We start from the raw sequence: 72,089 nt of genomic DNA on the forward strand, positions 1-72,089 counted from the left end.
ATAGAGGGAGATAGCTATAACTATCAGTCACTTTTCATACAAAAAATACCTTTCATAGCAACTGCACATACAGAACTTGTGCCTAACACATAGGCTTTCATGTAGGCTAATAAATACCAATACCAAAACTTGTGATAGATCTACAGTAACATAATTAAAAAATAATAATCTAAGGCAACATTACCATAGAACAAAGATTACCATAGAACAAAGCATTTAAAATCATACTCTAATAACACATTATACTAACTTCTGGAACCAGAAATCTAAGACTGTTGTATTTGAACTGTGAATGTAAATCAATACAGCGAGTAATCTTTGATAGCTTGGTCTCTCACCTCCTCCACTCCTGTAACAGAGATAAGGGAACCTCCATACGTTGCCCAGACCCACAGCACAACCGATACCAGCCAAAGTGAACTCTATCTGCCGGCTCCATGTTGGTCTGCTGGGCTGTTGATCCATGTCTGCTCCCTGTGTCTCCTCTGCACTCTTCTGGGCCCAAACTCCATTGAAAGGTTGGTTAAAATTGTGACACAACCGTGTTTTATTATCCTTAATGATTAGCAGAGTAGAGCATGGCCCAGGATTCCCAGGATTTCTTGAGTTGATAACCATCATAAAACGTCTAGTTTTGGATAACAAAATTGCAGGGCTTGTAGAGAAACTTGGCATTTTACACTTTGAAAAGTTGATCTTCAAATCTAATATTATTTTCAACTATTTGGCCCTCTAGTGCAGACTGCAGTGGTTCTCAAAGTTGGGTCCGGGAACCCCCAGGGGTCATTGAGCAAAAAGGGGGATTCCCTATTTGTCATGTTTTTTGCTGACCTGCGATAGTGAGGTAGCTCTACATTCCCAGATGTCTGTGAGTGAGTGAGTGACTGGCTGACTGACTGACTGACTGACATGCAGCTGACTGAAATGTGGGAGAGATGCTGCAGCTGAGAGCAAGGGGTGGAGGGAGGAGGGGCGGTGCAAGCAGGGGGAGGATGGGGGTGCAAGGTGGATGCATTGACATATAAATATCGCTGGGTGACTACTTTCCTTGGAAAAGAGTTGGCAACACTGCAGGTCAGCTATAGGAGGGATCAGTGTTGGTAAACAAACAGCTTACTGGGGGCAACTTTATAATGGGATCATATGGAGCCAGCCTTGAGTGTCTCACTCTAGCCGGCTGTGCTATTTACTAATTTCACTTAATTTTAAAAACTGCTACAATTCACACAGCTTTAACACGACATACACATTATATATCAGACCCTTGAGCTACTTCTGCTCTCACTCAGAATGTCAAAATATAAGCGATGTGATGTCTAGTTTTTGAGATATTAACATTTGTTTGCGACAACTCATACTAATTAACTGCTGCAGGGTGCTGCATTTCCGGGTGTTTTTTTTGTTGTCACGCTGATTCGTCCTATACTAGGCTAGTTTTTTTTAAGCGTCTTGTTTGATTTGTTGTGTTTTCCTATTTGTTTTGGTGATTTGCACTTAGGCCACCATAACCTGGGACCTGAGTTTGTTGTTGGGTTTTTTTGGGGGAGGGGGGGGGGGGGGGGCATTTTGCCTTTATTGGATAGGACAGTAATTACAGACAGGGGTGGGGAGAGAGAGAGAATGACATGCCTGCAAAGGACCACGGGTCGGATTCTAACCCTGGTCAGCCACGCAAAGCCTTATAGGCCCTATGCGCTCTACCAGGTGAGCCAGGTCTGGCTAATGTTAATAATAATACATGATATTTATATTACGCTTTCCTAGGACTCAAAGACGTGTTAGGCTTGACTGAGGTCTTCACCGTTTTCTCCTCATCTCTCTCTTTTTTTTCTCTTTTTTTGATCTGCCTGCCCCTCATTAGCCTCATTAAACCCCGTAGTTATACTATAACTACACTCCTTGTACCCCGTAGTTATACTATAACTACACTCCTTGTACCCCGTAGTTATACTATAACTACACTCCTTAAACCCCGTAGTTATACTATAACTACACTCCTTAAACCCCGTAGTTATACTATAACTACACTCTTTAAACCCTGTAGTTATACTATAACTACACTCCTTGTACCCCATAGTTATACTATAACTACACTCCTTAAACCCCGTAGTTACCCTGTAAGTACAGTGTGGTACCCCGTAATTAGCCTATAAGTACAAAATTGGTCCCCTGCTTCAGAATACAGCCCAAGACCCCGTAGTTATACCATAAGTACAGATCTTGTTACCCTCTAGTTAAAGGAGGACTTACCCCCTAGATATGTATTAGAACAGTGATTTGAAAATACCTATGGAAAAAACCAAGAAATGACATATGCTCTTGTCTATACTGGACTCTTTGGCTGTGTTCGAGTCGAGATTCTTTTTCGGAAATCGACGCCATTACAGTTTGCCTACTGCCTCAAAAATAATTTATTTGAGAGGGGCAATATCTCTATAAATATCAACAACTAACCAACGCTGTTGGTCTGTATGGAAACAGAAAATCTGAAAATGGTTTTAAGTTATATCAATTTGGTAATTCAGTGGCGAACTAGAAATTTAATTATTTTTCTGCATGTATCTCTATGGAAACTACTCAAACTACGTTACGGGAGCAAAGTGACATGGGCTCGTTAACAGCAGCACACCCACAATAGGACAAACCTCTCGCTCTGGGGTAACACAATGCGAGATTTCTCCACGTAATTCCCTCGTCTAACTCACTGCCCGCGCGTCCCCGCTGCCTGAGCACACAGCAGCTCGTGCTCGCACACAGCGAGTCAACCCCCCCCCCCCCCAGTCCCCAGTCGCTCTACTCTGCTGACATTTCCTCTCCCGTTTGACTGGCCGAGAGACAGTGCTTCCAAGTCGGACTGATAGCCGCGGAAATGTCAGACTGTGCTCTCTCTGCTCTGGCCGAGTCCGAGAGAGCCCAGCTCTGCTGCGCGCGCCCGCGGAGCTTGGAGCTAGTGCATGAGGTTTACAGTACGACTCTCTCCCGCTCGCTCCCGCCTGCCTGCCTGGGCTGGAGACAGTGCTTGCAACTCGGACTGATAATATAAACATCATCATTCGAGCTTATCCAGGTAAGATATCAATAAAGTAATGACACATTCAGCGGGAAACTAACTATAATTAAGACATGTGCCAACTTTGACAACGTTTGGTTCAGTATTTTAAGAGCAAACTTCAATAAGAATAGGCTTGGAGTTCTGAGGAGCTGAAAGGGTACAGGGGGGGTAGGGGAGTAATTATCTTGAAATCCCATAGTCTTTGGGGGCACTGTGACGTCAGTGTGCCCCTAATCTCCCATTCATTTGAGAAAAAAAAAAAAAGCAGTCTTTGACCCTTAGAGGGCGCTTATGCCAGATATGCTGCTGAAAAATGATACAAATGGTAAAATGGCAACAGTTTGGTGTCAAATGTGGAAATTCTGACCAGAATTCTTCACACATCACCCCCAAAGTCATATATATTGGTTAAAAGCTGAAAAAAAGTGTTTTGGAGGTAAGTTCTCCTTTAAAGTATTAATTCACTCCTTATACCCTGTAGTTATACTATAAGTACAGATATTGTTACCCTCTAGTTAAAGTATTAATTCACTCCTTATACCCCGTAGTTATACTAACTACACTCCTGGTACCCCGTAGTTATACTATAAGTACAGATCTTGTTACCCTCTAGTTAAAGTATTAATTCACTCCTTATACCCCATAGTTATACTATAACTACACTCCTTGTACCCCGTAGTTATACCATAAGTACAGATCTTGTTACCCTCTAGTTAAAGTATTAATTCACTCCTTATACCCCGTAGTTATACTATAACTACACTCCTGGGTACCCCGTTGTTATACTATAACTACATGCTTATTTGCGGGCTGTGTAGCCTATTCTAAAGCGTTACCGCCTACTCTGAAAAACTGTTTTGCCTGGTCATGTGTTCCTGTTACTATGAAAAACTGTTGGTTTTGCCTGTTGCATCTTGGTTCTGGCCAGTTTTTGCAAGGCTTGTTGTGCAACATACAGATAAGAATCTTAAGATCCCAACAGAGTAGATGAGGGGGGCCCAGGTAGTAGGCCCTAGAAGGCGGATGTCAAAGCCCGCTACACCGGTGCATATTGTAACGAAGTGGGTATTCGTCCAAGGAACTGGAGACTTGAAGTTGGTACAGGCTTTTTATTCTTGTCTTCACAATGTAGCTCCTAGCAGCTAGCTTCGCTGCTAGCTCTGCAACCACCCGGTCAGTTCGCCCACATGGCCTGACTGGCCTCCGCCCCGGCCGCTGGTCACATATATCCCCTTCCCCCTAGGAACACACCCACACATATCAGTTCCTAGCCAAGCACGGAAACACCCCAATACCCGTAATTACCCGATACGCTACATATCCCCCACACAAATTTAATGTCGCTTCCACGCGACATGCACAACCCACACACATCCCCCTGTACCAAAACACACCCAACACAATATTTTTTCCCATCACCACATCAAAATCTAATCCCCACAAACCCCACAACATTTCAATTCCCCACAATTAGTCCCTTCTTTTGTTTGTTCCAGTAGCCAAATGCTCGAACGAGCACCGGATCGACATCCTCGTCCTCCGGTCTCCACTCGCGCCCGTCGACTCTCCAGATGACCCTGGCGTCGTCCTCCCGGCCTCGCCCTCGCTCGTTTTTCCGTCCCCCTCCTCCAGGGTTGAGGACAGCAGAGCGAACACCACCGGCGTCGATCTTCCCCTCGGCTCTCCGCTCGTTTTTCCGTCCCCCTCCTCCAGGGCTGAGGACAGCAGAGCGAACACCACCGGCGTCGATCTTCCCCTCGGCTCTCCGCAGTGCAACGTTAGGGGGTGTATAGCGGTTAGGCTGGGCCGGTTCCCCCGGCGGTAACCCCTCTCGCTCACTCGGAGACACGAGCGTCGCTCTCCCGACTGTAACAACGCTGCAGACGATGTCCCTCTCTTCCCTCTGGCTGTTCACGCTCTTCCCAGCCTGCGTCTCACCTCCGGCCTCCACACTCTCAGTGCAGTCCCTGGCCAAGTGCTCCGGTGACTGGCAAGTCCAGCAGAGTCTCACCTGTCTGCCGCCTGCACGTCTCTCTTCTCCCGCTGCCCCCCGATCTCCGACAGCCTCTGGACACTCTCTGGCTAGATGTCCGATCGCGCTACATGCCCAGCAGGCTCCCTGCTGTCCATGTCGTTGTCCCGCATACCCGGTCCGTCTCCCGGAACCGCATCGGCACCACCTCGCCACGTGGCCCGGCTCTCTGCAGGTCCAACACAGTCTCTTCCGTGGCTCTTCCGGCCGCTCTCCCCGCTGCATTACCTCCGCGCTCATCAAGTCCACCCGCTGCATGACTTCTCGCAGCGCCCGCATCACCTCTACTGCCCAGGCAGGAGTCTCTTGCACCAGCCGTCCGACCTCTCTCAACACACGGGCCTCCATGCCCGCCAGCATCGAGCTGATCCCCGCCGTCAGCTCTCCTTTCCTCCCGTTCACCGATGGCCATTCTCCGGAGATACTTGATTCTCCGCGCACCATCGCACGTGGTTTTAGCAGCTAGCAGTTAGCAGTTAGCACCCCTGGTAGCTAACTTACTAGCGCTAGTTTCTAGAGCCAAAAAGCCGCACCACCCGTCTCTTTTGCCGTTCCTTCTCACCCTCTCCCCTCTCGGCCGAATCAGAGGCGTTACCGCTTTACTGTCTGGCACCAATGTAACGAAGTGGGTATTCGTCCAAGGAACTGGAGACTTGAAGTTGGTACAGGCTTTTTATTCTTGTCTTCACAATGTAGCTCCTAGCAGCTAGCTTCGCTGCTAGCTCTGCAACCACCCGGTCAGTTCGCCCACATGGCCTGACTGGCCTCCGCCCCGGCCGCTGGTCACATATATCCCCTTCCCCCTAGGAACACACCCACACATATCAGTTCCTAGCCAAGCACGGAAACACCCCAATACCCGTAATTACCCGATACGCTACAATATGTTAATAGTGAAAGATAAAGAGAGTCACGAAGTATGAGAGAGCAAGAGACTTTTTATACATCCATGGCGAGGGAGGGGACATGCCGCAAAAGACCATGGGCTGGAGATGAACCCGGGTCGCCGTGGAAAAGACTGACCCTCAAATGTACACACTCTACTCAGCCACCGGGGCACCCTGTGTTTGCATTTTTCATCACTAATAGGGCTAACATGTAGGCTAGGCTAGTAAAAAACAAAACAACAACAACAACAACAACAACAACAACAACAACAACATAGTAAAAAACAACAACAACATGTAGGCTAGTGGTTTATTGTTTATTAAAAAGGATCCCCATTGCTGACGCCTAGACTTCCTGGGGTCCAAGACAACAACACACACTACAGACAAACAATGAAATAGAGTGCAAAAAACATAGTGGTTAAGGCCCCACAGTTCTGCTGGCTCCGGTTTCTAATCCTGCTGTAACGTTTTCTATTAGGCAGAGAACACCTACCCAACAACTCCCGGGACCACTAGGGGTCCCTCAGGGGGTTGAGGAAGTGTTACGTTTCACCATTACTTTATTTATAAGAAGTTACAATAGTAACTATCTCATTCTGTAGTGCAGCATGGGCTGTACTGACACAGACACCCACCCAGTCCTCCTACAGGCCCTGTATAATAATACAGGCTAGCAGAGATTTTTCGTTGGGGTGATCTGGGGTGATCCTTTGCGTGTATGAAAGGACATTTAAACAGCCACGCCCATCCTCTGCTGCGGAGGAGTGGAGAGAGAGGAAGGGATGGTATTTGGTCAGCTGAGTCAAGCGAAAGTAAAGTGAGAACGAAAGTAAGGTGAGTTACCCTTCAAAATAAAAGCGCGACTATCACGCATAACAGAACGACCAATACATGTTCGTCCATGTGTATTTTATTTTGAAAGGTATACGCGGAAAGTCTCTTTTTTATTATCGCCAGCTTGACATGATCTCCCTGCCAACACTCCATTTTGAAAACGGGAATAAATTGATAGGGGCGGGGCACACGATGCAGACATGTTTTGAAGAAAATTATTGAGGGAGTTGGATTGAAAAAAGTATTTTGAATCAATGTAGTTTGTTTGCGTTGCACAGGTTTGGATACGTATACTTTCTGTAGATAAAATGGGAAACTGCCACACCGTCGGACCAAACGAGGCCCTTGTGGTTTCAGGTATGATTTCTGGGCAGTGTTTTATCTCGTTTTAGCTCGTGAGTGACTGGTTCGCCTATCTCAATTACACGCATGTACAGAATGACCTGTTAAATGATTTTACAAACACTCTGTTAACCTTCATACACCCACAATTATAACGTTATTATATACTATGTGAGCATTTCTGAATTGATGTGGTCTATACCGTTATGTAACGTTAATGAAGAAGCCACTGCGACTTGATGAGCGGAGCTAGCGTACTGTATCCTAGCGTAATGTTAGCTTATGCTTATGGTGGATTATCTTATTATTACCATAATCATACTTATTTTTCTCCTGTAGTAAGACTAACGTGATGATATCCCTGCTTATTTTGAGATTCATTTGTGGTAACGTTAAGTGAAAGGCTCAAATGCTCTGGCAATCCTTTTGGTTCCAGTCTAGTTTGTTATGCATTGTAATACCGTAATGTCATCGCCAGCTGATTCATGTTTAAACTCTCTTCCAAGACCCCCTTCCTCTCAAAAATACCCCAAATAGAAACCCCCCAGTCGGGCGTCATGCAAGCCAAAATTCTGAGTGGGCGACATAAGGGCTGAATAGATCAGCAATGTTGGCCATTTGAAGCCAGATTTAGAGGAATATCTCATTTTAAATTAACATTAGACAGTTGTGATGTCATTATTCCGTTTTAACCATCAATATTTTGCTTCTTTTCTCATTAGGGTAAATACTGTATATTTATTTAGAGATTTTGGTCAATTATTTGTGCTTTTATGGTTATTAGCTTAGTCACTCACTTAGCTTCTACACTGTTGCTACTTTTCTTGAAATATAGCTAAATCTTGCTTCACCCAAAATGTTATTCACATAAAAAGACTATATCCACAATGATAATTATTATTTAAAGAACTGCATCTTGACCTGGAGACATCAAATGGAGTTGATGTAGGGATGCACCGATTGCGATCTTCTTGGCTGGTTCCGATTTACGATTTTTGAATAGTCTGACTTGCAGATACCGATTTTGGCCGATTCCAATTTACTTCTGAAGAACAATAATTGACAGCTTACACAAACATTTTTTTTAAACTTTGCTTTAATAGAAAATTAATATTCATGTAACAATTCTTATCATTTGCATGAGGTAGGACCATCTCACTCAAACACATCTCAAAATAAAAGTGTTCCAGGTTACTGGACAGAGCTTTTATTTTTTGTGCAAATGCAATGAATAAAAAAAAATCCAGTATATCCCACAGCCACAGCTATCATGCATTTACTTTTCCAAAAGAAAACAGGTGCAACAAAACATCAAAATGTTATCCATGGACAAGGAGTTTATATATAGCCTGGCTCCTCCAGACCTTCGAAGCCACGCCCACTCCACAGTTGTGGATTTGGCTGTTCTTGAGTAGAAGAGGAAAGTAGTTTATGAGTTGACGATTCAGTCTGAATATCAGAGTTTACACAGAGTCCGACATTTCGTATGTGTTTTTTTAATCCACCATCTGAAAAAAAATCATCATGCACAGAAAACCTTGAACACTGAGTCCGATGCGTTTTATTATTATGTTCGTCGTTCTATTCGCAATACGAAACAAATAGGCGTAGTCCTCTCCTGTATACTGGACACAGGGCCCCATCAATCAATGCTCACATTCACCTCGCCAAGCCGGCTGTGGTGCATTTCATTTTCACGTGTTTGAAAAGGGGATTGATGCTCTACTACTAATGACAACCATGAATTTTGCATTTTTTTCTTCTTAAAGAAATCGGAGGGGGCAACTGCCTCAGTTTCAATGGGCATGATGCATGGAAACTCGTAATTACACATCCGGACAAAATTACATGCTCTGGCATGGCAAAAAACCCTCTGTATTGAAAACTACGCAACATTCAAGAACACAAATACCGGTAGCCCGTTTTGACACTCAACAACATTGTCTAAGTACCGGTACTGTTTTATTGTGATTGCTTGCTACATGTATGCAAAAGTAGGGGCATTTTAAATGGAGTCCGTAGTGGAATTTGTGGGTGCTTGTCTGAGACTCCAATGAGAGAATTGAAGGCGGAGTCTCAGTTCTGAGGCTAGTGTTGAGGTTTTTGTCCCAAACATCCCTCATCTGGGAGGACTTTTGGTTCTTAGCCTGTAATTTGTCTACTGAAGGTGGGAGATAACAGTGGGGGAGTAAAATCTCTGATCACATTCTGTCATTGTGTTAATTTCTAGGTGATGAAGTAGTTAAAGTTATTCCCCTCAAGGACCAGGCCCCACTTTGAGAATGAGAGATGAATGACCTTATCTGTGTATTGTGCACCGCCTACTCAGTTTGTAGTGTATACATGTGTTTTGGCAGTGCAGTGCAGAAAAGATTTCCATCTTGCTTTTCTAACTGAATCTATCAGGCCAGTTTCCTGTCTGGCCCACATTCGATCAACACAGAAGAGAAACGGCTTTGGGATTTTCCACTGCAAAGAAACTTTAGAATGCGTCACCAGATAGAGGAAAGTAGTCTACGGTATGTGGCCCTGGATGAACCCCTTATGACTTTTTCAGTGATCCTTTTTTAAGGGTTGTGAACTGCAAATCCTGATCACCCGAACAATTAATTGCTCAATGTGGAAAGAAAGAAGTGACTCTTTGTAACTTGTGGAGGTTGAATTTCACAGTGACTTGGGAGGCAAAATGAGAAGTAACACTGTCTTATGTCTGTAGCTATGTCACTATGTAGCAATCACACACATGACTCCTCTAGAACCAAACACTCATGACAACTACATTTGATGTCAGGGCCTTTTCTAGCTTGTGTAACTTATCATTCATCCCCATAGAGGCCCCCTCCCCTCTCTCTCTCTCTCTCTCTCTCTCTCTCTCTCACCCTCTCTCTGTCCACTGGGAAGTGATTGGAGTCAGGAATGCAAGTTATGCTGAGCTAGAATATATGCACTGTGGCTAAAAAGGGTTGTTGCTCCAAGTACTTCTATAGGTCATCAGTCTGTTACCCACTTTACTTGGCAATGGCATCTAGCTGGAGTCGGGTGGATTTTAATAGTAAATTCTTATCCCACCCACATGCTTTCTGTACTGCAGCATGTAATCCGTAAGAACTACTAACTGAACCAGAGCGTATCCATATCCAACTCTTTTCATTGTATACTACAGTAGCTACATTGACATTCTGGTTCAAGGTTTCAGGATTCAAGTAGGCTAAGGGGTAGGCTGTAAATAAATAGTGCTGTTCAAGGTGGAGGAAAAATAGGTGTTAGCTTAAATTATGGGAACAGTTAAGTTTGCACTCTAATCGAGTATAGAAATCCAAGGGTATTGAAAGATAATTGTCTTAAACAGTAGACAGTGGAGTGGACACGGGACAGCCTATTCCATTAACGTTAGGTGTTTTTTCAGATGTTGTGGAGTTTTAGACACGGGAGTGGAAAATGTGGCCATGTGAAGTGCTGTGTGACCTAGCCAACATTTATCTGCTCAAGTGTGAGCATTGCACAGTCATGTGGGCTTTTCTGTTTACTGTGTGCATGGTCAGTCTAGTCATTATAGCCTAATGCTACTGTTAGTACGGTCTGCTGAAACATCATATCCTGCCTGGTGTTCAAGTGATTTCTGTTTTTGCCTTGAGATTCAACAATATGAGCTCAAAGAAGTTTGTTATGTACATGTCATGGGGCAGAATGGCAGTAAACTGATCCACCTGAGAAGCCAAGTAGGTCTCATAGCAATGGTGCCTAAACAGTGATATATGCACGGTTTGAGTTTTTGATGAATCATTCACAGTACATGGGCAGTTGCCAAGCATACAAGTCCACTCTCAAACATCTAGTGGGGCAGTTAATTATTATTATTTTGTGATAAAAGCATACAATTTGGTACACTTATAGCCAAAGGCATTCCAAAAATAATTTTATATGGGGCATCATGAAATTAGGAGGGGGGGATTGCAGCCACAGACTGGCAAAATGCACAATTGTTATGGAACTTTAAGCTAAGCTGCCTCACTAATCATTTGTAGCTTGATACATTTGAACTCAAATGCCCTATAGAGACACTGCGGAGCGCATCATCATTCAGAAACAACACGCCCAAAACGGGGGGAAACAAAAACTCCCCCCCAATCCCATGTCATGTGTTGCACACAAAGATCATATATACGGAAGATGAACACTCCAACTTACTTCCTTGAGACCTAGAGCCACATTTTTCTTCTCGCCAATTCTCTATGGCTTCCTTGTTTTGCTCGGGAGTGCAAAAAAACTTTAATTGGCAATTTTTTACATTTGTTGTCTGCGCAGCCCACCACACAACAGCTTTTAGCTATGTTTAATTCAAGTAAAATGACACTGATGTATGGGAGTGAATGGAGCGCTTTCCCCCGTAATGGGTGTGGCCTATTTCATGCAGTGTCTCTATAGCAGTGATTCCCAAACTGTGGAACAGGGAACCACTGGTGGCCCGTGAGGCTCCACCTGGTGGTACTCAAGAGCCTTGCTGACTGCCATCAGCCTATCAGCAAATAAGATGTTTATCTGTTTATGTGTTGGTTATTTGCGGTCTGACTCTCAACAGTAGCCTGCTAGTATTTGGCCTTCTGATGCTTATTGTATGGTTAAATCAGTGATTTTGTTTTATGGAGGAAAAAAAAGTTGGTAGCCACAGTGGGAAGTGGTACTTGAGAAATTCTGTTTGGTGCATGTGGTACTTGGTCTGAAAAGTTTGGGAACCTCTGCCAGTCATTGCATGATCAGTGTCCAGTTACAGTTACAACATTGTTAATTTAATTGTTCAAAATAACTAGAGTGTGATGCCTCTGTAGTAAAATATAGGCCAAGATGTCACACTTTAATATTAGGTTGATAAGGGGAATGAGTGGATGTCAATAAAGATAGTCCAGCTCCTCCCCTCTGTCTGTCAGTTAAAGGGTGGCTCCTCCTCTCTGTCCATCAGTTAAAGGGTGGCTCCTCCCCTCTGTCCATCACTTAAAGGGTGGCTCCTCCCCTCTGTCTGTCAGTTAAAGGGTGGCTCCTCCTCTCTGTCCATCAGTTAAAGGGTGGCTCCTCCCCTCTGTCCATCACTTAAAGGGTGGCTCCTCCCCTCTGTCCGCCAGTTAAAGGGTGGCTCCTCCCCTCTGTCACTTAAAGGGTGGCTCCTCCCCTCTGTCCATCAGTTAAAGGGTGGCTCCTCCCCTCTGTCCATCACTTAAAGGGTGGCAGCTGGGAATGTCACACCCAGACTCTAGATACAACTACTACTGCCAGTATGTGTGGGACTGTATTTGTGTTGCTAACAAGCCAAGATATGTCTTCACATATTCACTATGGCATGTGAAATTGAAATGCAAATGTCACTCTTGTATTCTTTGCGTAGTTTTTGTCTCTACAGGAAAATGTAGGCTAAACAGTGGGTGGGTGTATTGTGGGGTTGGCACGATGGATGATGGCATTGACCATCGTCGATGTGCCGACCTCTGAGCCTTCTGCATCAGTCCATCATAATGAATTATCGGTTAATAAAAAAGGCCAACTCCACTCACCCACGACACTGTATTAGTTGGATAAATCACATAAACTAGCACAATCATGGAAAGTGTATGAGACCCATCCCAGATTTTGACCTTGAAACTTGTTCCAAATGCTCATGCCTCATCATGTCTGCGAAAGTATTTTACTTAATACAGAGGACAAGATGTTACTATCCAAGTAACATCTTGTCCTGTGTATTGAATGAAAGTAAACTTGTTGAAACTAATTGTTCTTGAAAACCCAGGGATTTTATGCCTGATTGATTTGTTTTTTAGAAACAAGGACTCTTGGTACTCTTATTAAAAAATAAAATAATAAACTTATTGCAATCGTGACAAACTACAGCACAATACCGTAAAATCCAAGCGTGAGAATGAGTTGACAGCGGAAGGTACTGGCAGACAGAAAAGACCCTCATGTAAACCCAGAGGAGAACAACTTTCTTCTTGTGGGAACTGTGGTTGGAAGATGCAGTGGTGTATTTTGTTTGATTTATGACTCAACAGCACCTGATCACAATTCATAAACCACTTGCTCAATAGGCAAATGAATGAGTCACAAGATTGCACCAAAGCATGGAAACAGAGTCAATATTGAAGAATGTTTTGACTTTCCCAGAAACTTGATTGGACCAAGATGTGTAAAAAAAGAATGATGTTGTCCAAGCAAATCTGTAGAAGAAATCACTGCACTGACTGACCCTTGTTTTGTTTGGTTTGGTGCAAGTCGTGTCTGTGAAATCCCTCTCTCACCGATTGGCCAACAGCTCTCATTGATTGCAGTTGTTGGGTCTAGAGATTAAACGGTATGAACATTTCATATCATGATGATAGTGACCAAAATGATCACGCTTATCAGTATTATGATTCACGGTATTGTTCAAATGTGCTGAAATGTTCAAAAAGTATTGATACACTACTAGAGTGCCTTTTAAACATGGACTCTGGATCATGTCAGGCTACAGAGAACAGGATATTTTCAGGTTTTGCCTTTCTAAACATGAGGGGTCTTTGTTAAGAAACAACTGGATATGAGCCGTTTTTTCTGCCAGTGGGCGGGGGGCGGCGCGGTAGCATGTATCAAACACAAGAAATGTGATAGGAAACAGCTTTAGCTATGAAGCAGTCAAAATAGTGGTCGCACCGTCGTCAATCACTGTGGGTGATTTATTTTACAAGTGGCAACTAGTCATATCTGACTAGTTTTAAATGTATTTCTCCCCACAAAAGTTTGATAGCCTATGTTTCCTAAATAAACGTTTTGAATCCATTTATTTCTCTATAGTCCATTCTTTATAGCCTCTATAGTCGTAGTCGATCTTATTTATTCCAGTGTTGTCATTAAGAGGCCGATTTCGCAGCAAGAATATTTAATTGGTCGGCACGTCGTTCTCGGTAAAGGACACTTTCGTTATTGAAACAGACAACATGCATGCATGCTCCTACTGTAGCCTATCTATCTGCATTTGCAGAAACTCATGAACCCATATCTTCTGGACATTGCCTTGATGAAATAACAACGTAGCGTTAAGTGCGACAACTTGAATCTCCCACAAACGTTAGGCTTTTTCTGACATGGGAGCAAGCAAGCAGCGCAGCAGCGTCCCTCCTGATGCACTGGACCTGGCTGCCTGCAACTGCAGTCAAGCCAGCCCTCACCTCGGAAAGCACGGTCATTCTAGCCCCCACTTAACAATTCAAGCCGTTTTTGCAACACTTGAGGAAACCGTGAGTTTGCTCGTTGATATAAGCGATTGCCCGAACGATTAATTAATTAATACACTAGCGAACGTGAAGTGAGTCATGAAGAGCCACACCTGCCCACTACGGATATGCGGATAATGACCTGCCAGCTGTTAAACATGAGCTGCGATTGCGTGGAAGCGGATCTTATACCGGCGGTCGAGGTAGATAAGATACGGACTCGCGGGAGTGCGCGTAGGCCGGCTAATTGTTGTTTTAACATGCAGGCCAAACGGCTAAGTGCAGGTTATAATACGGATTCCACTGCATGTTAAGAAGTGGCTTACTAGTCTATCAGTACGTTTTACTAGGCCAGTCAATATAATAATGGTTGAACCCTGAACAAATTGATACAAAATAGGGCTGTGCCGATTCACTTATCTCCCGATTCGATACTATCACGATACTTGGGTGCCGATTCGATATATATTGCGATTCTTAAGTATTGCGATTCTACGATTATTGCGATTCGATATTACGATTTATTGCGATTTTGTTTATTTTTTCTTTTCTTTTTTCAGTTTGTTTGCTTTTTTACACTAGATTAGAACATGGGAAAAGTTGAATCATACATTAGAGACTGTATATTCTATCATGAGTAGGGCTGGGCGATATAGTTAAAAACAGGGGCGGACTGGGATCATAATTCAGGCCGGGCATTAGATACCAAGCAGGCCAGGCCGATATGGGCCGACGCGCGTGAAATTTGGGCCGTTTGAAGCCCAATTTGGGCCGTTTGAACGAAGCTCAATGTGGGTAGTTCGAAGCCCAATTTGGGCCGTTTGAAGCTCAATTTGGGTCGTTTGAAGCCCAATTTGGGCCGTTTGAAGCCCAATTTGGACCATGTCCAATTTTACAATGAGATGCACCCACTTTAACCCTGAAGTGTAATTATTACTTCAGACTAACTAATAAAGTAATAAAACCACTAGTAAACCAGTAGGCAGCGCCTGGCCTGCTGTTCAGTGAGTGGCCTGACTGCAGGCACCAAATTTTTTTTTTTTTTTTTTTTTTTTTTTCTTTTGCGATTATCGATTCTGGAATAAAAGATCGATTCAAAAAATCGTGATATTAAAAATCGCGATACTTAGGTGAATCGATTTTTTTCTCCCACCCCTAATACAAAAAGTCTTTCAATGGATTCTGGTACCATTGGCCATGTTAAATAACATTTACAGAGAGAATTTTAGATATCTCATATTCTCATTTTATCACTTCTTAAAGTTTTTGTAAGATATTCAGCTATTGAATTACCCATTATCAAAGGTACCCCTTTCATTTTCATTCCAAATCCAATTTAATTTCTAATGGGCTAGCCCCCTAATGATTATTTGGCTCTATGTAACCTCAGCCTATGTCTTGATTTACTGTGGCCACTGGCCATGAGGTGTACAATACATGCTGAGGTGTTTGTCTGCTCTGTGTTGTTCCAGGTGGCTGCTGTGGCTCAGATGAGAAGACATACATGGTGGGAGGCTGGGCCTGGGCCTGGTGGCTCATCTCAGACATCCAGAGGTAAGACCTCTTCCTGCTCTCACCCCCCCTCTCCACGGCCCTACGCTGTCCTCAACCAGAGAAAGCTCTCACATGTCCCTTATGAAAGGACAAGCGGCAACTAGATGAATACGTCACCTCACATCTCCTGTGTCGGGGCCAAAAAGTTGCACATGAGCACATTGCAAACACAACAGCTGTCGGGCAACTAGCATGACATTCTGTGCCTGCGTGAGACCTGATTCATGAAACATTAAAGGTATACTATGCAACTATTTCATTTTTTTATTTTTTTATCCTTATAGAAAAGTTTCCCTGAAAACATCCATTTTAACTCACTACATTGGCAGTGTGTTTGTGGTCAGACGCTGCCCCTTGCCTGATTTTGGTGCTGTTTACAGTTTGTTTGGCTGTGCTGGGACATATTTGGGTGGATACATTGTGTGGGGCTGTATAACATCCAGCCAATAACATAGCTCACAGCGCAACAGCCCAGCCAATAGCATCGCTAAGATGTTCCGCGCTGATCCCTCAGCAGAGCGGACATAAAACCAGGAAATAGAGCTCCTTGCCAGATCAGCTTTTGAGCTGTTTGCAGCTCATCCCTTGATGGTCTGGAGGCATTGCATACGCCGCTCGGCCACGCCTGCTCTAGGACATCACTGATGACATCATCACGGATGACATCACTGATGACATCATCACTGAACTTAAGCCTCAGCCAGGAAAGATGACATCACTCATGACATCACATCATCATTAGGTAATTAGGGCAATTACCTAATTAAAAAATCCGTCTCCATCAGGTCACCCACACGGGTGCTCTTTACACTTCCTGAACGTTTCAGCCCGATCGCACGTAGAACGGCATAGCTGTGGCCGGCCAAAATTCTTGAAACAAAACGAACATTGCTCACTTGCTCCCTTTTAATATAAGAAGATAACCTCTGTGAAACTATCAGAAAGTAACATTTAATCCCTGCGTTTGATGGGTTTACCAGCGCTCTCTCTCTCCCATTAAACACAACCTCACTCGACCACATAAACACAGAACACACCAAAACAATCTCCCATCACGAAAATACACTCAGGACGCAACGTCTCTAAACATAAACACACTGCAACACTATTATGGGCCACCTATTATGGGCCACCCCAGAAGTGATCGTTTTGAGGGGAAACTTTTGTATAATTATATAATTTTTTTAAACTAAATAGTTGCATAGTAAACCTTTAAATAGAACGTAGCGTTTGCTTACCATTTCGCTCACTTAAACGGCTTCGTAGCTACTTCTAATCAAGAATATGTCTGATAAAAAGTTGCAAATGACATTGCCATATGTATGTCAGCCCTTGTCTGGTCTTTTGCTGAAAGGAAGAGACGGACAAATAAGTAGAAACCGCACTAAATGGGTGATATCATGCTGCGAGAGGCTCAAGGGACTTTCCCAAAGGCACGTCGTTATGAAAATATCTGTGTATTAGAATTATCAGGTGAGATAAAGTTGGAAAATGAGCAGAGCGTATTTTTTGTGCTCTTTCTCCTGCTTTGCTACCCCTGACCAGCCAATCAGAGTGATTTCTCTCACCAACGACCCAGAAAAGCCGCTGTCAAGCTGCCATCAAAGCAGACAAGAGCCAACGGTGCGGGAAAACACCGCAAATACTAGAGCGACAGACGCCCAGACATGGCCAACAGCCGACTGTCAGCTTGGTGTATTTTTAAGCAAAAGCTCACAACAGGCCGTGGTATATGCTTATTATACCACACCAAAGGGCCTTAGGTGTGGTATAATTAGGGCTGCAACTAACGATTATTTTGATAATCAATTAATCTGTCGATTATTTCTTCGATAAAAACAAATGTGTGGATTTTATTTCAACAATTTTATTCAAAAACAAAATTGTGTCCCAAATTGACAATATTAGTCCACAAAGGTGCTGCTTGACTGGACCAGAGCTGTCTAAACAATAAGAAAAAATTATAAAAAGGAAAAAAAAGAAAAGCGTAAATCACTACCTAAGTGCTAACAGGATTTACTACTTAATAGGCTACCTAGCCACAGACTATATGAAGGTAGATTGTTTCTGCAGTAACACTTTCTCCTTCTCTCTCTCTCATACACACACACACACACACACACACACACACACACACACACACACACACACACACACACACACACACACACACACACACACACAAAGAAAAACATATCCTTATATCAGACATGAGAACAAATTGAAAGATATGTGGGCCAAAAATGCAAGTGAATAAAAACGTGTCTCTTTTTCTAGCCTTGCTAGACTAACATACCACCTTGGCTCTACCCAGGGGCGGAGCGACCCTATCAGCCCAGAGGGGGCGAAGCTCTTAGGGGGGCCCCATAAAAAATTAAAAAATAAATAAAATAAAATAAAAAAAAATTTGAAGGCCAGGCCAGGCCGCAGGGCCGGTTCCAGAACAAGATGACTAGGGGTGCATCCTAGATAGGAAGGGGTGCAGATGCCCGGCCGAAGGCCGGGCCCACTCGGGTGGCCGGCCAAAGGCTGGCCGCCCGAAAAATTTGACATGTTATTTTACTAAAAATAATGCATTTGACCATCATTTCAAGTAGAATGATACCACCCAAGCAAGAATATTTCAAGTGTTTCAAGTGCTTTACTGAAATATTTGGACCATATAATGATAATACAATTATCTCAACCTTAAAAGGTTACATATAGGTGCCAAAAAGCCATAAAATCACATCAAAGAACAAAGAAAAACAACAACTATAATTCAAGTTTAAACAGTAAGTGTGCAGCTGTAGCATTTATAAAAAAAATTTTTTTTTTTTTTTTTTTACTTTTCAACTGAGCATGCAGACAAATAAGGGTGCAATGCATGCTTTTGCACCCCCGTAGAACCGGGCCTGCCAGGCCGCGAAGAAAAATGTGCCTTTTTTGCATGTTTGAATCGGTTTTAGCCATATTTAGTGGAATATCTCATTTTAAACACACCAATGTTATTGTCTATTGATTGAATTCCTCTCAGACTCACACCACTGACTTTATTAAATAAAGTCATTTTAAGTCACAACTGTAAAATAGCTGATAGCCCCTATATCCGAAAACACAATTTGTCACTCATTGAGCCAAGTAATATTATGTCCAAGAAAGACTACAGTGAAGCCACTTTACAGACAAGCTTGTTCTGAAGAAGAAAAATAAAAACACAGGTTGCCAGCCAGGTGGCCTGGCCTGCAAAAAAATTTTTTTTTTTTTTTTTTTTTTTTTTTTTTTTTTTTTGATGGGCCCCCCTGACGAGTGGGCCCGTGGCGGCCGCACCCTCTGCCCCGGCGTACGCTCCGCTACTGGCTCTACCACTAACGTTAGCCAGCTAACGTAACTAACTAGGGGTCGGCTAATGTAAACACAAGCCATGCTTGTCAACCTGGGTGGCGAGCAAACACAGCACCGGCTATTAACGTTAACGTTAGATAAACGAAACAACAGTCGTTTTAGTTTTAGTTAACGTGAAGTGTTCCCATACTTTTGATGATTTGGGGCGAGGGGTCCCTTGGGGCGAGCGCCGCTCATAACAGAGGAGAAAGCGAGTGACGTAGTATGCTCCGCGACAGCGGGGACGCCGGGGAGTGACGTAGCCAGCTCTGGGCTGCAGAAACTGAGCTGCGGTCAGCTGTTTTGCAAACAAAACAGACGGCTCTGCTGCCCAACTAATCACGACCCAACGAATTGATAATGAAATTCTTTGCCAATGAATTTAATAATAGATTTTTATAGATTTTATCAATTAGTTGTTGCAGCCCTCAGTATAATAAGCATATATCATGGCCTGAAGTGAGCTATTGCTTTTGTAAAAGTGTTACCAAGTAATATGGCAATATGAAAGGAATAAACAACTCCAATTTAAATGGATGTTGTTCATAAATCATACTCTTCTACAGTCCCTCCTTGCTCCAGCTGCACAACCGACGCAGTTGTGAACGTAAATGTCAGCTAGACAGGCTTTGTGACAAACAGCTAACGTTAGTTAGCGGCTAATGCTTGTGCTAACGTTAGGTTAATGTTAGGTCCGAGGCTAGGTGGCTTTTTTTCTGGAGATGACGTGTCCGGTAGGCACTGCTCAATCCACTCGTCCATAGATAAGCCACCCCGGAGGTCGAAGTTAACCTTAAATGTTTCCATTTTGGTAGGGCTTTAGAGCTCTATGATGGCAGCCCACTGACAAGCTGGGAACAAATATGGAAGTAAAAAAAAACAAGGGATCTGCAGGTCCCTACTCCCTAGAACAGTGGTTCTCAAATGGGGGTCCGCGGACCCCCAGGGGGTCCGTGAAAAGTTTTCAAGTATTTTTTTTTTTTTTTTTTTTAATTAAAAAGAAAATGCTACATGTTACTTATTCCTTCTCAAACTACTTCCTACATGGTGCTAGTCTATCAAAATATCTTGGCTGTCATTGATTGTGTTGCATAGTGGTTTTCTGGACTGTTGACAAATTGTGATATTGTAAGTCGCTTTGGACAAAACAAAAGCGTCTGCTAAATGCGTAATGTAAATGTAATGTAATAAAATATATATATATATATTTATTTTTTTGCAAAATCTTCATAGTTCAACGAAAATAGTTTATGCTTTAAATCTAAAATGGTTCATGGATTACATTCTAATAACAAACCTATCAAATTAAAAGTCAAGCACGTTACCGTGGAAACAATTAAGCTTAGCCCAAAATCACAAATCAGAATGAGGGGGTCCCCGGTATATTTTCTATCTTGTAAGGGGTCCTTGGCTGAAAAACATTTGAGAACCTCTGCCCTAGAAAGTCTTAAATGATCTCAAATGAAGACGTCATAAAATATTAAAATTTAATCCAGTTATAAGATGTCTTTTTCTTTACCATTCAATATCAGGTTTGTTTATGCTGCATCATATGTGCACTCTCAGATTAATACAGAACAGGGTTGGGCTATTAGTATAAAGCAAAACATTTTTGTTTTGCTTAACACAACTGGACTTCAATTAATTTCCTGTTTTGTTGTTGTTCTGTAAACAAAATCTGGCAATTACATTCATTGCAGTATGCAATTAAGACTGAGCAATTACAAAAATGGATCAAACATAAAAAATATATATATACATATATATACGGTATATAGAATTAAAACAAATTTTGAATAAAATAAAGTTTTAATCTGAGTTCTAATCAGAAATCAAGATATGTATGTTTTGGTACAGACTCAAGGCTTGTTTGATTTCTACGTATTTCAGTGCTTTCTTGAAGTCAAACATCTCATTCATGAAGACTAAGCACAGTGCTCTGGCATTTTGAAATCTACATCTGTGGATAAATTGTTTAGCCATAATAATTAAACTATTGTACATCATTTCAATTTGTTTGTCTTTCATTATAACTCCAAATATAATATAATTATATTCTAAGTTGGGCGATTGAGGGTCTTTTTCAGATATTCAATTTTGAAACTGTTTCCAAAAGGATCTAGAATAATTACAATCAAAAAACAAATGTTCTACAGTCTCGATATCAGAATCACAAAATCTGCAATTGTTCATATCAAGGTTGAATCTTTGTCTCAGAAACTCATTACATGGATAAATATCATTCATTACTTTAAAGTGAGTGAGTGTCTTTAGCTTTCGGTGAAATGGGGAGAGTGAGGTATCTAGTTCTAATTCTAATTAACTAATTAATAATTAATAATAATAATTAATTATCGAATTAATTTTTATTATGCTGTCCTATTTGTTATGCTGCCCATTTAAGGTTTCCAAACATTAGCTATGTTAAGTTTTTGTTTTGTCATTTTTGTTTTTAAATTGGTCTTAAATTCAATTCCGATACCATTTACAATGTTGTAAAGTCTTAAATTTGGCTTTTTGAAACCTGCAGATAACCATGAAAAAGTAATTTTAATTAAAAAGAAAGATGCTTCTGTCCTCCCTGGCCTTTCACAAAGTCTACACCAGTTGCACAGTGCATCACGCCACAATCAAGCATTTAGCCTCGAAATACACCAGCAGAACATTTGATTGTCTTTGTATTATCTACACTGAAGCATACTATTCATAAGTTGCATATGATTAATAAAAGTCATTTTTTTTTTTTTTTTTTTTTTTTTTAAATAACATACTTTTACTAACTTTTGAAACAAAAAAGGAAAAGACTCCATTATTCAGATGTTTGACCATGGGTGGGATCATTCTCAGACAGCTGCTATATCAGCTCATTCTCAGCTATGGACTTTTAAACCCCCGACAGCCAAGCAAAGAAGCCAACAGACCACACAGTGTTACAGCTGATGTCGGTATCCACTATCCACAATAATCTAATAACCAAATGCTATACTGTAAAATTTATATGGAATAAAAACAACACATTTATCTCTAAAATATGACCATACATGGGGGGAATGGAGGCATAGCCTTTACATGATTGTATATCACATTACAGGCAAAATGCCAAAATAACTTGCGTTAAATGATAAAAAGCAATGGAATGTAAGGTATAAAAAAACATGGGTACCAACAACCATTGTTCTTGTGTTGATGAGGGTATTTTGTAGGGGGGGGGGGATACACAATTTATTTTCCACAATCCACATTGGTTTTTAGACCTCTGAAAATGCATGTCTTCAAAGCCCAAATATTTGGAAAAAGTCATGGAAGGATGAGACCAGAGAATTTTCACCATATATATACAGTATATAGGCGGTATATATTTAAATTAAAATTTTGTATTACAATGGTTAAAGAGCCTATGCAATCGGCTATATAGGTACAAAAAATAGACTTGAAGCATAAAAAGGTGGAGCTCATCACAGTGCCACGTGTGGCGGAGCTGAAACGTGCGCCTGTACAGAGCCGGTGTACACAGCAGTGTTGATTAAATGAGTGTTTCTGTTACAAGAGACAAGACGACTACAAATGCAGCGGACTTGTGACACATCAATATTAAAGGCTAATGTTTACCAAATGTGTAAACATAGAAGCTCGCCCCTGCCCGCTGCTTTTGAACGCAGCCCCAACGAGGCAGCTTCCAGGACGGCACTGGAAAGATAAACACATGATGCTTAATGGAGAGGTTAGAGGAGTTTAAAGGGACAGTGGGACACCTCACAAAAAAATAAACTGTAAGCCTCGTAGTTTATTGAACTCTGCTGAACTCAGTTGAAAATTAACAAAAAGCAAAAACACACAAAACAAAAATGTATATATGACATCATTCATATGATCATAGAAAGCTCAAACCCATATTTGTGTTTTCATGTAATTCTCTCTCTCTCTCTCTCTCTCTCCCTCCCTCTCCCTCTCTCTGACAAAGCTTGAAACGGGAGAACCAAATATCTAGTCTGATTTAATCAAGAGACAAAAAAAAACTCGAGCTGAAGCACCTGGAGATGGACTCAGAGACTGTTTGTTTGACCTTCACCCAAATGTAATGCTTACAGCTACAACAAGTGTTAAAATGTGCCCATATGTCCTGTGTAAAATCACTGTGTTCAAAATTACTGACATTAAAGCAGCTCCAGGATTTGTCTCTCGAGAGACTTTTTCATGTTTAAATGTTCACAAATCTTGGCTGAACTGCCCCAAATCACAGGAACCTACGTGAATTCCATTTTCAAGTGGATTTTCGCCTAAAAGCCTCGCCTGGTGCATAATCTTATGATAATTTCCAAACCTGTGATAGTATTCCTTGTTTCTGGAGTGCGATATTATAACTGATGTGTTATTTTCTTTGTATGCTTGCCTCTTGTCTGGTTTCTCTGCTAACCTGCTTTGCCCCGTCTGGTGTTGATCTCACCCTGTCTCAACCCTATAGTGTGTCTCTCTCTGGTTACCCCATCAAGTGCTGCTCTTTCCTTAGTTGATAGGAGATTTAAGTTATTTGTTGCATCCAGGATCCAGAATTAGCACCAGCCACCAGCCAAATGCTGGTCAAATAAGGAAGCGGCTGCTACATTTGCTTCACTCACCAGCCAAGAAAAAGAAGAACGTAATCTATTGAGTGGCAGGTCAAATTTGAGCATTCACTTCACTAGCCATTTGGCCGGTGGACAAAAAAGTTAATTTTGGACCCTGGTTGCCCCCCACCCCACCCCTTCCTCTTTAAGAGATGGGCTCTCCCAGGAATCCCTTCCACTTTATTTTGATTCAGCATGTTGGTCATGTGCAGTTGTGTGTTTCTAAAGGTTTCTTGGACGTTGGACATAGGAGAAATGCTGTCTCTCCTCTCCAGAGTAGCCCTCTACTTCAGCTAAAAGCCCAGCGTGCATTAGCCAGGAGCTGGACAGCATAATAAAGGAGATGGAGGCAGTATAGTCTGCACGGGCAGAGCTGCAGCTTCCCGCTTGTGATGCTGTAATCATGTTAATGCCCAGCGCCATGACTCATTGATCCAATTCTCCCGGGCAGAGAGGGAGAGGCGGAGCTGTTAGCCAGACTCCAAAGCCACCCCAGATTACAGTCAAGCCCAGTCTGCATTTATTCAACAATTGCTGTTTTATCCGCATGCTCTGAATATGCAGTCTCACACAAACAATTACACAAGTCTAGTACTGAAATAGAGGATAATGATGGTTTTTAAAGGACATTCCTGTGTCATCTCAGATAGTGCCTGCCTGGGGCCAAGAATACTGTCAATACTGACTGAGCCTTTACCTATCTATGGCCCTGGCTCTTTGTCTCAGTTTGACTGAGCCTTTACCTATGGCCCTGGCTCTTTGTCTCAGTTTGACTGAGCCTTTACCTATGGCCCTGGCTCTTTGTCTCAGTTTGACTGAGCCTTTACCTATGGCCCTGGCTCTTTGTCTCAGTTTGACTGAGCCTTTATCTATGGCCCTGGCTCTTTGTCTCAGTTTGACTGAGCCTTTATCTATGGCCCTGGCTCTTTGTCTCAGTTTGACTGAGCCTTTATCTATGGCCCTGGCTCTTTGTCTCAGTTTGACTGAGCCTTTACCTATGGCCCTGGCTCTTTGTCTCAGTTTGACTGAGCCTTTACCTATGGCCCTGGCTCTTTGTCTCAGTTTGACTGAGCCTTTATCTATGGCCCTGGCTCTTTGTCCCAGTTTGACTGAGCCTTTACCTATGGCCCTGGCTCTTTGTCTCAGTTTGACTGAGCCTTTACCTATGGCCCTGGCTCTTTGTCCCAGTTTGACTGAGCCTTTACCTATCTATGGCCCTGGCTCTTTGTCCCAGTTTGACTGAGCCTTTACGTATGGCCCTGGCTCTTTGTCCCAGTTTGACTGAGCCTTTATCTATGGCCCTGGCTCTTTGTCTCAGTTTGACTGAGCCTTTACCTATGGCCCTGGCTCTTTGTCTCAGTTTGACTGAGCCTTTACCTATGGCCCTGGCTCTTTGTCTCAGTTTGACTGAGCCTTTACCTATGGCCCTGGCTCTTTGTCCCAGTTTGACTGAGCCTTTATCTATGGCCCTGGCTCTTTGTCTCAGTTTGACTGAGCCTTTACCTATGGCCCTGGCTCTTTGTCTCAGTTTGACTGAGCCTTTACCTATGGCCCTGGCTCTTTGTCTCAGTTTGACTGAGCCTTTACCTATGGCCCTGGCTCTTTGTCCCAGTTTGACTGAGCCTTTACCTATGGCCCTGGCTCTTTGTCTCAGTTTGACTGAGCCTTTATCTATGGCCCTGGCTCTTTGTCCCAGTTTGACTGAGCCTTTACCTATGGCCCTGGCTCTTTGTCTCAGTTTGACTGAGCCTTTACCTATGGCCCTGGCTCTTTGTCTCAGTTTGACTGAGCCTTTACCTATGGCCCTGGCTCTTTGTCTCAGTTTGACTGAGCCTTTACCTATGGCCCTGGCTCTTTGTCTCAGTTTGACTGAGCCTTTACCTATGGCCCTGGCTCTTTGTCTCAGTTTGACTGAGCCTTTACCTATGGCCCTGGCTCTTTGTCTCAGTTTGACTGAGCCTTTATCTATGGCCCTGGCTCTTTGTCTCAGTTTGACTGAGCCTTTATCTATGGCCCTGGCTCTTTGTCTCAGTTTGACTGAGCCTTTATCTATGGCCCTGGCTCTTTGTCTCAGTTTGACTGAGCCTTTACCTATGGCCCTGGCTCTTTGTCTCAGTTTGACTGAGCCTTTACCTATGGCCCTGGCTCTTTGTCTCAGTTTGACTGAGCCTTTATCTATGGCCCTGGCTCTTTGTCCCAGTTTGACTGAGCCTTTACCTATGGCCCTGGCTCTTTGTCTCAGTTTGACTGAGCCTTTACCTATGGCCCTGGCTCTTTGTCCCAGTTTGACTGAGCCTTTACCTATCTATGGCCCTGGCTCTTTGTCCCAGTTTGACTGAGCCTTTACGTATGGCCCTGGCTCTTTGTCCCAGTTTGACTGAGCCTTTATCTATGGCCCTGGCTCTTTGTCTCAGTTTGACTGAGCCTTTACCTATGGCCCTGGCTCTTTGTCTCAGTTTGACTGAGCCTTTACCTATGGCCCTGGCTCTTTGTCTCAGTTTGACTGAGCCTTTACCTATGGCCCTGGCTCTTTGTCCCAGTTTGACTGAGCCTTTATCTATGGCCCTGGCTCTTTGTCTCAGTTTGACTGAGCCTTTACCTATGGCCCTGGCTCTTTGTCTCAGTTTGACTGAGCCTTTACCTATGGCCCTGGCTCTTTGTCTCAGTTTGACTGAGCCTTTACCTATGGCCCTGGCTCTTTGTCCCAGTTTGACTGAGCCTTTACCTATGGCCCTGGCTCTTTGTCTCAGTTTGACTGAGCCTTTATCTATGGCCCTGGCTCTTTGTCCCAGTTTGACTGAGCCTTTACCTATGGCCCTGGCTCTTTGTCTCAGTTTGACTGAGCCTTTACCTATGGCCCTGGCTCTTTGTCTCAGTTTGACTGAGCCTTTACCTATGGCCCTGGCTCTTTGTCTCAGTTTGACTGAGCCTTTACCTATGGCCCTGGCTCTTTGTCTCAGTTTGACTGAGCCTTTACCTATGGCCCTGGCTCTTTGTCTCAGTTTGACTGAGCCTTTACCTATGGCCCTGGCTCTTTGTCCCAGTTTGACTGAGCCTTTACCTATGGCCCTGGCTCTTTGTCTCAGTTTGACTGAGCCTTTACCTATGGCCCTGGCTCTTTGTCCCAGTTTGACTGAGCCTTTACCTATCGCCCTGGCTCTTTGTCCCAGTTTGACTGAGCCTTTATCTATGGCCCTGGCTCTTTGTCTCAGTTTGACTGAGCCTTTACCTATGGCCCTGGCTCTTTGTCCCAGTTTGACTGAGCCTTTATCTATGGCCCTGGCTCTTTGTCCCAGTTTGACTGAGCCTTTACCTATGGCCCTGGCTCTTTGTCCCAGTTTGACTGAGCCTTTACCTATGGCCCTGGCTCTTTGTCTCAGTTTGACTGAGCCTTTACCTATGGCCCTGGCTCTTTGTCCCAGTTTGACTGAGCCTTTACCTATCTATCGCCCTGGCTCTTTGTCCCAGTTTGTTGGAGCATTCACAGAGAGCGGACTGGCTGTGTTGTGGTTGCAATGCTTCTGTTATACTGTAGCGTTGCCAGCAGCTAATTATGGCAGTGTTGTAGGGCTTACTTGAGTCCAGGACGCGTGTAGTTTTTCCCTAAGATGGCTCCGGGATGACCCGTCCCACTCTGCTCTGCCTCTGATTGGCTTACCCAGATATTTTACCTTAACACCAACTAATCATCACTCCTCATGCCTAAAGCAAACCAATCATCACCCCTCATTCCTAAACCCAAACCAATCAGATGCAGAGTAGGGCGGGTCACTATTCTTCTAGGAAATTTTTTTTTGCACCCAGGCCTCGGACTGGAGTGCTACTCGAGTCCTGATTTTCAGGACTTGTGACTCGACTGGGACTTGAGCACTGATGATTTGTTGAACTTGGACTCGGACTCGAGCATTCATGCATTCAGACTCGGAAGTTGGAGAGGAGGACTCAGACTTGTAGATTGATAAAGACTGTTTGTTATTATTATTATTAGTAGTAGTAGTAGTAGTAGTAGTAGTAGTAGTAGTAGTAATAAAATAGCTATATTAATACGGTGACATTATTCCACCAACATGCAGATTCACACTCATGTTCAGTAACAGACAGTTAGTGCTACGATACATAAAGCGATGCCCCGGACTCAGACTCGGAGTCAGGTAATGGCGACTCGGTCTTGGACTTGGACTGGAAACACTGGGGACTCGAGACTGGAGATAGTGACTCCACTACAGTACTGGATCAATCACGAATGAGACGATGCTTGGGGCGGAAAGCAGTAGAACAGCAGATCACACTGTGTCTTTCTCCCCTCCCTCCCCTCCCTCTTCCTCTTGACCTTGGTTACTGACATTCCTAACAGCTGTTGTCCAACTGACTGTTTTGCCTCTTGCTATTCCCGCCTGCCTGCCTGCGTAGAATGTCTCTGGAGGTTATGACCATCCTCTGTCGCTGTGAGAATATCGAAACCTCGGAGGGTGTTCCCTTGGATGTGACAGGGGTGGCTCAGGTAATGCAATGCAAAAGAAAAGAACCCCCCAAAAAAAGGATAACCAGTCAGAGAGACCAAACGAAGACTCAGGGAAATGGTTCAACTAACAAGCTAACGCTGTCTGCCTCTGTTTTTACCCCCTCTTCATGTCTGTTTTCTCTCTCTGCAGTGGAAGGGAGCGTCGGCTGTCATTAACTCGGGCTTTGCCACACAGCTAACCTCTGAGTCACTCCTTTTACCTTTGGCAACGGGGTCGCAGACTGAGTGCTAAAGAACCCCATGCAAAATACAAACTGAATTATTTCGATAAAGCTGAATTTCACAATTGTACTTGTTGACTAGAACCGGAACCCAAAGGCGATTGCCCTCAGAAAAGCATCTCATTCTGCGCCGTTGTCAGTGAACTGGAGTCCTTGGGTGAATGTTGTTTTCGTTTTGTTTTTGTTTTTTTGTTGTAGTTGTGTCCTGGCCCCTCTCTTCATTTGCTTTCCCTCAGAACATGCCAATTTTTATTTTATATTTTTCCACATTCTTCACAGGATAACCCTTGAGGTTATGACCCTGCAGCCCAAGTGTGAGGATGTAGAGACATCGGAGGGTGTAGCTATTACTGTCACTGGGGTGGCTCAGGTAAATCACCACACTTTCTCTGGGAACGCCTCTCTGAACTCAGGCCCGTCCAGACTCCACTAACCCCTCCAGACCCACCCGCCTCTACCCTCCTCCGCACCCCACAGGTCCATGGTACCACGAACACAAATGAGGTTGAATTATTCTCAGAAACCAAATCACAATAACAGAATTGGAGTGAAGTTATTTTGATAAATGGTTAATTTATGTGTGGTTTCATTCTCCGATTTGGACGTTTTCATCCAACCTCTCTGGTATTATCCTGTAATACATTAACAGCAAAGGAAGTGTATATGCAGAGAGCTCAAGTTAAGAGGTAAACCTGTATTTTTGATGAAGACACTCAAAGACAGATGTATATATGTACAGCTGTCAGAATAATTGACCCTCATAAGGCAGAAAAGGTCCAGTCAGACCTCTCTGCTTTAAAGTTCCTTGGAGGGGGTACAAAGGATCTGAGTGAAGCTTGATGTCCATTTCAGTGTGCATCTTAATGTTTTAATAATGTTTCTTTTCTTTTCCCCAAGTCTGTTTTTTTTGGTTGTTTTATTCTGTTCTGTGCCAAAATTATCTTTCTTTGATGTAGACCACTCTGAGCAGTTAAGGAAAAATCCATCCTAAAACATAATTCATAGAAGGCTATTCCATGACAGTTGAGTCTTGTTCTGATCCATTTAGTCACGAAATAATTGCTGGCGGCTGCAAGTCATAGGGCCCTATCTTCGCAAAAGAGGTAATTTAGCGTTTGCGCTCGCTTAACGCAGCGCGCAATGCAAATTGGGGGCGTGCACAAGCGCATGCCTGTTACAATTGTACTGGACATAGGCGTGCCACATGCCAAACCAGGCATTTCAGCGCAAAAATGTGGGGATAGAAGATAGATGGCATTATCCTATCATCAGCAGCGCACAATTACTTTGTGCTAAGAGCTTTTAAAAGCACCTCTTACGCACTAAATACCCCGCTGCGCTTGAGCGCACCATAATCTCCGTGCTGCGCAGCGCAGTGCAGAGTAAAATTCCTTTTGGATATGTCATTACGCACAGCCTTGCCACGCCATGACATCAAATTCTGCTGCTAAAATTGGGTATTAGCAGATAATTCAGTGAGGCAATCAACTATAACTCACTGAGAATTTTTTATCACATCGCAAAGAGGGAAATTAATTGAGAAAACTTGTTGGACAATGGACATAGGCTATTCACCTTCTGTCCTCGGCACGAGTGAGTCCACTCTATTCTACTCTGCGCATGGAGAGAATTACAGCAATCGTGAGACCTGATTGGTTTTATTGATGTAACGCCCGCCCAGCCATTGCCTGGCCACACCTGTGAATAATTCTGGTGCTTAAGACCGCCCAAATCCCATTTGCGCTGGCATTTTAGGGGCGGAGATGATTTGGCACGACTCTAATTTGCGCCTGCGGCAGGTGCCATGAACATTTCCGCATCCCTGCCGAGAATTGCATCCCACCATATTTCGGGGGTGCTTTAACTTAGAAAACAGGGAGGTCACGTCTACCCAGACAATTAGATCACTTTTAAACGGTTACATTTCTGTATAAATCATTACAATATGCTCCCGTGAGGTGGGGATGCGTGTAGCTGCTGCCGGGCGGGGGTGCAAAACTCGGCATAACACCTGGACACTAGTGCAAGGCGGACTGCTATCATTAAGGCACGCAAACAGGTGCGCAAGTGCAAATAGGGGATATCGCCTGTACCAAGATAGGGCCCATAGTCACTAAACATATAAGCCAGTGCGGTTCTCAATCCTGCTCTCCAGGACCAAGGTTGAAAACCACTGGTGTAAACCAGTTTAAGATTTTGGATTGCAAGATAGTGGCATATTAAAGTTTATACAGTTATATTTTCATAAAGGTAATTTAAGGTAGTATAAATGTTAAATTTACAAAGTTGTGCCAAAATATAATAATAATAATTATTATTAATATTATTATTATTATTATTATTATTTGGGCATAGAAAAACAGAAAATGCATCAAGATTTTTGTTTGTCTGAATCTGGGTACGGTAAGTAGGAAAAATAGCAAGACCAAAGTCCCCCCACCAAACTACTATCCCTTTAAATCTTGACTAAGCTATCCAAGAACTAGTGAATTCTTTGTTCATGATGGATTTTCACTTAATTGCCCGCCCCACCCCCAAGTGTTGGAACTTATGACACCATACCAACATTTTCAGCATTTCAGTTTCCCTAATGATGTCCTGCTATTATCCATATCTTTCTTTGTCTGTGTGCCAACCTGCTTTTGTTGTTTGAAACAAGATAGTCTATTATCAGTTGTGTTTTTGTGCCCATGTTTCTCTCTTCTGTGTTTTCCAACATGCATGCTGCTGACAATGAGCCCAGTGTCTGGAGCTGAACAACTCCTTGCTCTCAACAGTTCACTTCCCAGAAACACTCATCGCGCCGCCAGCTGTCTGATTGGGCCAACCTAACCAAAGCCATTGTGGAAGGTCCCATGGCAACAGGAGCGCTCTCCTTTTTAAATTATCTGACATTAACTGTATGTTATAACTCACAGGGAGGCGTCCCTTCCAATTCATTTAAAGCAAACCAGAGCAGAATGTTAATTGGGGAGACACCTTACTATATTACTAATCTGTTATAAATCACATTTCTCATGCCATCTCGCTCGCATTTGGCCATATGATTGTTATGGGGAAGAATATGTTTGTCTCTTGACAGCCTACTGGTTAATCGGCAGTAAAAGCACACAACAATTAATAGGCTCAACTAATCCATTACCTTACAAAAACATGAGTATATCTCCATTAACCCATTGATACCTGATGCAGCATTTGTGTGTGTATCCCTTTAAGACCGCGAACCGCATGAACGCGGTTCGCGGTCTTAAAGGGATACACACACAAATGAGGGATATACACACAAATGCTGCATCAGGTATCAATGGGTTAAGGAAACGTATGAGTCGAGGAAATGCTAGTAAAGCATTTTTTTCTCTCACACTTCCTGTACTTGTGCTTTTCTTTGTATAAGCAGTTCAGTAGCATGAAGGAGCTGTGGGTTTTGACGGCGAGGGAGGGGGGGGTGGGGTGGGGTTAGTGGGTTAAGGATATGGAGGAGGGATTACCATTGCACGCAAGTCTCCATTGCACTCTTGGCCATGGCACGGCTCCCCCTGCTGTCTGTGTGAGGTTGTTGGTGTCAGTGATGTTTGATGGTTGTCTGGCTGGCTGTTTTTCGTCATTTGTTACCTTGGAATGACGGCCATCTTCCCCGACAACACGCCGCTGTCCCTCCTGGTATGAGTGCATGTCTGAAACGAGTCCGTGTCCAGACCTCTCGCCTAAGGACCCAGCTCACTCTCTCTTTTCTTTCAGCTCCAGTGGAGTACATGATCCGAGCCTTCCTTCCTCCACACCATTTTTTATTTCTTAATTGTATAAATTACCTTTCTGACTTCGTCAGTACACTTATTGATTTGGTTTTTTATTTAATTTTTACATAATCCCCATGATAACCCCCCTGATTTGATGCACTGTGTTTTTAAATGTCCTACTCAGCCTGTGTGTCTTGACCTTTTAACAGGAACAGATTTCTAAATTGTGATTAAAATGTCTCTTGTTTTAATAATTACAACAAAAAAGAATCTGAGCAGGGGCTGTATAAATACTTGCAGTACTGAACAAAAGTCGTAGGCACCCTAGATGTTTTATAGACATTTCTTAAACATGTATGTGTAGTGTATGTCAGTAAACTGCTGTTTATTGTCAATTTTTGATATTCAGAGACTTTTCATTTCATTAGTTTTGAAAGCACCTTTGCTTTATGGATTTCTTTGACATGTCTAAGACTTTTGCACAGTACTGTAAGTGTGTACATCAGTTGTATTTTCAGTTGCATGTATTTATTTGTCTTGGTTGACTGAAAACAAATTTATATCTGCTGACGCTATTCACAGTACAATAATGTAACCTCTAGTAGTGAGCAGGATTTGATTTGAGGGCCACATACTATAAAAGTCAAGTCACTGATATACAATCAGTATAGCCACTACATGATGCTTCACATCTGAGATAAGGACACAAATTCACATTCCCTAAATTATAGTCTAAAAAGTACATAGCTTGTACATTGTAAGGGTGTGTTGAAAAGGGGGGGGGGGGGAATAAGATTTTACAAGAAAATTATATATTAAAGAAAGTTACTGTGATTTAATGTCGGACATGTAGTTTAGATTTTTAAGAGGCCTAAGCTAAGCCTAAATTCAACTCATATGACTCAGAAAGAACTCCACGTTAGTGCTGGCCAATATTTCTAACCCCTCTTTAAGCAGGCAAGGTGATTGTGTACAAGACTGATTCAATGGTCCGCTTTATGGTCTGCTGCACCTACTCCCCCCGGCTGTTGCCGTAAATAATGTGTTCTTACTCCTCTTGCCTGTCTAAATAAGGGTTAAAACTATCCAGCACAGTGCATGGCATTACTTTTTTGCCAAATCACAAGTTGGAAATGATATATGATTACCGTACTATACGCTTGATGCATTAGCCCCTGTAAAAAAACAACAACATACGTTTACACCATAATGCAACAGCGCATTTAAGATTTGACTGATGTTCAATATGTGCACTTGCAGCTGTTGGTAAAAACCCATCACTAATTGGCGTAACACAGTTCTATTTGTATTGTTGGATGATGCCACCAAAGTGAGCATGTGTGTCGTGTGTCCATGTGTGCACACCATGTGTCAGTGTTTGTGCTGCTGTTGTGTTTGTGTGTTCAGCTGACGCCTTCTGTCCATGTTGGCTGCAGGTGAAGGTGATGACAGACGATGAGCTGCTGGGTTATGCCTGCGAACAGTTCCTAGGGAAGTCTGTCGTCGAGATAAAGAGTGTCATCCTGCAGACCCTCGAGGGTCACCTTCGTTCCATCCTCGGTGGGTAGCTTCTTGATGCTGCATGATCACTTATGATAACTTGTTATGTTTTTGTAAAGAAGTGAGCGATAATTTTTAACCTGTATTTTTATATGCTGGGATAGTAGAGAGGGAGACAGCAAAGGGAGTAACAGGAGCAACACATCTGGTGGGATTTGATCCTAGAGGTTGGGGACTTAAACCCTAATCTGTGTAGAGGCTCATATCTACTGTAATGGTAAGAACGTGCCCCTGACATTGCCATCTGCTATTGGCTGATCTTTGGTGCCAGGTGATGTCACCTTTATCAATCTGGGAATCCATCAGTAAAAAAAAAGAAAACTCTTGAAGCAAGCACGTTTCAATACCTGAATAACCGGAACTCAATGCTGAGGCCCATTTATGCTAATTTTACCGACCGCAATATCCAGTTCTTCCTGTGTAACAGTCTGACCAATGATTCTGACCAACAGCACTGCAAAAGAAAGATGGGGCTAACAGACGAGCTGTTTGACAGCATTCTTTCACAAGTTGCTATGAGCGCATTACAATAAATTATGAAAAAATATGCATTTCCCTGAATCTATGATTGAGCAGAGCACATGGAGAAAGTGGAGTTTTTTTTTTAATGTGTCCTTCTAAAACTGTATTGGTTACAGAGGCCCAATAATCTCAAGTATACATAGCAATATTTGTTTGATTATTTATTTTTTATATATATATATTTTCAATTTTTTTATAGAACAATATACAAACAAGACAAACAGGCTCAGACAGGAGAAAAAAACAAAAAAAAACATACATCATTGACATTCAACAATACAACATCGTGCTATCGGCCGCATAAGGTGCTTATGTGTTTATAAGAGATATCGGGCCCTATCTTCCCCCTGGCCTTAGGCGCTAAACTGGCGTTAAATGCAAAAAAACACGCTTTGCGCCTGCCTCAGGAAGATAGCATCATGTTTTTAGGCCTCGAAGTGTGCTTTACGCCGAAGAGGCGTGGCTCAGTGCCAGAATAGGCCAGAATAGGCCAGAATGGGCGTTTTGGCCTTAAATACCGGCCTAACGCTATCTTCCCCCCTGGTGTTAATTTAGCGCTTAGCGGTTTTCAAAACCAGGCCTTATTCACTGCGCCGGCTCCCCTACCAAAGTCACACACAGACACACATGTGAAATCTCCCAGCATGCATAGAGGCTAATACATTTTGACAAGAAATAGCAACCAAATCAGCCTAAGTAGGCTAAGTGGTAGATGGAAATAATAGTTATGTTAACACAACATGCAATTCTAGAACATTTCAATATTGGACAAAATAAAACATAAATATCAAAACACAACCCTATGTGAAACATACATGTAATCCAGGTGGCATATATATCCAATCGCAAATACAATGTGATATAGATGAGTAACACAGGTGTACTGTGATGTCCGCTCCAACAAGACTTAGCTTAGGCTACGTGACATGTACTTTTTCCAATAAAAACACATTTATGCCATGACTTTACATAATGTAGGCTATATTTATGTCGCATCATTTAGCCTGTGCTGTGATGTGCAGGAGCAGCAGGTAGCCTACAAGTTATAAAACTAAGCCTGTCCTGAATGAGCCGAGTGGGGGTGCTTGTTCACTATTGTGAAAGTTATGTGTTTACAACATAAAGATCATGGAATTGGATGCTAGTCAAGTCAAGTCAAGTTTATTTGTATAGCACATTTCATACACAGAGGCAATTCAAAGTGCTTCACATAAAATGGTTGACAGGAAAAGAAAAGAAGAGAGTAAAATGGACATTTAAAAGCATCACAACAAAACTTAAAAAAAAAAAAAAAAAAAAAGTCTAAAAAGTGCATTAAGCAACTTCATTAAGCACATAAAATGGTTGACAGGAAAATAAACGAAAAGAAGAAATAAAATGGACATTTAAAAGCATCACAACAAAACTTAAAAAAAAGAGTATAAAAAGTGCAATAAGCAACAGGCGCAGCAGTTGCAGAAAGAGCTAAAACTTATAGAGGACTCATTGGGTTTGCATAGTAGCTGTCAGCAGTTAACTCATTGAATGCCAATGACGACAGCTGTCGTCAATTCAAATACTGACGTAGAGTGCCAATGACGACGGTTGTCGTCAATTGCGTTTTTTGACGGTGGGACGTGGATCAATCCCTGATACATCTCTGGTACAACTATTGTAGCTATTGGAGGTCTATAACCTATTTTACAGAACCCTTAGGTGGCGACAGTGCTCTCCACATAACAGAAAGGCAAGGAAAAAACAAAGAAGAAGTCGTTATGGAAACGGAAATCGCATCGCATCCGTATGCATCGATATGCTGAAGCACGTTACTGCAGCTGTGCCTGCAGCAGCCAATCTGCTCCCACAATTGAGCCGCTCCGTGTCGGTTGCGACAGCACATCTGCACATCCACACCGTGGAGTTGTTATTATTCTCAACTGGAAGCATCGTTGCCGGTGACAAACACAGCGGAACGCTGTAAAAAAGCCTGGCTGTTCCGCACCCTTCACTGTGCGCACAGCAAACTCAGCAGAGAGCCACCACAGACAGGAGGAGGAGTGTGCAGTTGAGGCGAGGCGGGGCGGGGCGGGGGGGGGGGGGGGGGCACGCAGAGCAGCACGCAACACCCAGACAGACCCAGGCAGCAGGACAGGATTGACAAACGCAAGCCAGAATATCCGATACCCACCAGCAGCAAATCAAAACCAGCAAGAAGCTGCAACCAGCAGCGCACGCAGGGGCCAGCGCTGCTGGTTGTAGCTAAAAATATTATTCTGCCAAACAAAATTCCCTGGCCTAAACTGTTTTATTGAAGGAAATTATTTTTGAGGTGTGACTACATTAGAAAAGATTAGCTTCAGAGTCAGTGATGTGCTTGAAATGATTAATTTCACAAAAGGCCAATTATCTCAGCTTCTAGAAAAAAATTGCTGTTTTTGGATGAATCAAGCTATCTTCTCCGGCTCATAACTAAAGAACGGAAAATGGGATCAATAAACTTTTTTTTGCAGATGATAGAATAGAGTCTCATCGTTCTTTGTGCGTGTTCAGTGTTTACATAGTAATATCACACAATATTCTGTGGGCCTCGAGAAATCACTGAAAACGCTCTGAAACTCTGGCACTGGGAGCGTCCGTTCTCCAAAAGTGGCTGGCACTCAATGAGTTAAAAGCGACGGTAAACATAAAAGTCTTTAGTCTATTTTTAAAAGTAAGTAAGGTTGGGGCAGATCTGAGGTCTTCAGGCAATTTGTTCCAGCTAGCAGAAGCATAGTGGGTAAATGCAGCCTTCCCGTGATTTGATTTGATCCTAGGGACAGTTAATAAGCTGGACCCTGTTGACCTAAGAGTTCTAGACGGTTCGTAGCGTGGGAGCAATTCAGCTATGTATTTTGGGCCTAGGCCATTAAGTGATTTATAGACTAATAACAGTATTTTAAAATCTATTCTCTGACACACTGGCAACCAGTGTAAGGACTTAAGAACTGGAGTGATATGATCAGCTTTCTTAGTCTTCGTTAGAACTCTAGCAGCAGCATTCTGAATGAGTTGAAGTTGCCTAAGTTCTTTTTTGGAGAGACCAGAAAAAAGGCTATTGCAGTAGTCTAACCTACTATAAATGAAGGCGTGAATTAGTTTTTCTAGATCCTGTCTGGACATGTATCCCCTAATTCTTGCTATATTTTTAAGATGATAAAAAGCAGATTTTCTAATTGACTTAATGTGGGAGTTAAAGTTGAGATCGGAATCAATAATAACTCCAAGATTTTTGACTTGATCCTTAGGCTTCAGGGATAGAGACTCAAGGCGTACAGTGATTTTAAGCCTTTGTTCTTTGGGGCCAAAGACGATCACCTCAGTTTTGTCTTTGTTTAGCTGTAGGAAATTCTGGCACATCCAGTTATTTATTTGATCAAACCACTGGCACAATGATTCTATAGGGGCATAGTCAGGATGTCACCGATAGTGCTATCAGGAATGTCACCGATAGTTAACGTTCTATATTGTAGGCTACAGGGAGGGACCGCATCAGCCCTGCTGAACAGATCTGTATTTGCCTGGGTGTAGGTTGAATTGTTTTATTCAGGCTATGATCTGTGATGTGCTGAGGTATCCAAATTGGCATGAAGAGATGACAGCATGCAGCCAAAACCCGGACATGGATCGAGTGGATCGGAGCTTCGAAAGGAAGAATGTCATTGCGTAATTGCAGTTCATCAATGACCAGAGTTGTGCATAATTATACGCTTAAAAGGCGTGGTTAAGTGGTTAACGCCGGGTGTAGCGACGAGGGGAAAATAGGGGCTGCGTTGACCACGCCCACTAAATAGTGCTTGGCCTGGCGTTAAACGCTATTTTAAGGCCAGGGGGAAGATGGGGCCCATCGTGTACCTGGGATCCCGCCTAAGGGGTCCATGGGATACCAACCGGGCGAGCCATCCATCATCCCCAACCCCAGTCACTTATCATTCTTAACCTCGTCAAAGTAGGTCAAAAATGGGTCCGAGATATTTGAGAACCTTTTAAGCTTGTTGGTTCTCAGGGACCTGAGTCTCTCCATCTGTAGAACAGAGATCATATCCATCAGCCACACCCGAAAAGAAGGCAAAGAGGAGGACTTCCACTCCTTCAGAATAAGTATTTTGGCGACAGTTGTCCCCAGTGTCAGAGATTGTTGCACAGACGTAGGGAAGTTCAGAGAGGACTCAGAGCAGCCGAAGATGGCGAGTTCTGCCTCCGGCTGTAGGGTTATTTTGTAAGCCTTGGAGTACCAGTCAAATATTTTGGCCCAGAATCCCATTAATGAAGGGCAGAACCAAAAGGCATGAGATAGTGTAATATTTGTTTGAATTAACTACACATTTAACTACACATTTATTTTGCCATAGTAGTGCAAAATGTAAAAAGAAAAGAAAGGAAGCTAATTTTACCCCATTTCATTCTTCCGTGACCCCCCACACCCCAAAGTTTGAGTTGCTGTAGGTGGCGCTCTTTTCTTTGTCGGTTCAGCCATGGTGGTGGCTGTCACTGCTCCTGCTAATGACCCAGTTCTTCTTGTATTTATTACAAACAACCCACTGTTGCTGTTGCCTCAGGATCATGACCTGGATATAGGTTGATTCACTTTAAATCAGTCGGCAATAGAGAGTAGCAAAACCAATATTTATCTGTATAATTACGTCACAGATTATTACCGCTTTTCTATTTTCAGATATTTTGGCATTGTTTATCAGTAGGCTCTATTTTGAGTTAACTTGTTGCTATGATAATAACTATAGAAATACAATTTGAATTGGAAAACACAAGCCTCTGTTCTTTATTCCAGGCACGCTGACGGTGGAACAGATCTACCAAGACCGAGACAGGTTTGCCACCCTGGTGCGGGAGGTGGCATCGCCTGATGTCGGCCGCATGGGCATTGAGATCCTCAGCTTCACCATCAAGGTGGGAGATGCCAAGTTAACTTCGTAGCAACATTAGCGTAGTTTTCACTTGAATAATGACATTGCTAACCATACTGTTCCCCTTCCTGGTAGGACGTCTATGATAAAGTGGAGTACCTGAGCTCGCTGGGGAAAACTCAGACAGCTGCAGTACAGAGGGATGCAGACATTGGAGTGGCAGAGGCAGAGAGAGATGCAGGGATCAGGGTAAGAGGACATTGAAGAGGAAATAAGAACATCTAGGAAAACCAACCTTGCTGTTGTAGCTAATGTAGCTTATAAAAGCAAACTATTGAACTGTCCCTCACCATACTAGCCTCTCTGCTCACTGCCTTTTAACAGGAAGCAGAGTGTAAGAGAGAGATGATGGATGTCAAGTTCCAAGCCGACACAAAGATGGCCGACTCCAAACGAGAGCTAGAGATGCAGAAAGCTTCTTTCAACCAGGAAGTCAATACAAAGGTATCGGCATGAATACTGCTTTGGATTGAACATAACATCAGAAGTCAAACAGAGGCATGCAGTAAAATCATAGCACTATACAAAGACCTGCTGCCTCTCCCATCCCTTTCCAGAAAGCAGAGGCTCAGCTGGCGTACGAGCTGCAGGCGGCCAAGGAGCAACAGAAGATCCGTCTGGAGGAGATTGAGATTGAGGTGGTGCAGAGGAAGAAGCAGATCACCATCGAGGAGAAGGAAGTTTCCCGCATGGAGAAGGAGCTCATCGCCACCATCAAGAGGCCCGCCGAGGCAGAGGCCTACAAGATGCAGCAGCTGGCTGAGGGACATAAGTGAGTGGATCCCACATAGATCCCTTAACCATCTTAACAAGTCTTCTGAGTCTTAAAATCGCAATATTACAAGATATTTCCCATGGGGTCAGATCATTTCACTTGTTTCCTAAGCAAATTCACTCATCTGCATTGGAAGTAGGGTTAGGTATCATTGAAAGAATTATGATACCAGTACTCTTAAAGTGATATGATAACGATAGAGTACTTCATTCAGATTTTTTTTCTTCTACTTCATTCATTCATTCATTTTCTAATTCATTCATTCAACTCCGTCACATACACACACATACATAGACAATTGCACATCATGTCACATTAAATCCAATTAAATACAACTAAATACAATGCTTGAGAAAAACCATTCAATTTATTTTCTAGATCTGTGTACAAAAAGGATCAAATGCAGGTATCGTTTGACTGGTGAAGTTTCAATACTACTTACTGGGTTATTTCGGTCGATACCTTAGTTATTTTTAAGAACCGGTGCTGGCCAAATGATTTTCAAGATGCACATTTGTTTGCAGAACCGTACATGAATGATGACTGCGAATGTAAGTAAACAATGAATAGCAATCAGTCTTTCTAATGCTTCTCTAACGCTTGACCAGGATCAAGAAAGTGTTGATAGCACAGGCAGAGGCTGAGAAGATCCGCTGCATTGGTGAAGCAGAGGCCGGTTCCATCGAAGTTGTGGGGAAGGCAGAGGCTGAGAAGATGAGGGTGAAAGCTGAAGCCTACCAGCTGTATGGAGAGGCAGCCCAGACAGCCCTGGTCCTCGAGGCTCTGCCTAAGGTCTGCATCATATTCACACACAGCTGTATTCAAGGCTGACCAAGTTGGGGCGGACCAAACTTGGCCCGCCCCCCGTGACAAAAAAAAACGCGGCTAATTTTATTTTATAATGTTTTTCGGAGGCTGTAGCGGGCAAATTTTTAAGGCTAGTGTGATGCTTCTTATTAGCCTGGGTAAACCCATCCCCCACGTGACCTGCTCTCAGACCTGTTCTCAGTCACTATGGTCTGGTCCCCCCGCCTGTGCTAAACGATTTCATGCGGTTGTTGGCCCCCCCCCGATAGACCGCTCCATTACGCAACCGTCATCCAACCAGCTTTGTGCACAGAGCACATGCGCAGTGCAGCAGATGGCGTCATCGCTCTGCGACCTTTGTTGTTAGCAAGCGAGCTAACACTTTTCATTTCAGTACTGCTAGCACGCAAATGGTTACAACCAGCTACAAGAAGAGAGAACATCGCGTGACGGTGGTCAGGGAATGAAAGAGGAACAGGACAACTGTCTACACGCAGATGGCCGCAGATCTGGAGAGATATTTGTGGCTGTGAAGAACAGTCATCATCTATACAGCTGCTGCCAACCTGATGAGGAAACAGGCGTGCTTGTTATGCTGGACACTGAATGCCAGACTGCAGACTTCATCCTCCAGTGCTGTTCGCCTCAGGACTTGAAGGCCTAACGTTGTACCATGGACTGTATACATTCTGTGCTAATAATGCTAGCATGCTAACATCCTTTTCACACACACACACTGAATATACCGAAATGCTAGATTTGATCATGGACTTAACGCTAATGTTAATCAAAAACGGCCGCAGTCATAACGGTAAGGTGTGTTTGACCTAATTGAAATATTAACGTTAATGCCCTCACATTTCTGCGTGGTTACAGATAAACCTATTTAACGCTAGCTAGCTACAGTAGATTTTTGGAGGCGTTAATGTGAATGTCATGACGTAGTGAGCGTAGTATTATACTGTATATTATACATAATCCAGATGTAACCTAGCTATAGCTAGACGTTAAGAGGTTAGCGTGAATGCGACTGAGACCTGACATTACTGGCTTGATATCATATTCCAGATGCAACCTAGCTAGATAAGCTCCACACGGCTGTATGAGTAGCTACAATCAAATGTATCAAGCCTTGATATCATATTCCAGATCCAACCTAGCTAGCTAGATGTTAAGAGGTAGGAATATACCGAAATGCTAGACTTGATCGTGGACTTAATGTGAATCCAAAACGGCCACACTCATAACGTTAAGGTGTGTTTGACCTAGCTAGAAATATTAACGTTAATGCCCTCACATTTCAGCGTGGTTACAGATAAACCTATTTAACGCTAGCTAGCTACATTACTGGCTTGATATCATATTCCAGATGCAACCTAGCTAGATAAGCTCCACACGGCTGTATGAGTAGCTACAATCAAATGTATCAAGCCGATATCATATTCCAGATCCAACCTAGCTAGCTAGATGTTAAGAGGTAGGAATATACCGAAATGCTAGACTTGATCGTGGACTTAATGTTAATCCAAAACGGCCACACTCATAACGTTAAGGTGTGTTTGACCTAGCTAGAAATATTAACGTTAATGCCCTCACATTTCAGCGTGGTTACAGATAAACCTATTTAACGCTAGCTAGCTACATTACTGGCTTGATATCATATTCCAGATGCAACCTAGCTAGATAAGCTCCACACGGCTGTATGAGTAGCTACAATCAAATGTATCAAGCCGATATCATATTCCAGATCCAACCTAGCTAGCTAGATGTTAAGAGGTAGGAATATACCGAAATGCTAGACTTGATCGTGGACTTAATGTTAATCCAAAACGGCCACACTCATAACGTTAAGGTGTGTTTGACCTAGCTAGAAATATTAACGTTAATGCCCTCACATTTCAGCGTGGTTACAGATAAACCTATTTAACGCTAGCTAGCTACATTACTGGCTTGATATCATATTCCAGATGCAACCTAGCTAGATAAGCTCCACACGGCTGTATGAGTAGCTACAATCAAATGTATCAAGCCGATATCATATTCCAGATCCAACCTAGCTAGCTAGATGTTAAGAGGTAGGAATATACCGAAATGCTAGACTTGATCGTGGACTTAATGTTAATCCAAAACGGCCACACTCATAACGTTAAGGTGTGTTTGACCTAGCTAGAAGTTAAGAGGTTAGCGTGAATGCGACTGAGACCTGACATTACTGAAGTGAATACAAGTGACCTATATTTTTCAATCCTGTCTTTGAATAAAAGTTGTACATTGTGTTATGCTTGAAAACCATGTCTTTGCTCCCTTATGTGTTCACAATTACAACAAATCTGTATGGTTTATCTGTTGGCATTAAACCGTGGTATTTCCTTGGGTGATATTCCATATTTGTCATTAAACCTAGCTGTTCACATAAATTTGCAATGATGATCGACCACGTGAGATATCACAAGTAGCCTACTTTTATTAAAAAATAAAATGCAAAGAGAGGTTTCCTTCTCTAACTATTGGTGCGTTCACAAAATATTTACACGAGATTTTTTTTATAAATAATAATCAATAACGTGGATAATGATGACATCTGCAGCTGCTGGACGAGAGACAGAAGAAACTACGAACGAAGATTGGAGCAGAGGAGGACATGACTACAGAGAAACTTAACCGACCAGCACTCTGCTTCAATCAATGAATGCTTATAAAGCCTAATGTTACTGTAGCCTGGATGACGTCAGCTAATGCTACCCAGCCTTCCAGCGTTTATCTTCCATAATGCATTAAATCATAATCACAATGCGAAGACATTAGCTGATCACCACAGAGCTGCACAGACAAGTTTATCAGATAATTTCGCCGTAAAATGTGTCCAGGTGATCAGCTCTGAAGCCCCCCCGGCTTGTATGGTCCGCTAAAATCCGATTTCGATATAGGTGTTATTTTGATCAATATTGTATAGCTGGCTAGACAGAGGAGTTTATCTGGAATCAGTGTGACAAGATCCCTGCTGCTAGCTTGTCTGCCTTTCTGTGTCAGAGTATCTAGCTACATTATCTGCATTACATGCTACACCATGCAAATATATTTCGATATAATTCAAACAATTAGCCCACTGTACTACTGGACTGTGTATTGCTGTGAATAAGTTAGATTTGATTGTGTAAAGTGTATCAGCTTTAAATATCCAATATATACAGCATTAAACAAACGACCAGCAGCATTCAAATGTGCAAAAACGTTATATTTATTGAAATGTGGTGATCTCATGTCACATTACATAATGTTATGCCCAAATGGTCTACTGCCCAGAAGCGTCACTTTACATGTTTGGTAGGGAATTATTTTAATTATGTTAAACCAGCGTTTATCTTCCATAATGCATTAAATCATAATCACAATGCTATGAAGACATTAGCTGATCACCACAGAGCAGCACAGACAAGTTTATCAGATAATTTCGCCATAAAATGTGTCCAGGTGATCAGCTCTGAAGCCCTGGCTTGTATGGTCCGCTAAAATCCGATTTCGATAACGCTAGGTGTTATTTTGATCAACAGACCTCAACCTCAACAGCTGTTTTCACTTGAATTTCCTCATGTAGTTGCATAGCCATATAGCTAGCCAGCTAGTAGCTAGCTCGGGAGCTATGCTTTAGAGAGGCCAAATGCTAACGGCTAGGTAGTGCTAAGCCGCTGCAGCTGTTACACGTCATTGACAAAGACGCACTCTCTGATTGGCCGATCACGGCAGGACTGATGTTGGCAGTCACGCCGTCACTCATTGGCTGCGGGGTGGCTGCGGGTCTGCGCGGGTCTTTCAATCGCCCCAGAAATCGTTGTGAATGGCCCGGAGTCTAGACGCTAGTGACTGGGAACTGAGAGAGCAGGTCACGTGGTGGCTGGGTTTACCTAGGCTAGCTTCTTATACCATGTGAAACTAGAAGACGTAAGGACTCGATTGGTACCAACCATGTCAACCTAGCATGTCGGCAAGGGTGGTAAATAACACTCCAATTAAAGTTATTAGGCAAAATTTTGACAAGGGAAAAATTTTGCATGGCCATTTTCAAAGGGGTCCCTTGACCTCACCTCAAGCTATCTGAATGAGAATGGATTCTATGGGTAGGGCTAGGGTTAGGGTTACGCACCTTGAGTTGCATGCACTTTCTGTCAGAAAGGTCTCTTTCCCTTTGAAAATGTTTAAGCTTTTTTTTTTACAATCAACTCTAATTCTAACTCTAATAATAATAAATAAATAAAAACTTTGAATAATGTTTTGATTGTTTTGAAAATTTATTTTATATTTAGAATGTAAATTGTCTATCAAATATAATGCATTTTAATGTACGGTAATGTAATTTCACACGGCCCACGGCCTCGCATCCACATTCATTTTTGGCCCTTCATAGGAAATAATTGGAGCACCTCTGGACTACACTGACTTTTTGGAGTTTGGCCAACTTTTCGCCTTACTTGATATCTGACAAATAGGATTGGTACCAAAATCATCTCTGTGAGTCTGATATATAGTTTTGTCGGGTGCCTATGCTAACACTTTAGCATACAGTATGCTAACACTAAGGTATGCTAACACTTTAGCATACAGTATGCAGTATGTATGCTAAAGTGTAAATAACCGTCTGAAGTAACTGTCCACAGTTGGTAGTGGTTTGTATTCTATGACCTGTATATTTATAACTTTTGAAAACAAAATCTCAATCTTCATCATTAATGAAGTCCATTATGAATCAACAGCGAAAGCGTTTCAACCGTTTGCTAACTTCACTCGTAACAAAACAAGTTACACAAAAGTCTCACCGGAACTAAGATCTTCTGCCATTTAAAGTGCATTCTTTTTTGTCTCTTTTACCAATCCCCTAAGCAATGTACAGTACAATTTAAAATGTACTTAAAATTAGCCAACCATCCACCCATTGCCTATAGCCGCTACAAGTTCACATTTTTGGGATAATTCTACTGGCCTACAATTACTTCACGTTGTTTACTAAATTGTTAGCATGTGAGCTGCACAGAGGTATCTACCTACCAGTGACAGATTTGTTTTAGTGCCAATTGTCAAATATTAGGTAAGATGCCATATGGGCCAAATTCCCCAAAAGTCGGTGTAGTCCTTAGTAGTAGCATTGATGGGATATGTTTATCTTTGTGTTGATGTCAATATAATCCTGTCCATTCTTGAAGTTATAGACATTGTGAAGGTTGTGTTTTTCTCTCTCCCCCGTGAAATCAAGATCAAATGCTCACTGTCTTTGAACAGATCGCAGCCAAGGTGGCTGCACCTCTGGCCAGGACCAATGAGATTGTCATCCTGAGTGGAGACGGCAGCCGTGTGACTGGAGAACTGAACCGTCTGTTAGCGGAGCTCCCCGTGTCTGTCAACGCCCTGACTGGGGTGGATCTCACTAAGGTGAGAGTGGCATAGTGCTGAGTTCTCAAAATAAGTCCGGGATTTTCAAGGACTCTGACTTGAATCCGAGTCCTGGACTCGAGTACTACAACATTGGCTAATCGTCTCTCCTCTCCTCTGATTCTGCAGATTCCTCTGCTCCAGAAGATGGTCGGGGCCCAGTGCCAAGCGGCCATGTGAAGAATCAGACAGAGACTTGGCACTCTGCTCTCCTATCCTCTGATGTGTATCTGCCTCAAGCATGGAAATAGTTTCAGCCTCTAACCCCTTCTGCTTCTGTATTATGCACTCTTTATAACTGCCTTCCACCAGAAACACTTGACACCAATCCAGAGGTTTTTTTATATTTTTAAGAGGTTTATCAGTTTCTAAAAACCCTGGTGCCTTACCTCTAAAGGACCAGTCTGTGTGTAATGTTCCTTTGCTTTTTAGTTCTTGTTTTAATACACATCGCCCCTTTTCAGACAGCACCAGTTAGCCCAGGGCTAAATGCTGGAGTTCTATTGTCTGTGCTTACAGCATGGTTAGTGATCCTGAGATAAAAAGTCAGGATTGGCCCACTTTGAATGTGCCAATGTGAAACATTATTTATAGAAGAAAAACACGCTGCAGGCTTCAAAAACTGGTGCTGGACACAATCCCAAATCATCGCAGAGAAATAGAAACCCGCATGTTGTCTCCCAAGTTGTATAAATGTATTCACGCCTTCAAAGTGATGTTTTGAGCACACTGCTCTCCGGGCCCAGTGTGCTTTCCTTACAGGTGTTAATACATTTATTGGCCTTGGGAGCAGAGCGCAGTGTGCTAGCTCTTCGTCCGTCATTAGTTGGTCGAGTGCGAAGAGCCCAGCTAGCATCTTTTCTTTTCTCTTGGGTTTTACATAGAGCATTATTATACGGTGGCTGGACTTATCTTTAGCTTTAACCCTAGGGAGGTTGAGGGGGAAACCTTAGCCTGAACCACTAGTTAGATCTTCACTCACTGTCCGTGTGATAGTAAGATTTACAGTCATGTTACAATATTAGTGATATTTGAATCACTCCTTGTATGATTATTATTACCTTGAGATATAGCATTGCCTCTCTTCTCGTTCTGATGTGCAATGCCTGTTCACTCAAGTGCCCAAACCTTAGGCCAGTGGTTTGGTTTTTCTTTTGATTTCTATCAAGAGTGAATCACTTTCGTAGAGATTGATGTTTAAATGTTGCCCCCCTGTCCTCCTCATAACGCCTGCTACTGTTAGCTACTACTAACACCGGTGTTTCCCCTTCACTTCTGTCTGAGTGTGGACACATGGGCAGATATGTACGCTTTAGCAAATGCATAACACAAAGCCATACACTGTAAAGATTAGCCTTAATAGAGACCCAGGACTCCTGCCAGGTTTACTGAACATTTCTGGATTACCTCAATGAATAGATCACAGACACACTACACGATCTGAGCTTTAATTCATTTTTGTTTCCTTCTACTAAGATGAGTTACACCCCATTTACACCTGGTTTTTAAATGCAACCTGTATCCTCCAGATAAGATAGATGATAGATGATAGATAGATAGATAGATAGATAGATAGATAGATAGATAGATAGATAGATAGACAGACAGATAGATAGACAGATAGATAAGATAGATAAGATAGATAGATAGATAGATAGATATAGATAGATAGATAGATAGATAGATAGATAGATAGATAGATAGATAGAGTACTTTATTAATCCCCTGGGGGAAATTCCTGTGTTATCTGGATACAGGTCCCATTTAAAAAAAACAGGTGTACTGTAAATGGGGTGTTATTGTGCTTTCAGTCTTCTAGTCAGATGTGGTGTTAGGCTTTTCAGACATAGCGTTGAGCTCCATCAACCAGTTCACCTCTGCAGTTGGTGTACATACGCTATTTCAAATCTCTAAAGTGGATTAGCTTTTTGCTGCCATCTCCTCCATAAATAAGATTTTAGCTGCATAAATCTAAATTTCATGGTTATCATACAGTCGGCTCTGGGGTTTTTTGGCCACACTGTCCAACCTACTTACTGTGGCTGTCATTTTTTCCTTTTGTGTTTTGCTTCTGGTAAAGGAGTTTGTGGAGTGTACCTTAATGGGATGAATGATCTGTAACCGCTTTTCAGAGTCTGTTACCTTAAATGTTGTTTTTTGCCAATGATGTTGAATGATCTTAGTTATACTGTTGGCAAACTTTATTTTCTTTGACATAAACGTGAAGCTAGTGACATGTCTAGTCAGATGGAAAATTGCCCATCTTGTCTATTTTTGACAGGAGTACTACAGTTCCTTTGTTGTGCTCGTCTGGCTTGCTGCAGCAGCAGTGATATTAATACAACATTGCCATTTTTTTAAATGAAGTATTGAAAGTGGCCTAGATTTTATTAGAAGTATCTAAGATTCAATTAAATTAGATTGTAATTAGTCATTCAGACCTGAGAAAGATCACCTGTTACACTGTTTGAGTTTCCTTTCTCTTGCAGAATAATTAATAGCTACCGTTTCCAAACTGTGATATCTCACTAAGTATAAAAAACAATTGTTACAAGTTACTATTAGATTTTGTAATGCTCCTATATTTTATTTGATGAAGTAGATATTGTTTTAGTAACTGTGCCTTTGTTGTGGTTAGATAATAGAATAGGACATTCTTACTCCCATCTGTTTAACGTAGCCTGTTGTTGACTATCAATTATTCATTTGGAAGTATTTTATGACATATTCTGTCATGTATTCGGGACAAAGACACTGCTCATTTCAACCTGTAGAATATGTGAACTTAGTACATCACTTTTGTGTGTTTTTCCCTTTTTCTACCTTTTGTTTTAAATTTTTGGTATTCCAACGGTGTCTTGCTGTACTGTAAATGTACACGGGAACACAGAATTCGGTATTTAGATGTTATAAATGTGATAGCAGCATTTAAAAGAAGAACTTCTGAGTATTTCATTCATTATGTTGGCCACTATATGTTGTGCCAAAAGAAATCTGATTTAATGATTCGATTGTCCTGTCAGTAGAGGCAGCTTTCTGTTCCAAGTGGCATTTGAGATTAGACCAAACATTGTATCCCTACGCCTTAATTCATATCTACATCCAAAACATGTACATCTATCCTCCAACATCAATCTATAATCTGAGTCAATATGATATTGTGAATTAGTCTCTGGGCTTCTCATGTTGCGCTGGTCACTGGAAACCCGATACAGCAGCATGGCATTTTCGGCATGTGTTCATGTGACATTCAAATAATCCTGTGTTGTGTGCTGCCCTATAATAAATGTTGTACCACCTCATGTAGGCCTCGCTGTATTCCATTGCACAATATTCAATTATGAAGCCTTGACTTGGCAGCTTGAAAGGATGCTACACTGCACCCGCATTTTGAGAAGTCTACGGCCCCTATCGTTGCATCAGCCTATAAACTGCGCCCAGCGCAGATCAGTGGGCGTGGACCAGCCCACTCGATATCTTGGTGTCGGCGCTACACGCAGCCTTAAGCATTACAACCACGCCTTTTAAGCGTACAATTATGCACAGTCTGCTCATTGGGGAAGTGCAGTAAACGAATCACAAGCTTGCCTTTTAAGCTCCAATTCCACGGAGCGATCCAGTAAAGCCAGACAAGCCAGGCGCTCTGCTCCCTCCTCCCTTTCATCCCCGTCTATCTGTCTCCATATATAGGCAATTATTCCATATTATTATGCTTCTCAAACCAATCTAACTGCAGTTTAAATACTGCAAGCATGTAAATAGGCTACACTATAGCAAGATCAAAGTGAAAAGAATGTTCTAAACGCATTGGCTAGAAAAAAAATAGCCTACCCCTATGTCATGATGAGATTAGATTGGTGAAAGTTTGTCCAGAATGATATCGTTTTCTCTCCACTGCTGCACAGGTAGGATGATGCACATAAATATAGCCTACATTATGTAAAGTCATTGCAGAAATGTGTTTTTATTGTAAAACTAAATGTGAAGTAGGGCCAATTTATTGGAGGGACATCACAGTATAGGACATGACAGTAGAACCGCATTACGCTGTCACTTATCTAAATCACATTAAATCTACGAGGGATATATATGTTTCACATAGGGTTGTGTTTGGATTTCGCGATTTTATTTTGTCCAATATTGAAATGTTCTACAATTGCATGTTGTGGTAACATTACACATTATTTCTATCTACCTTTCTATCTATTTAGGCTAATTTGGATGCTATTTATTATCGAAATGTATTAGCCCAATGCATGCTGGGAGATTTCACATGTGTGGCTGTGGCTTTGGTAGGGAAGCCAGGCAGTGAACATTTGTTTGGGCAGAATGATCTCATTTTCTCTCGCCTTTTCTTCTCCCCCACTGCACAGGTAGGATGATGCAACAGCCTCTAAATGTCACGGGCTCAAAACTGTCATGTTATAAAAAACTCATGTTAGGGCCTGTGTCCACCTAGCGTCTTTTCCTCAGGTCCAGCGTCTTTTTTCAGTTGTTTCCAATGGGGGGAGAGCGTATGCACAGCGCCCAGCGTCTTTTTTCTGCGTTTTTGTGCGCCCGGCTCCCAGCGCTTCCAGCTGAAAATATTTTAACTTTCAGAAAGACGCTGGTGTCGGCTGCTCCTTTTCTGGTAACTAATCATATGGAAAAACTATCGCAACAGAGACAGAACGGCTCAATTGTGGGAGCAGATCGGCTAGACACTTAATATTTCTGGTGAGTGTTGTGCTTACTGCTTTTAATAGCGTAGCCTACCTGTGTTGTTAGCATGCTAGCTGTCAGCTATCAAGCTGAACTAACGTTACTTGCAGACTGCTTCCTTGTATATTGTGCGCTGGGATCAGCATTCCCCAGCGCACTCCCAGCGTTTAACGTCAGAAAAAGACGCTAGGTGGACACAGGCCCTTATACTACGTATGGTATAACAACTTTTTTTGTGCCTGTCTGATGAGCAAGAGAGAGGGAGTGACACAGAGAGAGGGGGGACAGATAGTGAGATGGCAGAGGACAGCTCCGCGCAACCGGCGCACTGAAAAGGCCTGGTTTTGAAAAGCGCTAAACGCTAAATTAACGCCAGGAGGGAAGATATCATTAGGCCAGTATTTAAGGCCGAAACGCCCATTCTGGCCTATTCTGGCACTGCGCCATGCCTATTTGGCGTAAAGCGCATTTCGGCGCCTACAGCCATGTTGCTATCTTCCCGAGGCAGGCGCAAGGCATGTTATTTTGCGTTTAAGGCCAGTTTTTGCACCTAAGGCCTTTGGGAGAATAGGGCCCTACATCTCATATCACAACGTACATGCAAAATATCATTCATAATAGGGCTGCAACTAACGATTATTTTCATTATCGATTAATCTGATTATTTTCTTGATTAATCTATTAGTTTTTGGGCTATAAAATGTCACAAATAGTGAAAAATGACAATCACTTTTCCCCAAAGCTCAAGATGACATTGTCAAATGTCTTCTTTTGTGTTGACCAACAGTCCACAACCCAAAGATAATCAGTTTACTGTCATAGAAGACTAAAGAAACCAGAAAATATTCACATTTAATAAGATGGAATGAGATTAGTCGAAATTAGTCGATTATAAAAATAGTTGGTGATTCATTTTCTGTCGATGGACTAAAGTCCAGCTCTAATTCATATTTGTAAATGTTAACATTATTGATTGTATTAATCTCGATGAGAAATAATGTTCATACGGCTAAAGAGCTGATCAGGTCAACCTGCTGAGGCACAGGACAGTTTGAAGCTTGATCGATAACTCAGTCTTGTTCATTTGTACCAATGACTAACAATGTAATCCATACTCCCTCTGAGGAATCTAATGTCACAGTCCTAGCAGAGATACACCGGAATGAACCTGATATGAAGGACTGAGGAGTCTGATTAGAGTTTTAAGACTTTTACAATCCATTTCATATGAATAGTTTCTGACAGCGTATGACAAATTCTGACTTCCCTGATATCAAAATTGTTGAAATTAATTGTTTCTACTCTAATTTTTTCTACTTTTAGTACTGTGCATCAGTAAATGCTTGTTTTACTTTATGTATTGTCTTTGTAATGTCGGTGATGTTATATTATTGAAATATACGGGGGGGGGGGAAAATTGGTCATAAAAAAAAATTGTTGAAATTATGCCCTCAAACTGGTCTAATTTAAACTTGACAGTCTTGACTTTGCATCGGCAACACTTAATTTGAAGTTGCATAAATCCAAATCCTACCCCCGCTCCCCCCCGCCACCAAGTCCTCTCCCCCTCCCACCTCCTCCCCCCCCACTCCTCTCACACCCCAACCCCCTCCTCGCCCCCCCTCCAACTACAGAGCAGGAGCCTCTGGACCTAGCCTGCCTGCAGCCCCCTCCCCCCCCACCGCCACATCTACACATAAAAGAATCAGAGGTAAACATCCTCTTCAAAAGGCTGAAGACTAGGGAACCGGCTGGTCCTGACGCCGTATCACCCTCTGCCCTGAAGCACTGTGCTGACCAGCTGGCTCCAGTATTCACAGACATTTTTAACTCCTCACTGGAGACCTGCCACGTACCAGCATGCTTCAAAACATCAACCATAATCCCCCTCCCAAAAAAGTCATGACATTTGGCATCTAGCTATATGTGGTTATCCCCATGACAGGGCTTAACATGAAAGAAGATGTTGCTGTCTAAATACTTGCTGCTTCTCTGACCACCATCATAAGACACTTTGGTGTTATGGAAAGGCTGTGTCCTTGTGTGGGGTGCTGCCCCTCTTGGCAGCGGGACAGGGATGAGAGGGGTGTGTGTGGTGGGACAGGGATGAGAGGGGTGTGTGTGGTGGGACAGGGATGAGAGGGGGGTGTGGGGTGGGACATGGATGAGAGGGGGGTGTGGGGTGGGACAGGGATGAGAGGGGTGTGTGGGGTGGGACAGGGATGAGAGGGGTGTGTGGGGTGGGACAGGGATGAGAGGGGTGTGTGTGGTGGGACAGGGATGAGAGGGGGGTGTGGGGTGGGACAGGGATGAGAGGGGTGTGTGGGGTGGGACAGGGATGAGAGGGGTGTGTGGGGTGGGACAGCGATGAGAGGGGGGTGTGGGGTGGGACAGGGATGAGAGGGGGGTGTGGGGTGGGACAGGGATGAGAGGGGTGTGTGGGGTGGGACAGGGATGAGAGGGGGGTGTGGGGTGGGACAGGGATGAGAAGGGGGTGTGGGGTGGGACAGGGATGAGAGGGGTGTGTGGGGTGGGACAGGGATGAGAGGGGGGTGTGGGGTGGGACAGGGATGAGAAGGGGGTGTGGGGTGGGACAGGGATGAGAGGGGTGTGTGGGGTGGGACAGGGATGAGAGGGGGGTGTAGGGTGGGACAGGGATGAGAGGGGTGTGTGGGGTGGGACAGGGATGAGAGGGGGGTGTGGGGTGGGACAGGGATGAGAGGGGGGTGTGGGGTGGGACAGGGATGAGAGGGGGGTGTGGGGTGGGACAGGGATGAGAAGGGGGTGTGGCTGTGGGGTGGGACAGGGATGAGAGGGGTGTGTGGGGTGGGACAGGGATGAGAGGGGGGTGTGGTGTCAGCAGAGCAGATGTGGCCTGTGGTCTGCCCCGCTGCATGGTGGTGGTGTGGAAGCAATAGGGAAACCTGTTGGGTATTCTAATGGTAGTTCAATGAGAATGGTTTACCTTTATGTAATACAATAATGAAAACCACTTCAAGTTAGATAAACTATGCTACTTTCCATGTTCATCCCTACTTGAAAAATATTTTTTTCAAACATTAGGCTACCACACAGAGCCTCGATACGGTCCATCACTGTGTTGCTACCACAGAGAGCCTTGATACAGTCTATCACTGTGTTGCTACCACAAAGAGCCTTGATACAGTCTATCACTGTGTTGCTACCACAAAGAGCCTTGATACAGTCTATCACTACCACAGAGAGCCTTGATACATTACATTACATTACATTACATTACGTCATTTGGCAGACGCTTTTATCCAAAGCGACTTACAATAACACATTTTTGTCAGCAATAGAGCAATCAACTATGGAGCACAATCAATCAATCAATCAATCAATCAATCAATCAATCAATCAATCAATCTTTATTAGCAGACACAAGGTCCAATATAAACACACAGTAAAAAACAACAACACAACATCAAACAATTACACAATTAACATCAGCACATCACAGTCTATGACAACTACAGTTAGTTAGTTTTTATTTCCGTGTCATGCCATTTCTGGCCCATCCCACATGGGATTACAAGACACTATCACACCAAATTATATATAAACATAACCATAACATCCGGTTGTACCTCAATATACAAACAAAATAAACAAAGTATATAATATATACACATATGCATGACATATACATACACATATACACACTTACTGTACATACATACACTTTTTTTTTTCTTTTTTCTTTTTTTTACATTGCCTTTTCCTGATAAAGAGCTTTTTTTCTCATGTCCCAGGCTTTTTCCAAATAACAAGCCAGTCCAAAAGTTTCATACGTAAACAACCAACTCAAATTATGTGCATCATCATTATTAAGAAAATCAAACTCTGTTTTTATCTTACTGAACAAAATATTGCGCGGTTCACTGTAAAAAGGACAATAAAAAACAAAATGAAACTAATTTTCTATGTCATTTAAACAACACATTGGACACACCCGCTCTTCTTCTTCCAATCTGACATACCATCCAGTTTCGATCATAAGCGGTAAAATACCAGATCTCAGCTGGGCACATAAGGCTCTCTGCTTTTTTGATAAATTATAATTAGCATAATTTTCAGTTCCAAAATCATGTTTAATCATACGAAACGTACGCAGCTTTGGTTTAGTCCATATATCCTCAGCCCATCGCACCTTATACTGAGTAAACACAGATTCTCTAAGTATAGCAATGTTGATTTTGCTGTTATTGAAAAATGCCTCACCAAACCCAAAGCTAAAAAATAATGCATGCACATCTCTTGACCAACAGCCATTAATTTGTTTATCCCACATAAAAATCATTCTTGCTAGCCTGTTTCCCTCCATATCAAGCAACCTATTCCACAGCTGAGCCATACATATTTTCCAGCGAGCCTCACCTGGTTCCCATCCCATGTCCCCTGCTATAGCTAACTTTGGAGCATATTTGTGTGCACCTAAAAAATATCTCATTGCACTGTTTTGGACTGAGTCACATATAGAGATGTTTCGTAGGCCCCGAGCCCCAGCAGAATAATCCAGCACAGGACATACACAAGCTACAAAGAGTTTGGAGTATGTTTGGAAACTCATATCCTTCAGGTTTTTGCTCTTACCTATAATTCCCCCCAAGGCTCTAGTTGCTGATTCAGCCAGAACTGTGACACCTTTTTTTAAATTCATGTGCTCATCAACTTCTGAAGGAACAGTGGTACAAGTTTAGTTTAGGTTGGTTTTTTTTTTTTTTTTTTTTTAGAGAGAGAGAGAAAGAAGTTAGATCAAGAAGGGCCCAGATGGAGCCTGAAAATACAGTCTATCACTACCACAGAGAGCCTTGATACAGTCTATCACTACCACAGAGAGCCTTGATACAGCTATCACTACCACAGAGAGCCTTGATACAGTCTATCACTACCACAGAGAGCCTTGATACAGTCTATCACTACCACATAGAGCCTTGATACAGTCTATCACTACCACAAAGAGCCTTGATACAGTCTATCACTACCACATAGAGCCTTGATACAGTCTATCACTACCACAGAGAGCCTTGATACAGCTATCACTACCACAAAGAGCCTTGATACAGCTATCACTACCACAGAGAGCCTTGATACAGTCTATTACTACCACAAAGAGCCTTGATACAGCTATCACTACCACAGAGAGCCTTGATACAGTCTATCACTACCACAAAGAGCCTTGATACAGCTATCACTACCACAGAGAGCCTTGATACAGTCTATCACTACCACAGAGAGCCTTGATACAGTCTATCACTACCACAGATAGCTTTGATACAGCTATCACTACCACAGAGAGCCTTGATACAGTCTATCACTACCACAGATAGCTTTGATACAGTCTATCACTACCACAGAGAGCCTTGATACAGTCTATTACTACCACAGAGAGCCTTGATACAGTATATCGGTGTGTTGCTACCACAAATAGCCTTGATACAGTCTATGACTGTGTTGCTACCACAGAGAGCCTTGATACAGTCTATGACTGTGTTGCTACCACAAATAGCCTTGATACAGTCTATGACTGTGTTGCTACCACAGAGAGCCTTGATACAGTCTATTACTACCACAGAGAGCCTTGATACAGTCTATTACTACCACAGAGAGCCTTGATACAGCTATCACTACCACAGAGAGCCTTGATACAGTCTATTACTACCACAGAGAGCCTTGATACAGTCTATCACTGTGTTGCTACCACAAAGAGCCTTGATACAGTCTATCACTACCACAGAGAGCCTTGATACAGTCTATCACTGTGTTGCTACCACAAAGAGCCTTGATACAGTCTATCACTGTGTTGCTACCACAGAGAGCCTTGATACAGCTATCACTGTGTTGCTACCACAGAGAGCCCTGATACAGTCTATCACTACCACAGAGAGCCTTGATACAACTATCACTGTGTTGCTACCACAAAGAGCCTTGATACAACTATCACTGTGTTGCTACCACAAAGAGCCTTGATACAGTCTATCACTACCACAGAGAGCCTTGATACAGCTATCACTGTGTTGCTACCACAAAGAGCCTTGATACAGTCTATCACTGTGTTGCTACCACAGAGAGCCTTGATACAGTCTATCACTGTGTTGCTACCACAGAGAGCCTTGATACAGTCTATCACTGTGTTGCTACCACAAAGAGCCTTGATACAGTCTATCACTGTGTTGCTACCACAAAGAGCCTTGATACAGTCTATTGCTGTGTTGCTTCCTCTTCTCAGAAGCTATGCAGAAAAATGATAAAGCAGGAAAATCATATTCCTAAATATCATCATCCATATGGTTTCTGTCACAGTTGTTTTACCAACAGCAACAGCAGCAACAAAACAAACAAACAAAAACAAAAAACAAACAAAAACAGGGAGTCGACTTTTCACTATACATTCATCTTGGATCCAAAAAGATAAAATCTGGCCTAATGGGTGTTATATATTGAACCCAGCATTCCCATCTTGAGGCAAATTGTTCTACTTTATGATTGATAACAGCAGTTAGTCTTTCCATCTTATATACAGTATATCCATCGTAATATTCATCCATTCTTTCACTTTAGGGCTTTCCTGTGATAACCACTTCCTGGTGAGAGCTTTTTTACCAGCTACCAGCAATATATTAATCAAATATCTGTCTTCTTTCAACCAGTCTTCCGATATACCAAAATACATTGTTTTACTATCTAGGGGTATTACACATTCGAAAACATCCTGTATAGCTTCGTGAATCTGTTTCCAATAACCCCTGATAACGGGGCAGTTCCCTTGACCTAATTCAACAAGATTATTGTACTAATCTATCTATTTATATTATATTTATATTGCTATCTGCTGGGTAAATCAGACACAATTATGTATGGCCTCTCTGACTCTGTACTGTAGACATATTTTGTCTCCAGTAAATTAACATTCATGCCACCAGCAGTGACGCACATAGTTGGTCTGGACAGCTGATAAAGACATGAGGGACATTGGACCACAGAGTTCAACCGCAACCTCAAGAGGGCAGTCCAGTCATCTCTTGCTCTGAGAGTTATATGCCACAAATTGCAATAAAAAAACACACAAACAAAAAGTTTCTTACCCCAACCATTGGTATTGATGGTGTTGTTGGTGATATGATTTTGTGTTAGATGAGATAACACACCTCTTCCAGGCAGAGTGTATCTGTGTGGATGAGGAAGCAGATGAATTAATGAGACTGTCAGTTAGTCAACTCCCTGCAGCCCTTAGTGCACAGCAGGTAGAAGACAAGAGAGCAGCACTGTCATCAGACAAGCAATGATTACTTCATCTTTATGCATTATTTACCTATATTAAAAACCTTATGGGGTATACTTTTAGCACCCTGGAATGAGGTTAATATGTACAAAAATGTCTGCCGTTTCTTATCAAAAATACAAAGTCAGTGCTTAAACCTGTTATTTCAGATTCAGTCACTGTACCATCTCAGATTCAGATTAATTTCAGTAATAGGACATAGGAGTAGCCTATGTGGCCAAAATGTCAGTGTGTCCCTGCCTAATATTTATGGAGCTTGCTGTTTCCAATCTTTGATGGTACCTTTGGCCCCGCATTTCCCTGTTGATGAATCTTCTCTTAAGATTAAAGTCAGCGGGGAATGAAACATTTCGACTACTTTGAATTCCAGACATTTCCACCATCCTAAACTGTGCACGAGTAATAGGAGTGTCTGAGAAGATGAGTATGCCATTTTGAAAGTAATGGAAGGAGATGGAAGATCCCACTAGCATTGCTTTCCAAAACACTTAACCGACAGCTGGTGTCAATTTGTCAAAAAGAAAAAGATTGATGCGGAAACACTCTGGATGTCTGAAGAGGAGGTTTGGTTAGTGATGAATGAGATAGGCTCCTAGTCTGACCGTTCCAGACACAAATTGCATTGCCAAATATCTGATCTGTGTCAGATTTCAGATACACATACAAATTGAATCCAAAAATATCTGATTCCATCAGTTGAAATGGCTTTCAAAAAGAAAAGAAAAAGTAATTCCATCTTAGAAATGCCACACAATAATAACTGATATAATTGTCATTTTACCATTTTATATTGTCACACATACATACAGTTTGGACAACATAATCCAAGGTCTTTTGAATGTCTCAAGGATAAAAAGAATTAACATGTTAATAATAACAAATAATAATAATAAAAAGAAGAATGGACATTTATGCCAAGTAAAGTAAAAAATGCCATTCATTAATAGGCAAACACTACCTATGTTCTAATTGTGTCCGTCTTATAAATGGTACATGCAGACACACTGTAATGCAGATATACACTGTAATGCAGATATTGTTCTGAATCTCTTGAGTGTTTTGCTCCCTATATTTCAGTATTTGCTGGTGATTATTCTGTTTATGATTGTATTCTCCTCTCTATGTCTTATTGTACCCAGGAGGTACCATATCGTTGGCTTCATTTATGAGCAGTGCAAATATGTTCTAGACAGTGTGACTGCAGGGTTTTCCTTGTCCTCCACCACCATCAGTCACTCATAACCTGATATTATTCAACTCAAATTTACTCATTTTACTCAATGCCCATGATTTAAGGGGGAGAGCATGTACTGTATGTATGTATATATATATATATATATATATATTTACATAATATATATTATTTTATTATTATTATTATATTGCAGTAATAAAGTCTAGAAAAATGTACTTGAATGATTGACTGATTGATTGATTGACTTCTCATACACATTTTTACAAAGGTATCAATGATAAACACAATAAAGCTGGAGGGCTTATTTCCATTGTGGTCCTTGGGGGGTGGGGGGGTGTGCTCTGAGCAGCATACTTTTACTTACAACATCAATACACACAAAAAACACATCTAAAAAACACCTATCTAAAAATATATTAGGCCAATTGCATAATTCAAATACCTATATCCAAGATCAATCAATCAATCAATCAATCAATCAAAAAAAGGCTACATATGCCACACATCAACAATTTACACCAATGCAATTGAAAATTCACAGAACAAGTACAAGCATTTCCCCTGCAGATAAGGAGCTGGAGAGAAACCACCCAGATACCTCCATCTTTATCTGCCAACACAGCAGGACCTCTCACGCCCCCGACCAGGTGCCCCGCCCAAACCAGGGGGTGCATGACCATGGCAACTGTTTAGTCTCTCCAGGATTTAGCAACATTTACTGTATTTCTCATTGCAGTGTTGTAGTCAAGTCACTAGCCTATATCTCGAGTCCGAGTTGAGTCTCAAGTCCCCAGTGTTCAAGTCCATGTCCGCATCACCAAAGAAGAGTCAAATCCCCATTACCTGAGTCCGCATTTACAAAATATAGGTGTGAATACACATGTAGGTGAATCACACATGCCTGGCCTAGCACATAATATCATATTAATATAGCTATCAGTAGAGCTAATAGGACTTGATATTAGCTCTACTGATAGCTATATTAATATCGTGATATTATATCAAAGATATCAAATGATTAAGGTGTATTACAAAAAAAGTAATAAAAAATAAAACTAATAACTTCCGAGTCCGAATGCATGAATGCTCGGGTCCAAGTCCAAGTCATCAGTACTCAAGTCCAAGTCATCAGTACTCAAGTCCAAGTCATCAGTACTCAAGTCCAAGTCATCAGTACTCAAGTCCAAGTCATCAGTACTCAAGTCCAAGTCAAGAGTCATGAAAATGAGTCCAGGACTCAGACTCGAGTCCAAGTCCTGGACTCGAGTACTACAACAGAGCGGTTTGCTTTCATGAAACTAAGCTGGAGCTCTCCCCAGGAAGACAGCCTTTCTTTTCAGAAACAGTCTTTAAATACCTTTCCTGGTTCGTTTTAAAGGGTGCAGACCAATTGTCAAGGATTAAAGAAACATTATAGTGGGGAAGCGGCACTACCAAAGTGCAGCCAGCCCATCCTTAATGAATCTGATGTACTGTGTGTGTGTGTGTGTGTGACATATATAAAAATAGATCTGAGCTCTACACATCCTTAAATCAAGATCAAGGCCTTTGAAAAGAAATAAAGCTAGTTTAATAAGTGGGATGATATGACATCAGCTAATATGATATTATCGTATTAAATTCCAAACCAAAGTGCTACAAGATCCAGAAGAGCTAAGAGAGCTTGTGTGAACAGTAGATCTATTACCACATTGTGAGTTACAGCTGCAGGCTTTTATAGACATTTTCCAACACAAAATACAGAGAATGGGGAAACCCTGTTTTACTTGACATCAGCTCCTAGTGGTCATTTTAATTGGGCACAAGTGACCAAAAGAGGTAAAAATTCATGACAGAACTCCACAAAGTGAAAAACATTAAGAATACTTGTGAAATATTCTTCTAAGCTGTTTAGTGTATTGCCCATACATATTATGTGTTTATGAAACTGATTGAGACAAAGGGCAACTAGTATTGAATATTTGCTGCTATTTCACTTTGTTTAAACCGTTTGATTCAAGCATCAAAATCAACCTAGATATAGAATCAAATGCTAAACATTTGAAGTTGCCAAAAGTAGTCAAACTTTTTGCGTGATGTCACTCAAACTTAAAGTAAATAGAATTAAATATTGTCCTTTTTCTTAATTTTTTTTTCTGCATTGCCTCTCCTTCTAACCAAAAGGAAATCAACACATGTGAAAATACAGCCCAGCTCGTCAGGGTGTAATAAGGGCGCGGCCGATCACTGGACAGAGGCGAGCAGGTCAGGACCAGATAAGAGTCCAGCCCTGATGTCATCACCATATGCTAATGAGCCTGATCATCAGCATTATGCTAATGAGCCTGGGGGGGCCTTTAAGTGCCAAAGCCCCAGAGGCACATGAGAGAGATGCTGGGAGCCTGTGGAGCAGACCTCAGAACACTGTGAAGAAAAGCATCGTCGAGTCATAACTGATGGCTTCATTGAAGAGAGACAGAGGTGAGGATTTCACTAGGGCTGCAACTAACGATTATTTTTTTAATTGTCAATTATTTTTTCGATTAATCAATTTGTTGTTTGGTCTATAAAATGTCAGAAAATGGTGAAACCAGAAAATATTCACATTTAAGAAGCTGGAATCAGAGAATTTAGTTCATTTTAATTACTTTCTCACAATTAATCGATTATCAAAATAGTTGGTGATTAATTTAATATTTGACAACTAAATGATTAATCGGCTAATTAATTGCAGTTCTGGATTTCACCAAGGCCTCATGGCAGTAAAGCAGGTCAGAGCTGTTATTGGTTCAGGGTGAAGGCCTTGTCGAATGCTTTATTGAACAGGAGATTAGTTTTTAGTAGTTCACTTCAATACATTGATTTTATTTGCATTTCAAAGCATTTGCACCCTATTAGGAACCAGCGCAACTCAACAATATGCACCGTGGTGACTGGTGCCTCGCCCGGCTGGTGTCTCATTGGCCCTTTGTGTGGGATCTCATGCACATAGTCTCTTGCAAACACACAGGCACCTTATGCGGCTGATAGCACCATGTTGTAATGTTGAAATAGTTGAATGTATGTTTTTTCTCTCTCTCTCTCTTTCTCTTTCATTCTTTTCCTGTGTCTGAGCTTGTTTGTCTTGTTCGCATAGTTATATAAAAAAATGAAAATAAAATATTGGGGGAAAACACAATATGCACCGTTTACATTTGTATGGCTCTATGCAACATTAATGGGTCCTCCACATTTGTCTTGCAGGCTCGTGACACAATGGGAGCATGCTGCTAAATGTTGGTCTTGTGCCCTGGACAGGATATCATCATATACTGTAAGTTCATTAAAGAGACACTACAGTATAGATGATGTACTATCCAGGGCTTCATTCCCCCTCCGACTCCTATCAGCAGACACGCAGAGGTGCGACTAACCGGCGTGCTGCAGAGGGGGGCCGTCAAACCGTTACCATTACTGAATTTTTAGTAATGGTAAGGGTTATATGGCCTTCGCTCAATGTCGTCTGGATGAAAGGAACGCACCTTTGGGGAGTGCTGTATTGCTGATGAGCTTTGGGAGAGCGAGAGTTTAACCCTCGCCAACTGTATTCATGGATGAAGACATGTCATTTTCCAATTTTAGCCAATTATTGTAAGTGAGATGTCCTTGAGGATGCTTGTATGTATAAGTGCTAGAAGATCCAGAAGATGTAAGAGAGATTGTGTGAACAGTAGATTTAATTTATTACCACATTGTGACCTTTTGTGAGTTACAGCTACAGGCTTTTGAATAGAAATGTTCCAACACAAAATGCAGAGAATGGAGAAACCCTGTTTTATAGACATCAGCTCCTAGTGGTCATTTCAGTTGGGCATAAGTGACCAAAAATGTCAAAATTCACAACTAAACTCGATCTAGACTGGATTAAGAATACTTGGGAAATATTCTTAAAAAAAAGTTCTAATTTGTTTTTGTTCCTATGGCCAAGCTATACAGCTCCTGCATCAATACACAGTGTATTGCCCAGAAAGATTGTGATTATGATACTGATTGAGGCATTTTCCAATTTTAGCCCATTTGTAAGTGAGATGTACTTGAGGATGCCTGTGAAATAAAGTTTCTATTCCCCGAGACAGACGACTAACTCATTTTTTGGTACACGACACATCTGAACCAGAGTCTCAACCATCCAAAGATGGATGCACTGCTGCCTGAGCGTACATCAGCTAGAACATTTCCATGCAGCGGTTGGCTTGTCTGCGCGGTGATCTCTGCTGCGCAACGGCTTGTCTAATCACTGGGAAGCAGGCAGGGCCTTCAGGGCCTGACACCAGCTCTTCAGGGCCTGACACCAGCTCTTCAGGGCCTGACACCAGCTCTTCAGGGCCTGACACCAGCTCTTCAGGGCCTGACATCAGCTCTTCAGGGCCTGACACCAGCTCTTCAGGGCCTGACATCAGCTCTTCAGGGCCTGACATCAGCTCTTCAGGGCCTGACACCAGCTCCGTGACATTCAAGGCCCCTCCCTCTCCCTCGCTCTTGCTTTAGGCCACTAACTGGTTATTCATCAAGATGCCCTGGATAGAGTAACCGCCGAGTTAACTCGCAGGCAACACAAATGAATCTAATCACCATTATCTGACCCATTTTAGCATCAGGTTAGTGCTCCATTTTGCCATCCATTAGGGAGACAATTCAGTCCTCGGGGGCAGAGCCGGGCTTTGTGAGGGGGAGAAAAAAAGCGGGTTAGCAAGAAAAGTGGAGAAAGCAGTGGAACAAACAAGGCCAGGTCGAAACCTGGCATACGGCCGGTGCATGGGATCGTCACCCATGTATACCCATATACACATTTTAACAATCAACAGAACACATACTGTATAAGCCGTTGTCTGATTTTCCACCTTTTTTCCCTGTTTGTGTTTAGGGATGCAGGATATTATGGATTTTTTTAAACAATACGATAACCCATAAATATCTGCTTCGATACTTGATACAGATACGATACTCGATACCTAATGGATTAGAAACAATGTCCACAAGGTTGATCACATTCACAAATTCAAGGTTTAGTAACACCCTTAACAGTCACTGTGGGATTGAAGGACACCTTTTGAAATGTGTCTCTCTGGTGTTAGAAGACCACCATATTAACTGAATGTTTCTGTGTTAGAAGAATAATGCCATATTAACTGTAGGCCATAATGTAGGCCAGTAGTTCCCAAATGGTGTGCCTAGGATTTTGCATTATTGCAATTGCAAATATAGCCTAAAACTATACAAAAAGTGGGTGTGTTGCTGCTTTGATGTAGTAATTTTGCAAAGTTTCAAATTAATTCCTAGAGTAATATATTTTGTCAAATTGTATTTGACATTAGTAAATAAAAAAGCATTTAGAGTGATAAGAGTAATAGAGGCTATTTTGCACCGATAGACTTAGGCTATATAGGTGTGCCTTGAGATTTTGTCGTGCCATTTGGTGTGCCATGGGCACAAAAAGTTTGGAAACCACTGATGTAGGCTATCTCTATGTATCTCTTAATACAATATTTTTCTTTACACTCTTTACAAATTATATAGCCATGTACATTGCACTCTTCACAACAACCTGTGATATCAGTCAATGTTTGAGACAGGTCCTTTGCCTGTCTCATTGAAAACAGAATAGAAAAATATGAACTGCAGCACTGGCACAGCACACTGTAGGCTATGTAAAATGGCTCAGACTGAAAAGTTATTAGTGTGTCTGTCCAGTAACACAGGCTACATTCAGTCCAAACGCGTTTTTGGAGCTTCCAGCGTCTTTCTGCAATTCATTCTCTATGTAAGGACGCTCTAGACATCCTCCTCTTTTAATTAACGCACCTGGCGTTGTTTTTGGAGGAGGGCTGTGGGCCGTTTTAAAGCTGCAAAAAGTTGAACATTGAGGAAAAGCGCCCTGATCGTTTTTTTCACTCTTCCTACCTTTTCTCCTCCGGAGGGATTTTCAACCTCTGCTGCTGCCAGAATTAGCAATAATCTGGCTTTCATGTTGACAGTGAACAACATCAAACATACAAAACTAGCTGGCTACCATCCGTGTGGTCGTTGTGTTCTGATCTGTACTGCACGCGACTACAGGGGAAAACGGAGCACAAAAAAAAACGCTCCGTGCGCTGTGTTTTGTGCACAGTGGAAGCGCTCTCAACATGATTTTCATAGCGTTCTGACTGAAAAAAAGCGCTTTGGGTGTGAACGCCGCCTAATGGGTAACCCAGGTTATTTATTTTGTTGTGACACATTACAGATGTCACGCTTTCCCGACGGCTCCTGAACACGTCATGTGCAGGAGGCTGGAGAGAGGATGCAAATGCGAGTTTGTCTGTCTGCTCTCAACCTGCTCTCAACTCCGTGAATATCGCTTTAATCTTCATAACAGCGGCTCATTACCCGCTGTACACAACATGCACTAGTTCTGCACAAGCACTCGCGGGTCTCTCCTCCTTTCACCGACTCTCTCACTAATCTCGCCGCTGTTTACATGCTTTTCAGATCGGCATACGCTAGTTATAGCCTACTTAGCTCAGCTGTTAGCTACTTAGCTTAGCTCTCTGCCTCTCGGTAAGATGTTCATGTTCCTTAGGCATAATGTTCATGTATATTTGCTGAAAGGGGAGACGTCTCCCGCTACTGTTGATGTCCAGTGTGATGGCAGAGACACTGGGAAATGTGTGTTTGTTTATTTGTTGCGTCGCATGTAACGTTAATTAGACGAGGAATCCCACAACTTCATTTCAAAAGCACAACAACGACCAGTTAGTGATGGTACCGAACTTTGGGAACTTCCAATACCGAACCGTTTATACAGTACACAGTAAACAAATGTAGATATTTTTACAGAATCGATATTTCGAGGCCAATTGGCCGGAAAACCAGGATAGCCTCGATTTCTATTTTTCTGCGCAGACCCTCTGCGGCCGTGAGCGACTCTGTCAAGCTGAACAAGATCAGATCAGGGCAGACAGGAAGTCCGAAACCGGACATTCGTCAAATACAACAAATTTCAAAGTAAAAGCCCATCTTGATGAAAGTGTGCCAGGAGTCGTGTATGCAGCGAATGCTACACACATGGTCATATAGGCCAGTGCAAGCACCGGCCTAAAAAGGGAGGCTGGAAGGGATAGCCATACTTCAAAGGCAGTGGGAGAGAGGAGAGTAAAGGGGGAGTGGAGGGAGTCGGTACATCAGGGACATTTGAGTGAACATGACTGTGCAGGTCCCACTTCAGTTATCTACAGTCCGTGTTAGCACGAGCCTCCCGCCAACTAAAAGCTCTGAGAGCCCAAGATAAAGCATCAAGCTTTCTGCAGCTGGCCCGCCCCCCTCGGCCATGAACAGTGTCAAGCCTGTGCCAAAACACCCATCTGATGATGATAGTCTGTGTTGTTGCTGTTTTTTAAATATGTCATTGACAAATGAATCTACAGCTTGTCTAATCTGCTTTCCATTGCTGAATTTTATGACTTCTCCACTCTACTTGATGCATATCTCCCAAGGGTTTGCAGCGAAACATCTCTGAATTCTGCATTAATTGAACCAAATGCAAGTGCAAAGCAAATCTGTGAAGAGCTACCTGTTTTTCTAGCTAGAATCTAGCACGTGTGTCATCAGTTTCCCCCTAATGTGATAACCTGTTATTAGTATCTTTAAATAAAAGTCTTACATTCTAAAACATTTTTTTATGGGGTTGCGTGAAAGGATACAGCGAATAAAACGAAAAAGAAAAATAAGTCATTATTCAGAAGAGTTTTGTGTAGAATTATGGTGATTTTTCTTTGTCAGACGGGATCTTTCACAGCCCACAGGAGCTCAATGGGAGCTCTGTTACTGTGGATGTCTTGCATCTCACGGCCTCCTTCTCAATCATGATGAGATGTTATCCGCACTTCTACTCTTCTGGTCTGTCCTGTGTAGAGACATGTGGAGAGTCGTCTTACATGCTGCGGACCCGTTTCCGCCTGTTGAAGCTCGAAGCGTCACGATCCTTCTTCCATCCTCGTCAGTTCCTCAGCTTGACTGACAGCCTCAGCCTCACTTCCCTCAGGAAGACTCGGCTCAGGTCCTCGCCTGCCTCGCGTGCGATCTGCGCAACCATCTGGCCTCCTGTGCCAATCACCATTCTCTGTAGAGACACAGCAACGTGAGGCACTGCTGAATACATACTGCCTTATGTTTACATATTGCAAACACAGTGCCAAGTCAAGTCAAATGTATGAACTTATGGGCTTTTTTAATACTTTTTTATCCTTCAACTCAAAAGCCTAAAGCCCATGGCACACCAAACGAACATTCTCAAACAAACACAAACAAACACGAACAAACACGAACAAAGACAAATGTTCGTTTGGTGTGCCATGGCCTTAAGAGCCAAAATGAAGAAACAAAAAGAACAAAAACAAAACAAAACAAATTTCAATTTCAATTGAACATTATGTAGGTACTGAAAGTTGTGAAACTATGAAGAAGAGTATAAAAAGGACACAATGAAATGAACTGCTGAGCGACATGATGTTCTGGTGAAGCAGATGCAATGATCTTTTGTTTCTTTGGCATATTGTATTCATCCTGTCCCTGTACAGTATTAATTCATTAAGTGCATGTGGGTCAAGCCTACTGTGACCAACTGTGCAAATAAAGTAATAAAACATAATAAAATCAACAGTCATCAACTCTAATTCAAATGTTTTGGTGAAACTACACAATCTGTGACATAAGAAAAATAATATAACACAAAGTCTATGGGGGAACTGGGCTGCGTGTGTGTGTGTGTGTGTGTGTGTGTGTGTGTGTGTGTGTGTGTGTGTGTGTGTGTGTGTGTGTGTGTGTGTGTGTGTGTGTGTGTGTGTATGAGTGTGTGTGTTTGGATGATAAGATTACAAGGCATGCTCAGTTCACTGATGTTTGGCAACTGTCAATAAATACTTGGTAAAACAATAAATACTTAAGACTGTTTAACATTTGTGTCCACTGTCCACTATTGTATTCATACATACTGCACATTGATTTTATTTGAGTTTAGTGGGGCATGGTCTTTAGTTTATTATATATTCTTGTATTGTTTTTTAATCTCAATTCCTACAAAGCCCTGTGATTCAGTCTATTTTTTTTTCTGACAGTATTTCTCACTAAGGCTTTGTGCTTGAACTAAAACATGGCAGCTTTGGGATGTGTGTAGAATAATTGAGAAAATATAGTAGCTTGGGTATTTTGGTGAAGTGTCCCTGTGAGTTATCCCTGTCTTAACAGCCAAACTGAAGAAGTTGTGTCTAGTGTTGTCACTCCTGTGCCAAATATAAAGCTGAAGGACGGCGTTGGTCTGATGCACCGCTCCTGGAGTTCATTGACCATACATGTCGGCGCTGCAGATGGAGCTTCAAAATATTTTTTAACATCAAATATGCATGGTTTAGAGAAGCTGCTGAAATATTTACAAGTCATGAAAAAATGCCTCTGGTGCAAGTGGAGAACTGAGATATGGGGGGAAATAGCTAATATAAATATCAGAAGCCTGTGTGTTACAGGTGTCATTCAGGGTAGTTCCCCAAGGCACCGTTTCCCCCCCATTTTTCCTTTCATTATAAACCTCCCACTACAGGCTAAGCCCAGCATCTGGCTGCAACCTCCCAAAAACGTGGGATGATTCTGCACTCATTGGCTACATCCTCAAAGACAACCAACCACCTTGCTTACCAACAGGAGGTAGATGGCTTTGTGAAATGTGTCAGGGGGGGAAATAAAACCACCCGATTTTAAATATAAATAAGACCAAGGAGCTTATTATTATTGATTTTAAAAAGAAGAAAATCTGCAGTTACCCCTGTCCTGATCAAAGATGAGGCCATTGAGGTGGTTTCCTCCTATAAATACCTCAGTGACCTTGTTGACAATAGGCTGGCCTAGACTGGAAAGAGAAGTCCAGTTCCATCTTTGCATAATGAGGATAATCCAATTTATTCTGTTTTTAATTCAAGAATCACTTTAATAGCCACAGTAAGCAATCAGATTACGAACGAGGAATTCAACTTATTGCAAGTATTTTCATTTGCAGCGGTCACATCAATAGTAGAGACAAATGCAATACAGAAAAACAACCACAAATTATGAAGTGCAAAATATAAAGTCATTTAAAGTGACATTATGATGGACCTGCTGTGGTGAAGTTGTTTTAATGAACATCATTGTTGACTGTTGTTGTTTATGATATGGTGTTGATGATATTGGATGTACCGAGGACTGTTGTAATGTTGTTTATGATATGGTGTTGATGATATTGGATGTACCGAGGACTGTTGTAATGTTGTTTATGATATGGTGTTGATGATATTGGATGTACCGAGGACTGTTGTAATGTTGTTTATGATATGGTGTTGATGATATTGGATGTACCGAGGACTGTTGTAATGTTGGCCTCCATGATTATGAATAGTCCATGTTGATGTCATTATGTAATATGTGCTCTCTCCTTATTTTGCACTGCTTGAGATGTGTATCGTTTTTCTATTGTCCCGCCCGTTGTCTGTCCTATATGTACAGTATGTATGGTGGCACTCTGTTTACCTCTGAGGGGATTAATAAACTATTTTGTATCGTGTACCGAGGAGGATTTGGCCTCCATCGGAGGAGCATATTCTCCGAGTCTCAAACCCTCAAGTCCTCTGCCTGCCAGCCAGCCAGCCTTACAGACTGCTGCCTGCCAGCCTGACTGCTGCCTGCCAGCCTTACAGACTGCTGCCTGCCAGCTGCCTGCCAGCCTTACAGACTGCTGCCTGCCAGCCTGACTGCTGCCTGCCAGCCTGACAGACTGCTGCCTGCCAGCCTGACAGACTGCTGCCTGCCAGCCTGACTGCTGCCTGCCAGCCTTACAGACTGCTGCCTGCCAGCCTTACAGACTGCTGCCTGCCAGCCTGACTGCTGCCTGCCAGCCTTACAGACTGCTGCCTGCCAGCCTTACAGACTGCTGCCTGCCAGCCTGACAGACTGCTGCCTGCCAGCGTGACTGCTGTCTGCCAGCGTGACAGACTGCTGCCTGCCAGCCTTACAGACTGCTGCCTGCCAGCCTGACAGACTGCTGCCTGCCAGCCTGACAGACTGCTGCCTGCCAGCGTGACTGCTGCCTGCCAGCCTGCTGCCTGCCAGACTGCTGCCTGCCAGACTGCTGCCTGCCAGCCTGACAGACTGCTGCCTGCCAGCGTGACAGACTGCTGCCTGCCAGCCTTACAGACTGCTGCCTGCCAGCCTGACTGCTGCCTGCCAGCCTTACAGACTGCTGCCTGCCAGCCTTACAGACTGCTGCCTGCCAGCCTTACAGACTGCTGCCTGCCAGCCTTACAGACTGCTGCCTGCCAGCCTGACAGACTGCTGCCTGCCAGCCTGACAGACTGCTGCCTGCCAGCCTGACAGACTGCTGCCTGCCAGCCTTACATACTGCTGCCTGCCAGCCTGACAGACTGCTGCATGCCCGCCTTACAGACTGCTGCCTGCCAGCCTTACAGACTGCTGCCTGCCAGCCTGACAGACGCCTGCCAGCCTGACAGACTGCTGCGCTGAAGCAGGCTCTTGACTTTATGTCATATGTATCGGATTTCCGGTTAATACGAACTGCCAACTGGGAATAATCGCTCACGTCAATCCCGTTGGTAATTACAAGTAGGATATGTGGGAATGTTTTGCGGGGCTCTGATATCTCCTACTTGGCATAACAAATTGCATAAGTGTGCCAACAAGCAGTAAACACAGCAGTGACCCAATACTGTTGGTGCAATGTATATATGCTATGTTTCTGGTTGATTTTTTATTCATGAATAAAAATGATTCGGGATGTGAGCGGGAGGTTCCAACAAGTAAAGAGCGCTTTCAAGCTGAAGCAACAAAACGCACCATTCACCCAGCCTATGTTACATTGACTTACACAATACAGTAAGAGTGAGCTGTAGATAAGTAGAGAAAACTTACCATGTGCGTGTCTTTCTTGGCGTAAAGTTTCACACATATATCGAGCTCCCCGTTGTCTCTCTCTTGCCAGAGTTCAACATACTGAAAACAAGGACGGTTAAATGTTAACACGGTATTGATTCATGAAGACCCAATGAAGTTTGGAATCATCTGAATAGTTAGTTGAGAGGGTAATGACTTTAAAATGGGTCAAGGTGGAATAGGAGACATCCAATTTGCTGCTGCCTGGAAGCAGTAACCAAGATCTGCTGCTATTACTGTACTATTTTATTATTTTATCCTTTTATTTTTGTACTATGCAAGCGTGCCATTATGGCATAACAGCACTTTATTACGTCGCCTTCTTATAATCATTTTTATACTTTACCATGCACTGTGCTGACATGCTGAATGTATCCATGTCTACCATGTTTAGTGTCTGTCATGTGCTCTCTGTATTTGTGTTTCTCTTTTTCATACCACGTTGGAGGTGTGGCTTGTGAGCAAGAATTCCAATGCATTTTAATGTAAATTTCTATGCAAATGGAAAATAA

General features: G+C 42.5%; 3 protein-coding genes across 3 annotated transcripts in view; 1 reads left to right on the forward strand and 2 right to left on the reverse strand.

Moving 5' to 3' along the window:
- The window catches only part of LOC310781783 (sodium-dependent dopamine transporter), a gene marked incomplete at both ends in the record, with an annotated part of 11,018 nt that extends 10,553 nt beyond the window's left edge, over positions 1-465 (reverse strand). The window contains one exon of the mRNA XM_083642414.1: positions 339-465. Coding sequence (XP_083498540.1) covers positions 339-465 — 127 coding nt within the window. The remainder of the gene's footprint in view (positions 1-338) is intronic.
- A 6,532-nt stretch (positions 466-6,997) lies between these two features.
- Positions 6,998-49,707, forward strand: LOC310783937 (flotillin-2a). Its single transcript, XM_083644871.1, has 11 exons — positions 6,998-7,165; positions 15,858-15,939; positions 28,929-29,019; positions 33,823-33,946; positions 39,273-39,391; positions 39,484-39,597; positions 39,733-39,852; positions 39,966-40,180; positions 40,792-40,975; positions 46,262-46,411; positions 46,541-49,707. The coding sequence occupies exons 1-11, from the start codon at positions 7,117-7,119 to the stop codon at positions 46,589-46,591; spliced, it is 1,299 nt and encodes a 432-aa protein (XP_083500997.1). The 5' UTR covers positions 6,998-7,116; the 3' UTR covers positions 46,592-49,707.
- A 17,585-nt stretch (positions 49,708-67,292) lies between these two features.
- The window catches only part of eral1 (Era-like 12S mitochondrial rRNA chaperone 1), a 10,894-nt gene continuing 6,097 nt past the window's right edge, over positions 67,293-72,089 (reverse strand). Inside the window, exons 10-11 of the mRNA XM_083636580.1 lie at positions 71,557-71,637; positions 67,293-67,726 (exon numbers count right to left, since the gene is read on the reverse strand). Of these exons, the coding sequence (XP_083492706.1) occupies positions 67,604-67,726; positions 71,557-71,637 (204 nt within the window). The 3' untranslated portion in view covers positions 67,293-67,603. The remainder of the gene's footprint in view (positions 67,727-71,556; positions 71,638-72,089) is intronic.

Source organism: Poromitra crassiceps, assembly GCF_964638095.1.
Source record: "Poromitra crassiceps genome assembly, chromosome: 1".
NCBI classification, from domain to species: Eukaryota; Metazoa; Chordata; class Actinopteri; order Beryciformes; family Melamphaidae; genus Poromitra; species Poromitra crassiceps.

Bases quoted from the DNA above. Each gene is read 5' to 3' on its own strand.
- LOC310783937 (XM_083644871.1), top strand. From the start codon at position 7,117: ATGGGAAACTGCCACACCGTCGGACCAAACGAGGCCCTTGTGGTTTCA. The intron at 29,020-33,822 runs GTAAATCACCAC...TGTTGGCTGCAG, and splicing joins CTGTCACTGGGGTGGCTCAG to GTGAAGGTGATGACAGACGA. The intron at 39,853-39,965 runs GTATCGGCATGA...ATCCCTTTCCAG, and splicing joins ACCAGGAAGTCAATACAAAG to AAAGCAGAGGCTCAGCTGGC.